Here is a 72,089-nt window from a genome sequence, read left to right on the forward strand (position 1 = left end):
GGAATATTTTTTTCAAAGGTCGTATTTAGCGTGGATTTTTAAAGGAATATTTTTTTAAAAATCGTATTTGGCGTGGATTTTTAAAGGAATATTTTTTTAAAAATCGTATTTGGCGTGGATTTTTAAAGGAATATTTTTTTAAAAATCGTATTTGGCGTGGATTTTTAAAGGAATATTTTTTTAAAAATCGTATTTGGCGTGGATTTTTAAAGGAATATTTTTTTAAAAATCGTATTTGGCGTGGATTTTTAAAGGAATATTTTTTTTAAAAATCGTATTTGGCGTGGATTTTTAAAGGAATATTTTTCAAGGGCTTTTGAGTTGTTTTGAATACTAGGGCTAAAGTCGTAGATATACAAGACCAGTTACGCCATTTATGAGACAAGTCAGAGACGTTTATATCGAACTTTTATTTCGAACGATCTGAGTGTAGATTTTTTTTGTACCGCGATTTGTAGATTTTTTTTATTTTAAATCTTTTGACTGCCGTTCTAATAATAGAGAATATATAGAAATTCGTACAGATCTTGTCAGATCTTTTGACGTTAAAGCTAAATAATAATGCTTTTTTAATTAATCAGTTGTTCCAAATGTGGCTACTTCTAACTTTAAAAGAGACTTCGATTCTACAGCACTTAGCTCACTGTTTACATGCATTTTGAAAGTGTCAAATGATTCAACATTCGTGTAAAGATGGCGCTATGTTCTGTTACCCCTGATGTCGCCTTAATGTATGCGTTAGTTTTTGATTAATAAAATCATTATAACAATTTAATATAACTTTTCTTATTATTTGCATAAATAGTTTTCTAAACAAAAAACAAAAAAACTTTTGTGTAAACAGAATAACGAAATTATAAAATTTTACCTCAAAAATTGAACAAAAAAGAAAAACAAAGTTTTCCGCAAGGGGAACAAACATACCTGTAACGAGAAGAGAACAAAAAGAAAAATCAGTTTCAATTTTCCAAACACTTAAGAACTATTGAGGCAGAAATCAGCAATAACAACCCAAAAGAAGTTAAAACAAAAACCCGAAGTTTTGAAACATTTTTGAAAACAAAACTTTCTGCACAAAGATGACAAAAAGTTGCAACTTTTTGTTTGGGAATATCAAAAGCCATACCTACCGTTATGGAAATTTTTCGGCAATATGCTTTTAGGCTTTGCCTTGAGGGGGATGTCGGAAACAATTGCAAAAATAGAAAGGTTTTTATCTTAGTGGAATCTCTCAGAAGATCTTTGCTAACATAGTTTTCCGAAAGTTCTCTAAAACCAAACGTTTTATTTCCATTGTCATTCACTCCCATCTCACTCATCAGCTCTTTGACATGAACTTCACCCGCTAGTCTCTTTCGTAGATTGCCTGCTAGGAAGCTGCATGGCTAATGTCATAAAGTTTCAATTGTCCGCATTTGCACAATGGGCTTTTTCATTTGTGTGCGTCTTTTGTTAAGCCATGTCATAACCTTTGTCTTTTCTATTTGGCTGTCCAGTGCATGGCAACATTTATGGTTTATGTCAAAGCATTGCGGATTTTATTTTTTGTCATAGAAACTATTTTTCACAAACACACACATCACCGGAAAACAACAACCAGAAAAATACCAGATGTAATAAAACAAGGAACAAGTGACAATTGTGAAAGGCGAGAAAAATGCACCAGCTAACCAACCCGTAAGGTCCGGCCAGGGTGTCATAACAATAGCATGTGTCTCGGTTGGACACAATGGAACACAATAATTGGATTATGACCATGGGAGGAGAGAAAAACAAAAAATGGAAAATGGTCAATCTGATGCCATGTGGATCCCTTTGACAATGACACATATGATGAATAACATATTGACATGTCAGGACATGACGTGGAAGAATAGAAAAAAGGTTATAGATTTTTTAAAAAATACACCCATAGGTCGTGGATTTTTTAAATAATTTTTTCCGAAGCAACCATAAGGCGTGGATTTTTGAAATATTTTTTTTCGAAGCAACCATAAGGCGTGGATTTGTTAATTAATTTTAGACGTGTTTTTTTAAAATAATTTTTTTCCGAAGCAACCATAAGGCGTGGATTTTTTTAATTAATTTAAGACGTGTTTTTTAAATATTTTTTTTTCAAGCACCCGAAAGGCTTGGATTTTTTAAATATTTTTTTTTTCGAAGCAACCATAAGGCGTGGCGGGAGGCGTAGGGGACGATAAATACCAAGCAACGGCTCTGATTGGCTTTAACATGGCGAAGCCCAGGCTTATCTTGGTCCCTCTTTCATCTCAATTGTGGACACTGACCTCCCCGCTGTGCCACCTGGGGAGCTATTTTCATCATCCGATGAAATATTGAGCTAATATGTGCCGCGAGTTCACCCATAAGAACTATAAAAAATGGGTTGAGGCGTCGGATTAGTTGCCCACTCTCGGAAAATCCTACCTACTATGAAAAAGCAAAGAAAAAGAAAATCAAACCCCTCTAATGTTGACAACCCCCGCAAACGTTTAAAGGACCACAATCTGCGAATCTGCACTTGGAATATGCGCACGTTGTACAGAACCGGCGCAGGTGATCGCTTTGGCGGATGTACTCAAGAAGTACAAAGCCGATATTATTGTCTTACTGGAAATGCAATGGAAAGGGACAGGCGTAAGTAAATCAGACGATTACGCCCTGTATTATAGCTGCCATGAAACGAGACATGAATTTGGCTGCGGATTTATGGTTAACAGGAGAAAAAAAGACCTCGTCTCCAGATTCACTCCAGTAGATGAGCGAATTGCTATAATCCGTACAAAAGCGAAGTTATTCTACATCAGTCTCATTTGCGCCCTTGCTCCGACCGAAGATAAAGATGAACAGACCAAAGACATATTTTACGAGCGCCTAGAAGCAGCATATGACCGTTGCCCTGGTCATGACATTAAAATTCTGCTAGGAGATTTTAATGCAAAAATCGGAAGGGAAAATATCTTTTGTCCCACCGTCGGAAAATTCAGCCACCATGAAGAAACATCAGACAACGGCATGAGGTTGATTGACTTCGCGGCAGCAAAAAAAAAAAATGGTAATTAGCAGCACCAGATTCCAGCATCTCGATATACAAAAGGCCACCTGTATATCTCCTGATCAAGCAACGAGAAATCAAATTGATCATGTTGTGATAGACGGAAGGCATTCATCCAATGTTTTAGACGTCCGATCGATCCGAGGAGCGAATATCGATTCGGACCATTACCTTTTGGCAGCCAAGGTACGTACCCTTTTTAAAGGTGCGATCTAATGTAACACGGAAATTTGACGTCGAAAAGCTGCAAACACAACAGATAGCAGAAGCCTACTCAACTTAGCCACCTGCTTGAAGAAAGCACTTCTTGTCCCGATAATAATACAGAAGCACAATGGCAGAGAATTTCCCACTCCCTACAAACTGCAGCAAAAGCAACACATGGGTACCAAAGACCACCATCAAGAAATCCGTGGTACGATCAGGAGTGTCGTAATGCTACTGATATGAAAAACTCAGCGAATAGGGCAACCATGCGGATAGTAGCAACACGTAATGCGATGAAAAAAGGGAGAAAAGGAGAGAGGAGAAACGTATTTTCAGAAAAAAGAAGAAAGTGCAAGAAAAACGTGAGCGTTAGCAAATCGAGATGAACAGGAGTCAAAATGAAGTCCGAAAATTCTACCAACGGGTAAAATACCAAACCGAAGGCTTTGGTGCAGGCACATCCTCCTGTAGAGATAAAGAGGGAAACCTGGTGACAGATACAGACAGCGTGCTAAGGATCTGGAAGGGGCATTTTGAGAAACTTCTGGTATCAAATAGTAGCAGTGAAGTGTATACCCCAGAGCCAATAATAGATGACGGGATAGAGTGTATACCACCTAGCCAAGATGAAGTCGGAATAGCAATCAATCGGCTGAAGAATAATAAAGCAGCAGGTGCCGATGGGTTACAAGCCGAACTATTCAAGACTGGTGGTCAGATGCTGGTGCATGCTCCTACCAGCTGATTAGTATAATATGGCTAGAATAATGCATGCCCAATGATTGGAACCTCAGCATCCTGTGTCCTGTGCACTTGACTATATGTGCCAACCACAGAGGAATAAGTCTCCTACCCAGCGCATATAAAGTGCTACCCAGCGTACTGTGTGAACGACTGAAGCCAATGGTCAATGACATTATTGGACCATACCAATGTGGCTTCAGACCAGGCAAATCCACCATTGACCAAATTTTCACTCTGTGCCAAATTCATTCCACCTATTCGTCGACTATAAAGACGCATTCGACAGCCATATCCGTTCAGAGGTGTATAAAACCATGTCTGCGTTTGGAATGCCTGCAAAATTAATACGGCTATGCAGGATAACTGTAACAGACACAAGATCAGGAGTTAAAGTCGGAAAGGACCTCTCGGAGTCCTTTAATCCGAACGAGGATTCAGACAAGACGATAGTTTGTCATGTAACCTTTTTAACATCCTGCTGGAAAATGATCTTTTGAACATCCTGCTGGAAAAGGTCATACGAGAGGCAAAAGTGAACAGAAATGGCACTCTGTACACCAAACAACACATGTTACTAGCCTACGCCGATGACATCGACATAATGGGTCGAACATTGAGAGCGGTAACAGCCACCTTTGAACAAATTGAGAAGGAGTCTGCCAAAGTGGGTCTGGCAGTAACGGCGAGACGACGAAACTGATGGTATCGACGTGCAAGACGTCCAGTAGACTCGGACCAACTGTGGAACTTGAGAACTACAGCTTCGAGGTAGTCAAAGACTTTATATACCTTGGTACCGCCATAAACAAAACGAATATCAGTTTTGAAATTCGGAGAAGGATAGTGATGGCCAAACGATGCTACTATGGTCTGAGCAAACAACTCAAAAGCAAGGCCACGGATCTGGAGCATGGGTACTTAGGCAAGCAGATGAGGCAGCTCTTGGTGTGTTTGAGAGAAAAATTATCCGAAAGATCTATGGGCTGATCTGCGTTGACGGTGAATATCGTCGTCGAATGAACCATGAGTTGTACCAGCTATTCTCGGACATCGACATTGTTAGACGTATTGAGTTGCAGCGACTACGTTGGCTAGGTCATGTTGTGAGAATGGATGAAGATGCCCCAGCCCAGAAGGCATATAAAAGTGAACCAGCAGATGATGATATCGCCGAAAAGGGTCTTTCAAATTAGAAAAACTGCGCAAAAGACCAACGCGCCTGGAAATCTTTTCTAAGCTCGGCTTATGGAACGCAAGTTCTGCTAAGTAAGTAAGCATAAGGCGTGGCTTTTTTTAAATAATTTTTTTTCAAGCAACCATAAGGCGTGGATTTTTAAAAAAAAAAATTCGAACTAATAATAAAGCGTAAATTTTTAAAATATTTTTTTTTTTTAATTTATTCGACATTTAAACCATGCCGTGTTGAGTCATCAACTTAAATTACAAAAATTCTCACACCTTAGCCGTTCACAGCTAGTCGTCAAGTTTCAGAGTTAAGTTTTATTTTTTTTCTGCTTCAATTTAAGGTGGGTGTGGGATGACGATCTCTTGATCATCTCCAATAATTGCTGCCGTTTTCAACAACGCAATATATCAATTAATTGATGAATAACGAAACGAAATATTGACGCCATTTTGATTTGTTCCGAAAAAAACAAAACAGCACGGAACAAGCGAATGACATGCCTGCTGTTCCGTATTTGACAGAATGATAACAAAACCAACAAAAAATAATGCGGAATATTGAGCTGGTATATTTATCTCCAAATATGGACCTTGACCATGAACACATTTTTTCGTCAATGGTTGTGAATGGTTTTCAATGAAATTGAATTTTTGTTATTATGAAAAAAAAATTTTAAAAAAATCCACGCCTTGTGGGATGTTTGAAAAAATATTCTTTAAACCAGTAAGGAAAGTAGTAAATTCGGACGGGACCTACTATATGATACCCTTCTCCACTTTGGATAGGAAGGACCATTAATATGAAATTAAACATTCATTCTGTAACCTATACTATATTTTGGTCAGATTTAGAGTGGCTTCTTACAGTGGGACAAACTTTTGTAAATAAATTTAAAGCAAAATATCGAAATTTAAACCGATTTCATCGAAACTTGTCACATGTTTGGTTACACTTATTTCAGTATGTTTTGTGTATTCGGCCACATTTTGAGTTCTCCATTTACTTATAATTTACTTTGGTGCACCATTTACATAAAATCGGACGAAAATATATATTGGAGCTATATCGAAATCTGAACCGATTTTTACGAAATTTAACACACATCTTTCTAGACCTAATTCAGTACGCTGTGCTAAATTTCATGCAAATCGAAAGATATATAGGGACTTAAGTGCACCATTTACATAAAATCGGACGAAAATATATACGGAAGCTATATCTAAATCTGGACCGATTATTACGAAACATGGCAGACATCACTCAATTCAGTACGTTATGCCAAATTTCGTGCAAATGAAAAGATAAATAGGGACTTTGGTGCACCATTTACGTTTAATCGGACGAAAATATATATGGGAGCTACATATATATCTCTGCCGATTTTTCCCAATTTCAATAAGGTTCGTCCTTGGGCCAAATAAATGAGCTGTGCCAAATTTCATCCAATCCAATTTATATATATATATATATATTTTCTTATTTGTGTTTCTTTAAAGGCCTGCTAATTTTTATTACCAATTATTTTCCTCTCTGACCTTAATGTCCATCAAATACCAACACCATGTAAGACCATGTAATTCCATTAGTATCGTAATTTTTTCCAAACATCTGTTTGCCGTGTTGTATCGTGTATATGTGTGTGTGCGTGTACTTGAGTTTTAAGAAACTTAAAACCCAATTAATTTGTAATATAAAAAAACCGAACAAAAAATCTATAACAAGGCAAGACATTATCTATAGATGGTAAAGACATGCGAAAATACTTAAGGGGCTAATGAGATTAACAAGACATTTATTGATCGATTTGATACACTCGAGGAAAAATGACTGTAATAAATGAAATAAATTACAATTAAAAATTCCATTGAAAACAATGTATTTAAAAAAAAATCCGAAGAGTGTCTGAGATAGAAATAATGTCCTTTATCTATAGAACAAAAACAAAATCATCCTTTTGTTATCCTTTTTTACTTCATGTATTACATCATTTGTTTTTTATTTCTTTCCTCCTTTGCTTTTTTTATTGGTTGTGGCCTGCTTTCATTTAGTTTCCCCATCCCTCCCTTCCTCCCCTTTCCTATCCTCATTAGTTGCAACCTAATGACGTTGTGCTTGCATCCTAAAGTGTAGAAGAAAAAGAAGAAGGAGAACACATTGTAGCGTCATTAAGTCCTTCGAGTGGAGCCTCTTTACAAGACATTGCCAACAATAGAGAAGCAGAAGAAGACTGCAAGCACCTTCATTTGATAATGTGATTGTCCTTAAGCCACGTAATGATGCCACCACCACCAGTCAAAGTGACAATAGCAATAATTTTCCAAATGAGTTCAAAAAAGGGGGCGCAGGATGGAGAGATGTTGTGGCTAAGTAGGCCACCCATCCACAAGCACGTATGGATATGCTGAATGTTTTCTAGAAGCTTGTCATTTAGGTTATATGTTTCCTGGTTGTTGTTGTTTTCGTCGTCACCATTATTTCTAACCTTAAGAAATGTGGCAACCCGCCCATCACAATAGAAACAAAAATAACAACAAATCTTGAAAAAAGAAATTACAAATAACTATGGCAACATATCTATTGTCCTGCCACATTTTATGGACGGACACATTCGCAATGATAGTAAATCCTCTTCGCAAGGTATTAGGAAGGTATCATCATCATCCGCATCATGGCAATAGACGGATGATGGTGTTGCAGATAATGGCTGGTCTTTGTAGCCATCATTTAGAATTATAGCATTTTCCAAGAGATTTATTTCCACAATAATGGAAGGTTAGGCAGGCTGCAGGATATATGACTGCCTATAAAGGACATAATTTTTTCTTACGAAAAAATAATAATAATTCATAGAAGGCAAAGAAATAATTCTCAATGGAATATTATATTTCATAGACAACTATTTCCAAAGGATATTTAATAAAGTAAGACGGAAGAATAATAAAAATAATTTTTTAAATGCCAAAGGATAAAACAGGATTTATTTCGTCAACGACAATTTTTCCAAGGAAAACCTAGAAAGTATTTTTTTTTGAGGTCCCAAAAGCCTTGGATTTAAAAAAATATTTCTTCAAGAATACAGAAGGCGTGGATTTAAAAACATTTTTGAAGAATCCACAAGGCGTGGATTTTTCAAGTGGCTAACAAGGCGTGGATATAAAAAATTAATGTTTTCAAGTAGCCAAGAAGGCGTGGATTTTTTAAAGAAATATTTTTTCAAGTAGCCAAAACTAGGCGTGGATTTTTTTAAAAAATATTTTTTCAAGTAGCCAAAAATATGCGTGGATTTTTTTAAAAATATTTTTTCAAGCAGCCAAAACTAGGCGTGGATTTTTTAAAAAATATTTTTTCAAGCAGCCAAAACTAGGCGTGGATTTTTTAAAGAAATATTTTTTTTCAAGTAGCTAACAAGGCGTGGATTTTTTAAAGAAATATTTTTTTTCAAGTAGCTAACAAGGCGTGGATTTTTTAAAAAAATATTTTTTCAAGTAGCCAACAAGGCGTAGATTTTTTAAAAACTATTTTTTCAAGCAGCCAAAACTAGGCGTGGATTTTTTAAAAAATATTTTTTCAAGCAGCCAAAATTAGGCGTGGATTTATTAAAAAATATTTTTTCAAGTAGCCAACAAGGCGTGGATTTTTTAAAAAATATTTTTTCAAGCAGCCAAAACTAGGCGTGGATTTTTTAAAAAATATTTTTTCAAGCAGCCAAAATTAGGCGTGGATTTTTTAAAAAATATTTTTTCAAGTAGCAAAAATAGGCGTGGATTTTTTTAAAAAATATTTTTTCAAGTAGCAAAAATAGGCGTGGATTTTTTTAAAAACTATTTTTTCAAGTAGCCAAAATTAGGCGTGGATTTTTAAACAAAATACTTTTTCAAGCAGCCAAAACTAGGCGTGGATTTTTTAAAAAAAATATTTTTTCAAGCAGCCAAAACTAGGCGTGGATTTTTTTAAATTATTTTTCAAGCAGCCAAAAATAGGCGTGGATTTTTTAAAAAAAATATTTTTTCAAGTAGCCAAGAAGGCGTGGTTTTTTTAAAGAAATATTTTTTCAAGTAGCCAACAAGGCGTGGATTTCTTAAAGAAATATTTTTTCAAGTAGCCAACAAGGCGTGGATTTTTTAAAGAAATATTTTTTCAAGTAGCCAACAAGGCGTGGATTTTTTAAAGAAATATTTTTTCAAGTAGCCAACAAGGCGTGGATTTTTTAAAGAAATATTTTTTTCAAGTAGCCAACAAGGCGTGGATTTTTTAAAGAAATATTTTTTCAAGTAGCCAACAAGGCGTGGATTTTTTAAAGAAATATTTTTTCAAGTAGCCAACAAGGCGTGGATTTTTTAAAGAAATATTTTTTCAAGTAGCCAACAAGGCGTGGATTTTTTAAAGAAATATTTTTTCAAGTAGCCAACAAGGCGTGGATTTTTTAAAGAAATATTTTTTCAAGTAGCCAACAAGGCGTGGATTTTTTAAAGAAATATTTTTTCGAAAGGTCTTCCTTATGAAGAAGTCCCCTTAAAGTTGATTGCCAATCACTTACGTATTGCATAATTTATTGCCCTGCTGCATCATTTTCGCCTCCAATTCTTTTTTTGCGAATTAATTAAAACAACTTGCCAATGTAAATGACAACATTATTTATGGTTATAAATAGCTTACGAGCAGTTTATTAACCCAATAAACTTTGAAAACGTAAAACGAGTAACTTTGTCTCACTTTTCAAAAAACGAAGCAAAAAATCCACAGTTGTACACAAAATAATAGCACTCCCATGAGGCAATGTCTCCGGCAGCAAGCCACATAAAAACTCCAAGAAGGAAAACATCATCATCCGCATCAGCAACGTAGGATGGCGACAGACAGACATGTTCCGTTAACTGACAGTTGGACAAAGTGTTAACATGACAGCCGTAATAAACTACAATGCAATGTGAAAAAAAGCAACAAAAACTACAACAACAACAAAATTACAAAAAAAATCTACTGCAACTGTAGATGACGAACGACCGTCGAATAAAAACTGAAATAAAATTTTGGCCCAAAATAAAAAAAATAAATAAATAAAAAAAGTTTTCGTTCGGCACTGAAATGGCATTACAAATTTTTCAATGAATGAACGACTGAGTGCATGAATGAATGTAGGTAGGTAGGTACGGGTCCATTGTGTTTGTTGTTGCTGTAAGTTTGTCATTTCATGCTGCACATATTGTCGAAATTACCAAATAAAGTCAACATAAGTGTCGGTATTTTAAACAAAACGAAATAAATATTCGGCACCAACCAAAAAAATACAATTGTGAGGTGTGTTTCTGATAAATGACAGCAATGGAATTGGAGTTCACAAGTCAGCAAGGGGATACAATTGGGCAAGTGCCGAACATTTATATTTTACAGTGGTGGATTTTTTTTAAAAAACTATTTTTTCCAGCACCTGTAAGGCGTGGATTTTTAAAATATTTCTTCTTTCCAACTAACCATAAGGCGTGGGTTTTTAAAATATTTCTTCTTTCCAACTAACCATAAGGCGTGGGTTTTTAAAATATTTTTTTCCAACCAACCATAAGGCGTGGATTTTTAAAATATTTTTTTTCCAACCAACCATAAGGCGTGGATTTTTAAAATATTTTTTTTCCAACCAACCATAAGGCGTGGATTTTTAAAATATTTTTTTTCCAACCAACCATAAGGCGTGGATTTTTAAAATATTTTTTTTCAACCAACCATAAGGCTTGGATTTTTAAAATATTTTTTTTCCAACCAACCATAAGGCGTGGATTTTTAAAATATTTTTTTTCCAACCAACCATAAGGCGTGGATTTTTAAAATATTTTTTTTCCAACCAACCATAAGGCGTGGATTTTTAAAATATTTTTTTTCCAACCAACCATAAGGCGTGGATTTTTAAAATATTTTTTCCAACTGTTTTTCCATCAGTTTCTCCGCATTTTTGGCCCCTCTCTCCATTTTTAAGGCTGGACAATCGGCAATCCTCTTCTTCAGCTTCACACAGGCCACACCTTTCATTAACTGCTCGCTACGCTTGGCCGTCTTCTTCATCTTCCAGGGCGGCATATCCACAAAGCCCTTCATCGCAGCAGTATAGTCGTTTTTCGTCTTATTAGCGGTATCATCGGCAAGCTTTGTCATAACCACCATTTCCTTCTTATTCTGAAATTCGCCGTTGTCCAATGACCTCGGCCGCAGTTTCAGGATTTATAGCCACAATCTTCCTGGCCGGAACATCCGTAACTAGCGGCTTCTGCTTACCACCACTGGATCATATTTTGTTGTGGGTTCAGCACCATTTTCCGCCGGCTTCATCTTCCTAGCGGCAAAACAAGTACCCACTGGCGACGCACAGTTCACAGCAAGTCTTCCTTTATGTACCTGCTCCTTGTACGCCGGCTTCAACTTCCCAACTGGACATTGTTCCATAACTGGTTTCTCCGCATCAGCCACCGCATCGTGTTCTTTTCCATGGCGAACTCGACTGGAGCTATTTCCTGTGCAAATGGAATATTACTATGAACAAATGGAATATTACTTACTTGCCCCTCCTTATTGTCATTGGCAACCATTCGTATGGGCAACTGGCCACGTTCTGCCTCTGCTGTTTGACGGTTCTTCTCCGAAAGAGCCAATTCTTCACACAGCTTCTTTATCTACACTTCACAGGATTTCGCAGTGTGGTTCGCTGCCATAATGTCTGCGGCATTGGCGGCCACTTGCTTGGTCAGCTTGTCTCGTTCGGCCTCTGTTGATCAACGGTTCTTCTTCGAAAGATCCAGTTCTTTCAAAATATTCCTTTTCTCTTCTTCCCATGACTTTTCTGCTGCCTGGGCTTTCTCTACAGCCGCCACCAATTCACGTTTAAGCTTACGAACTTGATAGTCCAATTCGATGCATATATCTGTAGCCTCTTTATACCTTGCCTGCAACGTTTCTTCACGGCAACCATTGGCGTCTTCCGATATTTTTAGAGCAACTTTTAGCTCCTTATTTCTTGACCGTAACTCCGCCATGTCACGGATTTTCTCCTCCAATGCTTTTTTAAGGCTGCCCATTTGTTCTTGAGCCGGTCTAAACCCACCTGTCATATTGGATTTCTTCTCCAATATCTCCATCCACCGATCCCGAACCACCGGTTTTTCACTTCATAGGGCGCTTCCTTAACCAACCTTTCTATAAAGTCATATAGGGACTGTACCACAGTCGTATCTATTTCATCGATAGACGCAGAGTCTATGTCTATATTCGTTATTAAACTGCTTATCTCTAACTGAAGTTCGGTCGGTGCCGAGGTTCTGCCTAGCTTATCTTCTAGGGTAAGAGACTCCATCGCCTCCTTCTTTTCATCTACAGCCGCTATGCTCAAAATCGAAGCTTCACTGGCTAACTGTCTCACCGTCACCGCCTTCTTCTTTGCTGCAGTCTCCTTTTGACTCAGTATTGTATTTATTTCAATTTTTATTTTATTTGTTTTGGATTTTTAACCAAGCTGACAGAATTTCCTTGACCTTTAATGTAAATTCTTCAGCCTCTATTCCTCCACGATCGGTCACTGATCCGGCTCGAAGGACCAATATAAAACGAGCAGATAAAGTGTTGTTATACCAACCAACCATTAGGCGTGGATTTTCAAAATAATGTTTTCCAAGCAACCATAAGGCGTGGATTTTTAATTTTTTTCCAAACAACCATAACCAATAACCCACTGTGTCAATCAGGCAACCCATTAAAAACCTCCTAAAATCGATTTCGTATTTTTGATTTGCTCATTTTTAAAACTCAGCTGGCTTTCTACCTGTCACCTGAACGTTCCGATTGTTTATATTGATTTGATATTAGTACTTGTCGATGACATTATTTTTGTCCGAACACAACAAAAAATAAATAAATTTATTTTAGTTGTTGTTATTAAATAAACATTGGTAATTCTCAGTTGGAATTCATTTTTTTTTATTTCAGCACAAACAAGCTGCTTAGCCAGCATGTGTTTGAAGCCAATAAAATACCAGCCAGAGAGGGCGAAAAAATAAACCTGTCAATGAACTTGACATTGCCCAACCATATTTGTAAAACAAACATTCGAAAAATAAAACAAACAGAGGCGGAGAGGGAGAGATTAAAAATTATCAACAAACATTAACGCTTGGGAATTTAAAACTCACGTAAACATGGCAAAAGGGATTTTGCACAGTCACGTGCCGCTAATTTGTTTAGTTTTAATGGGATTTTTCGGGAAAAGGGTTTCTGGAGACACAGTGTCATAAGTCAAAATGCCTTCTATAAATAGAAGATCTTGAACAGATAAATTGAAAACATTTCTTTATTGAAAAATTTCCGACATAAGTATATTCTCGTCTCAAAAACCAAAACGTGGATTTTGTAAAGAATATTTTTTGGGGCATGGATTTTGTAAAGAATACTTTTTAGGGATCCATACAAAGTCTAGATTTTTTAAAAAATATTATTTAGGGATCCATACAAAATCTAGATTTTCTAAAGAATATTTTTAGGGGTCCATACAAGGCGTGGATTTTGTAAAGAATACTTTTTAAGGGGTCCATACACGGCGTGGATTTTGTAAAGAATACTTTTTAAGGGGTCCATACACGGCGTGGATTTTGTAAAGAATACTTTTTAAGGGGTCAATACACGGCGTGGATTTTGTAAAGAATACTTTTTAAGGGGTCCATACACGGCGTGGATTTTGTAAAGAATACTTTTTAAGGGGTCCATACACGGCGTGGATTTTGTAAAGAATACTTTTTAAGGGATTCATACACGGCGTGGATTTTGTAAAGAATACTTTTTAAGGGGTCCATACACGGCGTGGATTTTGTAAAGAATATTTTTTTCAAAATCACATTATAGTATAGCCTCCACACAACCGAGAGGTACGGGTGCGTAGGCACTATGGTTCTATATTTTTGTTGGGTTCTCATATAGAATTTTATAGGTCTATTCACATTTAACTTACTTCAATTTAAGAACCTCAATGTCGGGTACGTACCTGAAATAAAAAAGGAGAATTTTTAATTCAGTTTTTAGTTGTGATTCACGTTTTGTATGGTAATTTAAAATAATTCATATACTATGAAACATTAAAAAAGAAATAAAAACCCTTGTGTCATCAAAAATTGGCGCCCAAACGACAATCCCAAATCGTGGAACAAACTATTTTAATACAAACAGGTGAAAAAGTGGATACCCTCCACCATAGGTATACTGCCAGGTACTTGAAATGAAAATGTAGGGAACATACCAAAATGTGGACCTATACCGACAATTCTACAAACCGATTTATGTAAACCATTATATTTTAGCTTGGTATATCAATACCTTCCTTCAGGATTATATGGGGGATATGCCTAAATACTGGCCGAAATATTTCATTAATGTCAGGGGTTTTTATCACGATATACTTAGAAGGCGGAATAATTCCAACAGATGGCTAAATCGTCTTAGAATTCCATACTTTTATGGGGACAACCCCTACACACGGAACAAATCAGATAACTATTTTAATATAAAACAGTAAAGATGGACGGGACCGACTATATGATACCCTTCACAACTTTGGCATATTCAACAGATAAATCCTATATGGCAGCTATATCTAAATCTGGACCGATTTTCCGCAAAACTTAAGACACATCACTCTAGACCTAATTCAGTACGCTGTGCCAAATTTCGTGCAAATCAGGAGATGAATAGGGACTTTGGTGGACCAATTACATTAAATCGGACGAAAATATATATGGGAGCTATATCTAAATCTTAACCGATTTTCAGGAAGCTTAACACACATCATTCTATACCTAATTCATTACGCTGTGTCAAACTTCGTGCAAATCGAAAGATATATAGGGACTTTGGTGCACCATTTACATTAAATCGGACGAAAATATATAAGGGAGCTATAGCTAAATCTGTACCGATTTTCAGCAAAACTTAACACACATCATTCTAGACCTAATTAAGTACGCTGTGCCAAATTTCGTGCAAATCGAAAGATAAATAGGGACTTTAGTACAACATTTACATTAAATCGGACGAAAATATATATATAGGAGCTATGTCTAAATCTGGACCGATTTTCTGTAAAACTTAACACACATCATTCTAGACCTAATTCAGCACGCTGTACCAAATTTCGTGCAAATCGAAAGATAGGGACTTTGGTACACCATTTACATTAAATCGGACGAAAATGTATATATGTGAGCTATATCTAAATCTGGACCGATTTTCAGGAATTTTAACACACCTCATTCTAGACTTAATCCAGTACGCTGTGCCAAATTTCCCCCCAAAATTCTTGAAATTATGGTTACCATTATATGGGGGCTACCAGAAAAAGTGGACCTATATTTATAATTTTTAGTGGGGGAATTTGGTACTCAAGAACCCCTAAAAATGGGAGGTACCATTATATGGGAGCTATGCCTAAACGTGGAGGGATATAACCATCTTCGAACTTGAAAAGAACCTGTCTCCAGACAAAAGACTCTATGCAAATGTTGGCGATCTATATCAATTCGTTTAGAGGCTAGAGTGATTACAACAGATAGACAAACGGATATGGCTAAATCGTACTTTGCAGGATCGGAAATGATTATTTCGATGAGTTACAAACGAAAAAAAAAACAAAATTAATATCCTCTCCATAGGAGGAGGGTATAATAGAGGGCGAATATAAAAATTTTTTGTAAGAAGATTTGTTACCAAGTACAACTACAAAATACCAAAAATGTGGTCTAAAACCCAAAATACCGAAAAATTGTGGGAGTTTCAGTTATATTGGGGCCACCAAGTGGACCGATATGTCTAATTTTAAGTGGAGGAATTTGATACCCAATATACCAATTTCAGCGTATTTTGTAGAAAAACGCGCTCGAGAACCCTAAATCATTAAGTGAATTTTTTCACATTAAGATTTATAGGCCTTTCACGAGGTTACCCTCAAGTAAAAATTCAAAAAGTTTTATAATACAAAATTTTTTATGTGATGTTCTGACGATAAAATAATTGTCATTAGGAAAAAAAATTCTTAGAAATACTACCCAATATAGTAGGCATTACAACAGATTAAAAAATATCAGTTCATAATGGTAATGTTCACATGTGTATTTTCCAAATATTTTTTATGTTCAATTGAAAAATTGGGGTTCTAAATTTTCGGCCCATACAGTATGTAACTACTTCAAAACCGTACCTTCCTTTTGTAAATTATAGAAATTCACCTTTTGGTATGACTACTGAAAATTTCAAGTTTTGTTTTTGGTATTTAACAACGTTACCTAAAATTCAACGAGGCGTACAAAAATATTCAACATCCCCACTATGGCAAAAATTTTTGTACGGCCGTATTACCCAAATACGTCGAATCCATTTCTCTTATCGGGCCAAACAAAATCGCGAAACAAAATTAGGAAATTATAAAATTTGTTCAAATATTTTATATTCTTTTTGAAAAAAAAAAAAAATATATTTGTCTCTATTTTCAACTAATGAAAAAAAAACAAAACTACGTTCTGTCATAGTTGAATTTTTTCAACTTTGAAAATTCGTACGTCGACGTATTTCGGTAACATTCATATAAATACATGTATGTGTCCTACTTTTGTGGTGAAAAACTTCGAACGAGCTAGTTAAATTTTAGGTAAGGCTGTAATAATAAACTATTTGAGTTCATTTTTCCCACACAGATAAATATGTACTCATGGTGGAGTTGGATAGGTTGTTTATTATTATTATCTTTGACAGAAAATTATTAAAAAATTTAATTTCCAAAAAAAAAAAAAAGATTAAAAAATATTTTTTGTCAGGAGTGGGATTTGAACCCACGCCCTCAGAGAGGACCAGAACGCTCATCGTACGAATTCTGTTTCGAACAGAACAAGTTATTACACTTGAGTCTGGCGCCTTAGACCGTTCGCCATCCTGACATAAAAAAGTGAAGTAAATCAATGATTCCACTTTCACATGTGTGAATAATAATTTCCATGTGAAATTTTCAAAATTTGGCAAAGCAATTGCTATTCTACAAATGACAACATTTTTAAGTTTTTTATCAAAACATTGATGAAATAGTTTTTTAATCACCCTAAATATAAAAAATGTTAATTAAAATTCACATTGAAGAGGAAATTTGAATTTCACAATTCCTTAAAATGTTATTCATTTTTGTAGGGGTGAATATGATTGAATTCAATTGTTGAGTAGATAGGTTATCCACATGGCTCCTTACATTCATATGCAAAATTATTTTACATCAATTCTCATATAAACTTCTTAACATTTTTCTGTGAATTTCGCACCTCGTCTTTCAAAACGTCTTTAAAAAACATATTTTATATTTCAATCATAATGTTTATATTTTAAAAATATTTATATTTTCTTAAAAAAATAAAATAAATAAAAATAAAAAAATATTTTGTCAGGAGTGGGATTTGAACCCACGCCCTCAGAGAGGACCAGAACGCTCATCGTACAAATTCTGCTGGAACAGAACAAGTCATTACACTTGAGTCTGGCGCCTTAGACCGCTCGGCCATCCTGACCTACACGATAGCTACACATCCAACTAACAGACATTTGGTAATCTTTATCAGTGTTCATATTATCTTCCTGATAAGCATTAATTTATCACACTAAAAATCAGTGTATAGTTTTTTCGTTAACACAGCAATTTGTTTACTTTTTTGATTATGATTTTTAATTTTCTGTATTTATTTCATTTATAATACCGACATTGCCAGTAGAGTTGTGGCATTAGTTTCAACAATTATACATAAATTAGTTACTATCATCTTCTAGCTTTTCACATTGTTGTAATGAACACCACCAGCAGACACACAAACAAACTAACAACATTACTTAACTGAATTTAATTTCAGTAACGAATTACAACATTTTTCTTTTGTTGTTTGTTTTTCATGTTGCAACATGTTGTTGTGGAAAGGTTAGTTGAATGTTGCAAATAAATAACTAACATTAATATTTAATATCTTTGGTACATACGTATGTGAATTTGCGTGACTTTGTTTGCAGAATGGCAGCAGAGATGTGTGGGGTATTTATTTTTCGGAAGCAGATCATATTTCAAATTAATTGAAAAATTGTTTTGTAAATTAATGTCAGTCAGGCGAAGAAAATTGTGGAAGAAATGATATTACAGAAGAAATTGGAAAATTCATTTCCTAAGAAAAGAAAAAAAAAAATAAAAAAATACATTAAGTGATAAATTGTATTTAGAAGATGGGTCGTCAATTTATAGTAGACCCCTTGGAGAGTAGACCTCTCCAGAGTCTTCAAATACAAAAAATCATCCAGGGTGTATTATTTATAGATGGCCTATATAAAATATCTCAATAGGAGACCTTATGTGGAGGGTCCGTTTTCTATCCATAGAATGCATTATGAAGGTTCCTCCATCACGAAGAGTCTTCTTATCCATATGAGAGACCTCATGAAGGTTCCTCCATAGAACAGATAGAGGGTATTCTCCATTCATAGAAGAAATTGGAAAAACTATTCGTCCTAAGAAATGAAAAACTACAAAAAGTGATCCATTGTATTTAGAAAATGGGTCGCCAAATTATAGTAGACCCTTTGGAGAGGTCTACTATAAAGTCTTGGGGAGGTCTACTAAGAGTCTTCAATTAAAAAAAAAACTTCATCCAGAGCATTTTATTTATAGATGGCCTATATAAAATACCTCAATAGGGGACCTCATGCATGGTCGATCTTCTACCCATAGAATACTTCATGAAGGTTCCTCCATCATTAAGTCTAATATCCATATGAGAGAGATCTCATGAAGGGTCTTCTATCCATAGAATACCTCATGAAGGATCTTCTATACATAGACGGATCCCAGGATATCATGACAGTATACATCTATTGAACATCGGGTATAAAGATCGACTTTGGGTATGGAACCTATAGTACGTTACACCCAATATTCGGTAATTGGGGGGTTTGGTCATGTTATTCATTCGATATGGCGTAATATAGTATAATGGGTTTTCATTGAGTCTCAAACATCCCTACCAGAAATGAGCCATATTGGTATCTTTTAAGTGTAGTTCCCATAAAATCAATATGATTGGCTGTAATTTGGTATCGCAGGTTCTCATTGTTTGCAAATATTCGGAGATGTATAGTAAGAGTCTTCAATTAAAACAAAAAAAAAAAAACTTCATCCATGGTATTTTATTTATAGAAGGCCATATAGAGAGAGGTCTAATGAAGGGTCTTCTATCCATAGAATACCCCACTAAGGGTCTTCTATTAATAGAAGACCTTGTGAAGGGTCTTCTTATACATATACGGATGATCCCAGGATACCATGAAGGAATACCTCTTATCCACACAGAAGACCGCATGAACGGATTTTCTATGCGCCTAGAAGACCGAAGTAATATTCATCTATATAACATAGGCTTCATCTATCTATATATATACCTATAACCTATAAGCCTCTTCTTCTGTAGACAGAAGCCCCTTCATGAGTTCCTTGAAAGACAGATGAGGTATATTCATGTCCAAAATGTTTTTTGTCAGGAGTGGGATTTGAACCCACGCCCTCAGAGAGGACCAGAACGCTCATCGTACAAATTCTGTTTCGAACAGAACAAGTTTTAACACTTGAGTCTGGCGCCTTAGACCGCTCGGCCATCCTGACACATGAGGCAGGCTGTAGTGAATACAGTTTATGAATGTAAGAACGGAAAGCAAATTTCATAAGAGAATTTTGGAGCTTGAGATTTGAAACTCGTTCTTACAGATAATAAGAACATTTTTAATAAAATATATATTTTAAAAAATAATTTTGTCAGGAGTGGGATTTGAACCCACGCCCTCAGAGAGGACCAGAACGCTCTTGTACAAATTCTGCTGAAACAGAACAAGTTATTACACTTGAGTCTGGCGCCTTAGACCGCTCGGCCATCCTGACGTACGAATATGCTGGTACGAAAAACGGAAGTTAAGAATTCGAACATGAGGAATATTATTAAAGTTGTCGTAAATTAAACTTATGTAAAATAATAAAAATATGGTATTATTTAGCCAAATTTTAAATCGTATTTGTTTATTTTCGGAAAGAACACATCCGTGAGTCGGAATCAAAAGGGGACGCCAAAGCCTTTCTCCGTATCACCCTCAACAATTTTCCCCTATCTTATAGACTTTTAACAATAACCCTTTTCTTCCACGGATTTTTTACTTTTTTTATACTTTCGATCGATATTATTTATAGAAATTATATTTGGCTATTACTTTTTTTATAATTTTTTTATTATTTTCCACTACTATAAAAAACTCTTTGTCAGGAGTGGGATTTGAACCCACGCCCTCAGAGAGGACCAGAACGCTCTTTGTACAAATTCTGTTGGAACAGAACAAGTTATTACACTTGAGTCTGGCGCCTTAGACCGCTCGGCCATCCTGACATGAAGGCTGATATTAGCTTATTCTGTTCATCAATACCAAAGACAAATGTTTTAGTTTTTTAACTATTTTTATTTGTTGAATAAATTTTTAAAGTAATATTTTGAAATTAATTACCATTATTTAAAAAAAAAAAAAAAATATTTTCGAAATTAAATTTTGCAATTTATTTTCCACCACATAATAGGGAGAATAGAAGGGTCTGTCTATAGAAATCCCCATAGAAATGTCATATAAAAGATAAAATAGTAAAATTTACACGCGTTGCTACTATCTAAGATTCTTGCTATTGGAAATCGGATATAAAGGTCCACGTTTTGGTAAAATACCTCCCATTTTTTGGGGCACGTTTCTCAACCGAATTAAATCTAACTAAGTAGTTTGGCCCACGCTATAATATATTGGTGCTGGTGTTTTCGGTTATTTTAACCAAACATCAATATGGGCCCAATGTCAGAGAAGCCCCCATACGATGGTAACCCCAACCTTCGGTATTTCAAACAATATTTTATGTTGTGGATAAAATTAAATGGAATTTTTGTATAGACCTCATGAATTGGTTATAATTTTATATACCAAAAATTTTTAGAGTATTGTTCCCATATGTTCATAGGTCCTGCACCTTTATAGATATTTTTCTGGTCTTAGGCGTATATACCAACCGAAAGGAATATATTTTAGCATAACAATGTGACATATTTCAGTCAGCCGTTCGGTACATTAGTGGGTAAGCATCTTATTCACAGAACATATTCAATATAAGTCCATGATTAAATAAAGTTCACGCGAAGGTTGTGTGCAGTTTGATATTAGGATGGGTAAAAATAATTCTATTATTTTTATATGAACTATAGGACTTTATTTAACATGCTTCGGAACGTCCGAATATGCAACGTATTGTTGTATGATTTGTAGCCATTTTAAAGGCAAGTTCATAATGTCTCTCTCATAGAAATCTTACTCTCTATTAGCAAAAAATCTAGTAGTCGATTTTCACAATTCTCCATAGATACCAATTTTCGTGTACCAAATTTCTCCACTAAAAATTATAAATATAGGTCCACTTTTACTGGTAGCCCCCAAAATTTTACTGGTACTCCCAAATGTTCAGTATTTTGGATGTTTTGGCCGCATTTATCTACCGAATTAGCTGTAATTTAGTACTTTTAGTTCTTATTGGGTAGCAAATCTCTCCACTACATATTATAAATATAGGCCATTTTTTTGGGGTAGGCCTTATATAAGGGTACCCTCTAATCGGTAATTCGGGGTTTCTTCGAATTCAAAGTAATTTGATTTTGGTAGTCGTGTATGGTAACAAATCTTCCACCCAAAAAACATTAATTTTCATATAATTACATTTTTATACCCTCCACCATAGTATGGAGGGTATATTAATTTTGTTTTTCCGTTTTTACTCATCGAAATAATCAATTCCGACCCTATAAAGTATATATATTCTTGATCGGCGTAAAATTCGAAGACGATCTAAGCATGTTCGTCTGTTGTAATCACGCTAGCATCTAAACGAATTAAGATAGATCGCCAAAATTTTGCACAGAGTCGTCTTTTGTCTGCAGGCAGGTCAGGTTCGATGATGGGCTATATCGATCCACGTTTAAGCATAGCTCCCATATAAGGGTACCCCCCAATTTCCGGTATTTTGGGGTTCCCCACTAAAAACTATTTTTCTACTTTTTTGGTAGCCCCCATATAAGGGTACCCTCCAATTTTTGGTATTTTGGGGTTCTTGAGAGCGGTTTTCAACCGAATTCGCTGCAATTTGGTATTATGTATTCGTATATGTTAAAAAATCTCCCCACCAAAGATTATTAATATTCGCCCCCTTTTAGGGGTAGTCCCCACATAACCCCATTTTTATATTAAAACTAGCATATACCCGCTACTTCGTCAGCGAATGTGGGAAGTATTTAAAACCCAATACCAACCAATATAAACACTTTTAAAACCGTTTAGTACCAATGTTCTCTTATAGTACTCAACCCAACACACAAATTCTGACCGCAAAATATATCAAGCACTATACAAAATTTGGTGTCATTTAGTTAAATTTCCAAATTTCAAATATAGCTTCACCCAAATCCAAATTAAGTACCAGTTAGTAAACATAAATATATAAATTGTCATAACTTCCTACATTAACATACAAATTTCCAACACTTCCCACATACCCCAATCTTAATTTCAAATTTCAGGATTCTATCGGTTCACCTAAATCCAATTTGTTTCAAATTTAGTGCCATTTAATACACTAGGTACAAATTTGCATTACTACCTACATCATGCAATCCAATGAAAATCTTATTACTCAATTTCAAGATTTCAGCTCTATCGGTTAACTATTAATCCAAACTGTGTCAAATCTAGTGCCATATAGTACACATTAGTAGACATTTCCAAAACTTTCTACATACCCCATTCGAACCCCCCAACAGTGATCCTAACCACCATTTGGTACCATTTAGTAAACATTATTACGAATGTCCAAAACTTTCTACACAGCCCAATACTACACCCCGACAGTGATCCTAACTTCAAATTTCAAGATTCTAGCTCTATCGGTTTACTTAAATCCACATTTGGTACTATTTTGAAACTGTAACCCAAACTGTAACCCTAACTCCAAATTTCAGGATTCCAGCTGTATTGGTGCACCAAAAATTTAAATTGTACAAAATTTAGTACACATTTGTACGAATTTTAAAACTTCCTACATACCCCAATCCTACCCCCCACACTGATCCTAAATCCAAGTTTCAGGATTCCAACTCTAACGGTTCTCCCACTTTTTAAATTGTACCAAATTTAGTACACATTAGTACAAATTTTTAAAGCTCCCTACATATCTCAATCTTAAACCTCAACAATGATCCTGACTCCAAATTTCATGATTCTAGCTCAATTGGTTCACCTAAAATTCAAATTGTACCAAATTTAGTACCATTTAGTACGAATTTCAAAAACTTCCAACTTAACCCAAACCAACACCCCCACAGTGCTCTAAAATCTAAATTTCAGGATTTCAACTCTATCGGTTCACCCACAATTCAAATTGTACCAAATTTAGTACCATTTAGCACGAATTTCAAAAACTTCCTACTTAACTCAAACCACCACCCCCACAGTGATCCTAAATCCAAGTTTCAGGATTCCAATTCCATCGGTTCACCCACAATTAAAATTGTACCAAATTTAGTACACATTAATAAAAATTTTTAAAACTCCCTACATATCTCAATCTTAAACCTCAACTATGATCCTGACTCCAAATTTCATCATTCTAGCTCAATTGGTTCACCTAAAATTAAAGTTGTACCAAATTTAGTACCATTTAGTACCCATAAGTAATAATGTCTTAAACTGAGTCCTGACCCCAATCCTACACCCCTACAGTGATCCTGACTCCAAATTTTATTGTTCCCGCTCTATCGGTTCACCCAAATCCAAATTGTACCAAATTTAGTACCATTTAGTACGAATTTCAAAAACTTCCAACTTAACCCAAACCAACACCCCCACAGTGCTCTAATATCTAAATTTCAGGATTCCAACTCTATCGGTTCACCCACAATTCAAATTGTACCAAATTTAGTACCATTTAGTACGAATTTCAAAAACTTCCAACTTAACCCAAACCAACACCCCCACAGTGATCCTAAATCCATGTTTCAGGATTCCAATTCCATCGGTTCACCCACAAATTAAATTGTACCAAATTTTGTACACATTAGTACAAATTTAGTACACATTAGAACTCCCTACATATCTCAATCTTACACCTAAACAATGATCCTGTCTCCAAATTTTATGATTCTAGCTCAATTGGTTCACCTAAAATTCAAATTGTACCAAATTTAGTACCATTTAGTACCCATAAGTAATAATGTCTTATACTGAGTCCTGACCCCAATCCTACACCCCTACAGTGATCCTGACTCCAAATTTTATTGTTCCCGCTCTATCGGTTCACCCAAATCCAAATTGTACCAATTATAGTACGATTTAGTACTTTTCGTACACATAAGTAACAAATTTCCAAAACTACGTACATATCACAATCCTATACTCCGACGGTAATGTTACTTTCAATTTTCAGGATTCTAGCTCCATGTGTACCTCCAAATCAAATTTGTACCAAATATAGTACCATATAGTACTTTTCGTACACATGAGTACACGGTTTCAAAATCATCTCCTTATATCGACCCTACTTTCCAACCCTAATTCGCATTCCAAATTTCAAGTTTTTAGCTCTATCCGTTCTCATGCTACAGAATTGTACCAAATTTAGTACATTTTCGTACCTTTCGGATAGTTGTAGTTCGAATTTCCAAAAACCCTTTGGTACATCTATCCTACACTCCATCAGTGACCCTCAGTCCTAATTTCAGAGTTCTAGCTCTACTGGTTCGCCAAATACAAATGATATCATATTTAGTACTTTTTAGTACTTTTCGTACCCTTCTAGTACGAATTTCCAAAAACCCAGCCTTATCTGTCACATTTGGGCCAAGAGTGACCCTCACCCAAAATTTCAAGATTCTAGCTTCAGCCGTTTCGTCTGGGCGTTGATGAATCGTTAAATCAGTCAGTCAGTCAGTCAATCACTTTACTCTTTTATTAGTATAGATAGTTAACTGATTTGGACACGGGTATATGGAGGTAACCCGTATCCCACCATAGTATGTGACATAGGCTTTAATCGAAATTGTCCGTTTATACCCTACATAGAATGGATCTGTAAGATGTTTTAGTTGATTTATCCATCTGTTGTAATTATTCTTCCTTTGGGTCTTTCGTGCACTATTTACCTAAAATCGGACGAAACTATATATGGGATCTATATTTAAATCTGAACCAATTTTCCCCATTTTCAATTGGGTTCATCCTAAGGCCAAATAAATGAGCTGTGCCAAATTTATCCACTTTGAATCATAAATGCAACCAGTACTTTAGTTACAATTTAACATGGGCAGACAGAAATGCAAAAATCGACTCAGAAATTTCATATATTTTATAATTATAATTTTATATTTAAGTATTCATATGGGAAATAACAAAATTCTTTTAAAATTCCATTAAAAAAAATTTTAAAAAAATTTTTTGCGAACACATTTATGATTTTTGGTACATAGGTTAAGAAAAAGTATGCTGATTCGAAATCTGTTCGCGTTCACAAATTCGAATGCTGCGCACAAAAGTTATAGCGGTTTTAAATCTTGTATTTCAAATATAAATTAAATGGATTCCTATTTGTTGTAATTCGCGAATTTCTTCACAAATGGTTAAACACCATTGTTTTCTTTGCATACTAGTCAAATCACACTGAAATACGTTTTAATAGTCGCGAAAAACAAATAGAAACATGAAGATATTGGAAAATAAAATAATTTAATTTTTGAATTAAAACATTATTTTTTTTTTTTTTTTTTGAATTTTCGATTTTTTTAGTGTGGTTAAGAGGATACGGTTTTGCCTTAATCTTCTAAAATATACGACGCTTTCTTCTGCAAATTCTTTTAGATGATTGTTAAATATCCGTAGATTCATCTGATAAGAGTTTCGACGTCATTAATGGCTAAATATATTGCACTTACAATACATAAAAATGATCAATATTGAAAAGCTTGCAATTCGCGAATTAGTTGAAATCAGTTGATGCCCATGCGATTTTCGTATAAACCGAATCAATGTCTTTCAATAATTATTAATTTTTTGATGTTTAATTTAGCGGTCAAAGTGTGCCACTCGATGCACTTTACTATGCAAAAACCCTAAAAATGGCTAAAAATCACGCAACGTACATACGATTTTTATGCGCATCCGATTTCAGTAATCTCCTATGAAAATACGCAAAAGGACACCTATTTTAAAAGGATCGGTTAAGAACCGCGGATGTGCCTCCACAATCAATTTTGGATAAAATATGCATATTATTCGCGTATAGATGTATTTTTGACCTATCTCCACACAGATTCGCGAATTTGACAATACAAGCATAAATGCATGTAAAATTAATTCGAAGAAAACCGCAATTATTTACGCGAATTTGTCAAAATAAGTTTTTGCAGTTTTTCCCACATTCAAGATACCTATATCCGCCGTTTTATTGGACGGAAGTAAACTTGGATGGGCTCATTAGATCCGGCACGTAAAAAAACTAAAATCCACGGAATTTGAATGGACCTTCTTAATTTTAGACTCAAAAAATATTTTTCGGGCTCATTAGATCCGGCACGTACAAAAACTTTTAGACTCAAAAAATATTTTTTTATAAAAATTTACGCACCAAATTTTCGTCTTTGAAACCCAATTGCAAAGAAGCTACAGTGAGCACATTCATGAGATATACACTAAATGAAGCAGAATCACGAGTTCTACAATCCTATAATTAGTTTATTCTATTATCTGGATGCGCATCCTAATTATAAGAAGAATTCAAAAAACACGGAAAATCCGGCTTCAAAATGTCAGCATCCATTTTGGGTGGATGCAGTGATTATATCGAAAAATCATACATTGTCATACATTGTCATCATACATTATTGTCCATGGGGTATTGTGCAACTTAGTCACTGATCACATGTGCGTGCGTTGTGTAGTTTAGCCACAAATCGGGAACGAACACAAAAAAACTCGTTAGCTTCAACAAATTTTCACCCAGTTTTGTACATTACCACCATCACAGCTTCCACGCTACTTATTATTTATTACCAATATTTTAAGATTTTGACAAGAACACTTCATTTTATAGAATTGAATTTTAATTATATGCAATATGTTTATAATTCGCGAGTTATAACCCTGCAAACCTCAGCTTCAAGGAATTTAAAAGATTTTTGTAATTTCCCATATATTCTTTTTAAATTATATATGCCCTTATACTATAACATTTATATATATTGTATATTTTTTATAATAATATATTTTTAGTTGACATCTCTTTTGATTTTATATTTTTTATAATTCTACATTATTTATAATTTAATATATTTTATAATTTAATATTTTTTTATGATTTCATATACTTTTATTAATTTTAACATTTGTATAATTTTATATTAATGTTATTTATATTATTATATATATATATATTTTTTTTTAATTTAAAAAAAAATATATAAATTTCAACTTTAAAAAAGTATTTTGTCAGGAGTGGGATTTGAACCCACGCCCTCAGAGAGGACCAGAACGCTCATCGTACAAATTCTGCTTCGAACAGAACAAGTTATTACACTTGAGTCTGGCGCCTTAGACCGCTCGGCCATCCTGACTTCTTACAAGCCCCCAAAATATTTTCATCTACAAAATCCCAAATTCAAACTTATTTCTCATATTATAAAAAATACACTGAACAAAATAGTGTCTTGGTAAAAAACTAACATTTTAGATTATTACAAATTGCTGTAATTTGCACAACTGCTTTTCAGTTACTTTTTTATAGTTCTATTTTTTTTTTTTTTAAATAAAAATTCTTGGCATTCTTAGGTCGCTGCCGTCCGCTCGTCACATTATTGTTATGAGGTTTTTGCAGTACATTTGCCGGACACTATCTAAACCACAGATGAGAGAATCTGGTGGTGGTGGTTAGTTGGCAAAAAATAAACTGACGAAGCTGTGTGTTGGTCCACGACAAATCAACCTAACCTAACCAACGAACGTCAACCGCTATTGAATATCCATCGATAAAATAAATCAACTTAAAAGAGGACAAAAAAAAACACATAAGCCTGGCCTAGTCTGTAACCACCAATTGAGTTAATTTTCGATAATTTAAACTTCAAACGCAAATGAAGAATGTATTTTTTTAGATAACTTGTGTGTATGTGTGTGCTTTTTTGAAGCGGTCTTGTTAAGACGTTCAACAAATAACTGAAAATCGTGATATTATTTAGATGGCAAATTTTATGGCAAATTTTTTAGAGGAAGAGAGTGTAAGAGTATGGGAATTTTTCCATCACTACTATGAACTATTTTTCGGAGGAAAAGAAAAGTGTTTTAAAAAATTACTTTTACAACGAAATAATTTGTTATTGGAAAATGTTAACAAAAATTGCCGATAATTTTAAAATTTAATAGACAGATATTCGATAGTCAGATTATGTAAGTTGTATAACCAGACGGAAGAGGCAACAGAGTGTAAAGTGATATGGAATTTGGATGCAAAAAATGTATTGAAAAATTTCGAATAGGGGATAGCTAGGGTATATTCTAAAACATTGGAATTGTATTACAAGGATACCAATACGATTTCCAATATTTAAAATAATACGAATAGAGAAAGGCCTAAACCGATAATATCAGCAATTAATATCTTGAAATTGATCACAATCTAGGTCTATATAAAAACAATTTGAATTATAGAAATGAATAGACATTACAACTTCGACCTGAATTTTACCCTAAAATTAAAAAAAAAAAATTACAAAAAAATTCTATAATTATTTTTTTTCATTTTACTTAAAAATTTTGAAATTTTAATTTAAAAATACACAAAAATTGCATTCAATTTTTAATTATATTTTTAAAATATATATTTTTAATTATATATATATATATATATATATCTGCCTTTACTATTTTCAACTAATTAATACTAAAAATATGTGACTCAATGTTAAGCACTGAAACTAACAGACACCTACTTCTACATAACACTATTTAATTCTTTATAAATTCCCCCGCACGAAACATTCTTTTGCCCAAAAATAAATTTAAATGCCAAATACAACAACAACAAAAATACCAACTACAAATTAACTTTTTTTTAAATTGCCAGACATTGTGGCGTAACATTGGTTGAGCACTTCGGCATTCTATTTTTAGATTAACAAAACTTTCTTCGAATTTGCTTTGATCATTCATTCGTTGTTGTGTGTGCTCATCATTTGTTTGTGTGATACACACAGGTCAGGATGGCCGAGCGGTCTAAGGCGCCAGACTCAAGTGTAATAACTTGTTCTGTTCAAAGCAGAATTTGTACGATGAGCGTTCTGGTCCTCTCTGAGGGCGTGGGTTCAAATCCCACTCCTGACAAAATATTTTTTTAGTTTGATATATTTATTTAAAGTTAATAATATACAGTAAATAATTGAAGACACATAATTGAACAAAAAATTAGAAAAATTACAAAAATAGAAAATTAAGAAAAATTAAAAGAAAATAGAAAATTAAGAAAAATTAACAAAAATAGAAAATTAAAAAAAATTAAAAACATAGAACATTAATAAAAATTAAAAAATAGAAAATTAAGAAAAATTAAAAAATAGAAAATTAAGAAAAAATAGAAAATTAAGAAAAATTAAAAAAAATAGAAAATTAAGAAAAATTAAGAAATAGAAAATTAAGAAAAATTTAAAAAATAGAAAATTAAGAAAAATTAAAAAAAAAATTAAGAAAAATAAAAAATTAAGAAAAATAAAAAATTAAGAAAAATAAAAATATAATAAAAATAAAAAATTAAGAAAAATAAAAACATAAAGAAAAATATAAAAAATAAAGAAAATTAAAAAATAGAAAAATAAAAAATTATGAAAAATAGAAAATTTGGAAAATAATAATAAAAAATTAGAAATAAAAAATAGAAAATTAAGAAAAATTAAAAAAATAGAAAATTAAGAAAAATTAAAAAATAGAAAATTAAGAAAAATTAAAACAATAGAAAATTAAGAAAAATTAAAAAAATAGAAAATTAAGAAAAATTAAAAAAAATTAAGAAAAATAAAAAATTAAGAAAAATAAAAAATAAAAAAATAAAAAATTAAGAAAAATAAAAAATTAAGAAAAATAAAAAAATAATAAAAATAAAAAATTAAGAAAAATAAAAACATAAAGAAAAATATAAAAAATAAAGAAAAATAAAAAATTAAAAAATAAAAAATAAAAAAATTAAGAAAAATAAAAAATTATGAAAAATAAAAAATTAAGGTGTGTATAAAATCCATGTGTATAAAAAAAAAAAAAAAAAAAATAAGAAAAATATAAAAAATAAAGAAAAATAAAAAATTAAGAAAAATAAAAAAATAAAAAAATAAGAAAAATAAAAATTAAGAAAAATAAAAAATTAAGAAAAATAAAAAATTAAGAAAAATAAAAAATAATAAAAATAAAAAATTAAGAAAAATAAAAACATTAAGAAAAATATAAAAAATAAAGAAAAATAAAAAATTAAAAAATAGAAAAATAAAAAAATTAATAAAAATAAAAAATTAAGAAAAATAAAAACCTTAAGAAAAATATAAAAAATAAAGAAAAATAAAAAATTAAAAAAAAAATAGAAAAATAAAAAATTGTGAAAAATATAAAATTATGAAAAATATAAAATTAGGAAAATAAAAATTGAAGAGAAATAATGGTCTCATATTGATAACGCATGGTAGGGTGTGTATAAAATTCTCATTATATTGTAATTTAAGGGTAAAGATATATGTATGTGGGTCTATACCTGAAGGTTGATAAATATTGATTACATTGTGTAGAAATTACAGAACATTTGGAGTTATCATTATATAAGTGTGTAAGTCTAATTGAGGACCGATGTAGCTCAATTTTGAACATAACATTTTATTGTGTCACAATACCTTCGCTCATCGTTCATATTAAACCGGTAGGTATTTTTATATATGGGCAAGGCCTAAATGCGGTCTGATATATTTCATTCTCGAAACTGATGTTCTAGTTCTTTGTCTCGAACGTAGAATGATTACAACAGATGACTGAATCGACTAAATCGTCATAGAATTCGATACTTTGTAGGTTATAAACTGATAATTTCGAGTACAGAATATCCCCCATTACCAAATACGACTACAAATTAACAAAATACAGCAAATTCGGTTGAAAACATCGCTTAAAACTCTCAAAAGTGCTGAACATTTTGGGGTACCAATATATGGGGGCTAACCCAAAATTTGGAAAAGACCCACGAAAAACACATCGACACATACCGCCTATTCGTCAACTATATAGCCGTATTCGACAGCCCTATCTGTTCAGAGGTGTTTAAAGCCATGTCCACGTTCGGCATTCCTGCAAAATTAATATGGCTATGCAGGATAACTTTAAGTGGCACAAGGTCAGCAGTTAAAGTCGGAAAGGACTTATCGGAGCCTTTCAATACCGAACGAGGATTCAGACAAGGTGACAGTTTGTCGTGTGATCTTTTTAATATCCTGCTGGAAAAGGTCATATGAGCCGCAACGGTGAACCGAAATGGCACTATGTACACCAAACAACAAATTTTACTCGCCTGTTGGTCAGGAGCATGCACCAGCTGATTAGTACAATTTGGCTAGAGGAATGCATGCCCAATAATTGGAACCTCTGCATCCTGTGTCCCGTGCACAAATATTGAGACAACACGTTATGTGCCAACTATAGAGGTATTAGACTTCTTTCCATCGCGTATAAAGTGCTATCCAGTGTGATATGTGAACGATTGATGCCAATGGTCACTTACATTATTGGACTATACCAATGTGGCTTCAGACCTGGCAAATCCACCATTGACCAGATTTTCACTCTGCGCCATATCATGGAAAAGACCCACGAAAAACACATCGACACATACCGCCTGTTCGTCGACTATAAATCCATATTCGACAGCCCTTTCTGTTCAGAGGTGTCTAAAGCCATGTCCACGTTCGGCATTTCTGCAAAATTAATACGGCTATGCAGGATAACTTTAAGTGGCACAAGTTCAGCAGTTAATGTCGGAATGGACCTATCGGAGCCCTTCAATACCGAACGAGGATTCAGACAAGGTGACAGTTTGTCGTGTGATCTTTTTAATATCCAGCTGGAAAAGGACATATGAGACGCAAAGGTGAACTGAAATGGCACCTCTGTACAACACATGTTACTCGCATACGCCGATGACATCGATATAATGGGTCGAACATTGCGAGAGGTAACAGCCACCTTTGAACAAATTGAGGAGTCTGCCAAAGTGGGTCTGGCAGTAAATGACCAAGCTGGTGGTATCAACGCGCAAGACGTCCAGTAGACTCGAACCAACTGTGGAACTTGAGAGCTGTAGTTCTCACGTAGTTAAAGATTTTATATACCTTGGTACTGCCATAAACAAAACGAATGACATCAGTTTTGAAATTCGGAGAAGGATGGTGATGGCCAACAGATGCTACCATGGTAAGCAGTTTAGAAACAAGGCCACCTCCCGCCAGACCAAACTCACACTTTACAAGACGCTGATACTACCCGTGCTGTTATAAGGATCTGAAGCATGGGTACTTGCGCAAGCAGATGAGGCAGCTCTTAAAGGTTTGAAAGAAAAATTATCCGAAAGATCTACAGGCCGATCTGCGTCGACGGTGAATATCGTCGTCGAATGAACCACGAGATTTACAATTTATACGCGGACATGGACATAGTCGTATTGAGCTGCAGCGACTACGGTGGCTAGGCCATGTTGTGCGAATGAATGAGAATGTCCCAGCTTAAAAGGTATATAAAAGCGAACCTTCATACCATTCGGTTGAAAAACGCGGCCAAGAACCCCAAAATACCGAAAATTGGGGCTACCCCTATATGGGGGCTATGCGAAAAAATTGACCTATATTGGGGCTACCAGAAAAAGTGGACTTATATTTATAATTTTTAGTGCATAAATTTGGTATCCAAAAATAACCAAATGTACAAAATTTCAGCGAATTCGGTTGAAAAGCGCGCTCAAGAACCCCAAAATAACGAAAATTAGGGGGACCCTTATATGGGAACTATTCCTAAGTGTGGAACGATATGGTGTGGAGATTTGATACCCAATAATAATAATAATACAAAGTGCCTAATTACAACGATTGGAAAGCCGTGCAAAAAAAAAATATATTGATAATTTTTAGTAGGTCGATTTCGTATCAGATGGGAATCCAAATTACCAAATTGCAACCATTCCGGCTAAAAAGCGTGCATCGATGTAGGCCATCTTCGAACTTGCCTGCAGAAAAAAGACAACCTTAGGCCAAATTTCAGTCGATAATTGAATTAAAACATTTTCTGACATACATTTCTATGTCAGGATGGCCGAGCGGTCTAAGGCGCCAGACTCAAGTGTAATAACTTGTTCTGTCCGAAGCAGAATTTGTACGATGAGCGTTCTGGTCCTCTCTGAGGGCGTGGGTTCAAATCCCACTCCTGACAAAAATATTTTTTTTAGATAATCACACAATTTTTTTGGAAAATATTCAGAAAAATGTATATTTGAACATTTATATAAAATATTGAAATAATTAAAAACAACTAGATACAAATCGATTTCTTTTTTTTTTAATTCAAACCTCTTCAATAATTTTGAATGAATGCACATGTTTTGATACGTGAAAAAATAAATTCCTTTTTTTATAAAACGCTACTTCAGATTTTTTTCATGATATTGTCTATTTCAGATTTTTTTCCATTACAATTTATTTCGGATTTTCATAAAACAATAACTGAGCTCCTGTTAATGTTGGTAAAACTTTGCAATATTCACATGAGAATTATAACACGCATACGAGAAACCCCATTCGATTTGATGTAGCTTCTTATGTCAGGATGGCCGAGCGGTCTAAGGCGCCAGACTCAAGTGTAATAACTTGTTCTGTTCAAAGCAGAATTTGTACGATGAGCGTTCTGGTCCTCTCTGAGGGCGTGGGTTCAAATCCCACTCCTGACAAAATTATTTTTTTAAAAAAATTTAAAAAGAAATATTTTTATTAAAAAATATTTTCCAATTTTTCCTAACAATGAATTGTTAATTCACCAAAAAAAATCTGTCATTATCTCTTCCACATTTGTTGTTATTTTTTCCATTTCCATTTGAAATATAATGCCCCATCATAATATGTATATGCTTATGATATTTTGTTGTCGTCTTAAATTTTGTCTTTTACCTGTAATCTTGTCATTAGTCTACACAAGGTGTCAATGTTCGTTTACAATGATACCTCTCCGAAAACAAAAACAAAAAACCACAAGACGGCACACAAATGAAATCGCCAGAAAAATAATAGTAAATGACATAAAAGCCTCTTAAAAGTCAAACACAAGTAAAGTGATGGAAAAACGAAACCCCAACAATTAAGGGGACCCCCCCATTCTCGGTGTCAAAATTTTTTTTGATTTCATTCGAATCTACTCTAATTCTAGAATGTTCCTACAAAATTTCAAGTGAAAATCTCAAGAACTCTTGAAGATATAGCCGATTTATTGTGTCAGCATCAACTGACGGCTAAAGGGCTTCTCAAACTTTAAACGCGTTTTTCTCAAAACGAATGGCGGGCACGATAACTCAAAAACTAATAATCCAATCGGTTTCAAATTTTGACACGTTTCTCTGGGAGTGTGTAGCTCTCGTATGAACTAGGATAAAGCCAATCGGTGAAGATCTTCCTTATTTTTTAACTTAGTTTGTGGTAAAAAATAGGCGATTTTCCATAAAAAAATTTTCAAAGTTTCGCCATTTTGTTAATTGTTGTGCGAAGTCAATAATCCTAGTTCATACGAGAGCCAGACATGTCCTCTTTCTAACACAGTTGGAATTTTCGGATTCCGATGTTCCAGTGAGGAGTTATCATGCCCGCCATCGAAAATATGGACTTTTCTTTGAACCCCAAAAACAACAACAAAACAACAACAACAAATTTTGGTAAATTATTTTTCTTCTTTTTTAAATATTCAAATATATATGTGCAAAGTTACAAGAATGTCCCTATTTATTTACCAGCCCATTTAAAATCTTAAAAATAAAAAATCGAGAATGGGGGGGGTTCCCTTAAATGAAAAAAACAAACAACAACCAAAACCAAATGAATTGACAACAACAACAAAATAAGTAAATACCATGACATAAATGACAGAGCAATTATTAAGAGGTTCTGTTCAAACCAAAACGAAACTGGACTTTAATTAATGAAAATCATTAAAATAATAAAAGACAATCATAATTAAAAAAATAATTAATTTACAAAAAAATAATAACCTTGACTTTACATCAGAAGTACTGGTGGCAGCGGGAGTTCGGAATCAACCCTAATCATGAATTTTTTAAATAATATTTTTTCCAAACACGTGGATTTTTTAAAAAATATATTTTCAAGGCGTGGATTTTTTAAAACATATTTTTTCATGGCGTGGATTTTTTAAAAATCATTTTTAAAGGCGTGGATTTTTTAAAAAATATTTTTTCAAGGCGTGAATTTTAAAAAAAAATATTTTTTCAAGGCGTGAATTTTTAAAAAAAAATATTTTTTCAAGGCGTGAATTTTTTAAAAAATATTTTTTCATGGCGTGGATTTTTTAAAAAATATTTTTTCAAGGCGTGGATTTTTTAAAAAATATTTTTTCAAGGCGTGGATTTTTTAAAAAATATTTTTTCAAGGAGTGGATTTTTTAAAAAATATTTTTTCAAGGCGTGGATTTTTTAAAAAAATATTTTTTCAAGGCGAGAATTTTTTTAAAAAATTGTTTTTTCAAGGCGTGGATTTTTTAAAAAATGTTTTTTCAAGAACCATTCCAAGGCGTGGATTTTTTAAAAAATGTTTTTTCAAGAACCATTCCAAGGCGAGGATTTTTTAAAAAATATTTTTTCAAGGCGTGGATTTTTTAAAAAAATATTTTTTCAAGGCGTGGATTTTTTAAAAAATATTTTTCCAAGGCGTGGATTTTTTAACAAAATTGTTTTTTCAAGTCGTGGATTTTTTAAATTATAGTTTTTTCAAGGCGTGGATTTTTTAAATTATTGTTTTTTCAAGGCGTGGATTTTTTAAATAATATTTTTCCAAGGCGTGGATTTTTTTAAATGATATTTTTCCAAGGCGTGGATTTTTTAACAAAATTGTTTTTTCAAGTCGTGGATTTTTTAAATTATAGTTTTTTCAAGGCGTGGATTTTTTAAATTATTGTTTTTTCAAGGCGTGGATTTTTTAAATAATATTTTTCCAAGGCGTGGATTTTTTAAATAATATTTTTCCAAGGCGTGGATTTTTTTAAATGATATTTTTCCAAGGCGTGGATTCTTTAAAAAATATTTTTCCAAGGCGTGGATTTTTTAAAAATATTTTTCCAAGGCGTGGATTTTATAAAAAAATATTTTTCCAAGGCGTGGATTTTTTAAAAAATATTTTTCCAAGGCGTGGATTTTTTAAAAAATATTTTTCCAAGGCGTGGATTTGAAAAAAAATATTTTTCCAAGGCGTGGATTTTTTAAAAAATATTTTTCCAAGGCGTGGATTTGAAAAAAAAATATTTTTCCAAGGCGTGGATTTTATAAAAAAATATTTTTCCAAGGCGTGGATTTTTTAAAAAATATTTTTCCAAGGCGTGGATTTGAAAAAAAAATATTTTTCCAAGGCGTGGTTTTTTTTTAAAAATATTTTTCCAAGTCGTGGATTTTTTAAAAAATATTTTTCCAAGGCGTGGATTTTTTAAAAAATATTTTTCCAAGGCGTGAATTTTTTAAAAAATATTTTTCCAAGGCGTGAATTTTTTAAAAAATATTTTTCCAAGAAACCAACAAGGTTTGGATTCTAAAAATATTTTTTCAAGAAACCGACAAGGCGTGGATTCAAAAAATATTTTTTCAAGAAACCAACAAGGCGTGGATTCTAAAAATATTTTTTCAAGAAACCGACAAGGCGTGGATTCAAAAAATATTTTTTGAAGAAACCAACAAGGCGTGGATCCAAAAATTATTTTTTCAAGAAGCCAACGAGGCGTGGATTCAAAAAATATTTTTTCAAGAAGGCGTGGAATTTTAATTTTTTTTTAAGTAGCCAACAAGGCGTGGATTAAAAAAAATACTTTTGGCAACCCATAACTTATTGTTTAGACCCGCCCTGCTTTGATCCACTCTTTCCAATTTTTTTATTATTTTCGTAACAATCTGCCGGCAAAAAAATCTATATTTTTTCTAAACGTTTTGTTCGGTTTTTGTTTGATTTTGTCAAGAGTACAAAAACCCCCAGCGCCAATTCAGCACAAAATCTAAAAAAACCGAAATGTAGAACACCAACCATGCGCCTGTCATTTGTGTGGAGGTTGACGATGATGATTGTTGCTTTTGTTGTTGTTGTTATTATTTTTCTGTCTTCTTATTCATGTAAAGCTTAGGAGGAGAAAAAAAGGTCATTGTTCCCATTGTTGTTGATCTATGGCATTGTTCAAAATCGGGGGAAAAAAGAATAGAATCAATAAATTCATGCATAGCTACAATGCAGCAGCAGTATAGCATTTTGTATTATTTTTGAAATTGTTGTAGTTGTTGTTGGAAAAAAGTAACAACTAAATGTTACTATTTTCTTGCTATTACTATGGCAAAATATGGGAAAATTTTTTGCTTTGTGAAATTGGTCTTTTTCCACCACTCTATCTCTGATATATGACCCCATTTCTGATAAATACGACCTCATCTTGTTATGCGGCAGTGTTATCTAGGGGTAATCTATAACACCATATAGTTCTTTTTTCTCCATCATCAGCATCATAATTATCATCGTCAGTTGTTTAGTTCCTAGCTTCATGGCGCTGTGTCCCACATAAATAATTTTGAAAGTTTTTTGTGAATTCGCTGTATCCCTGCGAAGGCAGTTCAGTACGAACTATAGACGAGTTGTGAGCAAGAAATATTCCACCTTTCGGATGAAACGTTGAAGCTAGGATCTTGAAATTTATTTATTATAATCAACGCCATCTATAATTCATTTTTGAGAGCTGCTTTTAGTTATGCTTTCTATGTATAAAGCATACTTTTAGGAGATCATTAAACACAAAATTTGTATCGCATTTCGCACAATGTAATTTAATTTAAAAGATTTTACAGGAAGAAAAGGACCGGTATATTTCGTCTTCGAATTTTTAATTATAGACTATGACCAAATGGCCATCATGAGCACTCTTCTAGGACTGTATCCTTTTTCGGGAAATTTTCCGTAACCAAATTGCAATATTGCTGACATATATCTTCGATGATCTCACAAATTCCATATTCGACTTATTCAATCGACACCGCAAAGTAATTTTACTCGACCCCAATAGAAGAAATCGGAGGGTGTTATAAATCATAAGCTAAAATCTTAAACTGTATTTATTATAACAAAACGCCATATACAATTCAATTGTGAGTACAGCTTCTAGTTATACTTTCCATGTATAAATCGTACTTTTAGGAGTTCATTAAATACAAAACTTTTATAGTTTATTTTTAAGAATTTACTGGGAGAAGAAATATCTTCAATATTCTCACAAATTATATGCTCCAGCTCAATCGACGCTGGGCAGTTATTTCACATGCCCCCCAAGGAAAAGTCAGAAGGTGTTAAATCATAAGATCTCGTTGACCAATTATGATCGCCTCTTCGAGTGATGACACGATTAGGAAATTATTCCCGCACTAAGGCAATGATTTTGTTGCTTGTTGATTGTAGAAATGCAAATGAGTGGTGACCATCTTAGAAGTACGCCACATCTTTGAGGCTAGGATTGTTAAATGTATTTATTATAACCAGCGTCATCTATTATTCAATTTTGAGTACTGCTTTTAGTTATGATTTCTATGTGTAAAGCATATTTTTGGGGGTTAATAAAATACAAAATTTTTATATCATTTCGTACTGTATAATTTATTTTTAAGATTTTACCCGAAGAACTGGACCGGTGTGCTTTATCTTCGGATTTTTAGTTATAAACTATGACAAAATGAGCACCACGAGCCCTCTCTCAGGCCTATAAACTTCTCAGGAAATTGCTATAACCAAATCGCATTTCGATATTCGCACAAATTATGTATTCGAGGAAGAAGTCCAAAGCTGTTAAATCATAAAATCTCGTTGGCGTATTATGATCAGAACTTCGAGTGGTCACACTATTGGGAAACTATTTTTTGTTTGTGTGGCACGTAACGTCGCATAGTTAAAATTATACGTTCTCCATATCAATACCATTTAACTCAAGGTTGGTTATTAGAATGTCAGAGAGATTGAATTTGGTTTTTGATTTAAGCCTCTCTTCTTACAAGTATTGGAAAACCACTTTGAAAAAATGTTGTCTTTCGAAATAAAATTTTTGTCACAAGTACGAACCGCAAAAAGAATATTACACAACACAATTAAGAAAGGGGAAGAAGAAGCAGATTAGGCAATCACCTGTAAATGTGAACATTATACTTCTTATTAAAGTAAGTATGATAAACATAATTTACAGCATGTTGACAACGTAGTAGAAAAAGTGTTGACAATGTCCACATAGTTGTAGGCAAAAGTGTCGACATAACTAACCACCACAGTCCCACGTTTCCTTAAGGGTATCTCTGGGTGGGCTATTTCACATACTGTAACTATTGATCAAGCTTCAATTTCGAAATATAAGATTCAATGACTCCACCGGAACATAAACGGCACTAAGAAGTCACACGATGAGAGGAAATCAGTCTCATCCGTCAATATGATGTTACGATGGAATTTCGATAATTAAAGTCTCCAATCAGCAAAGACACGACGTTGTTGATTATCTACAGGCTTGGGTGCTTGTGTTAATCGAAATTTATATGACTTAAGGTCGAAGACCGGAATGCCATCGTGTAATAAAGTTGTGGAATGCCAATTTCAGTATGGCATACACAGGAAAAAATAATGAATATTTTTAGAGTTTTAAATATTATTTTTTCCATATTGTACATGTACGCTTTGAATTCAAGTAAAAATTCTTATAATCATGATAAATCAACTATTTTTTCCGAAAAAAATTGTAAACATTGCATTAATATCAAAACTATTTTCATACGTCGATCTACTTATCACTGTTTGCTCTTTGAAAAACAAATGTATTCCTTCCACTTAAAAACATCACCACCTTTCGGATGTGTTTTGTTTTGACATCGTTCTCTGCATCTCCCCTTACTTGGTGGTTGTTGTTCTGGCAACCGTTTATTTGACTACTGTTTCTGTTGCTAAAACTCTTTCCGACATCTGTATTGGTGTTCCAAAATTCGCATATGTATTTTCCAAATTATTTCGATATAAACAACTGTAGATACAAACACCAAGCCCAAACCGCTAGCAATGAAAATTCCAATTGATGGTATGTAACTAGTTCCAGCACTAGTTATAAACCGTAAAAGTTACTCATTTGACCCTAAAGTAATGCAAGAGGAACCATTTGACTACCTTTTTATCATATAGTAAGCGAGAAGGAGTCACTTGCGATATTATGACCCTGGAAAAGTATGGAAAAGGGGATTACATTCTCTTAGTAATTTTTGCAATGTTCTTTTAGGTAAAGTATTAGACACATATTTTTCTCTTTTTTACTATAATATTATAATCATTGTTATTTATTTCCAGATTCAATACCTGTAACCGAAGGATCTGACTTATATGTAATTTAAAAAAATTAAAATCAAATTAATAAATTAGTGTTTTATTGCAAATTTCATCATAAAAACGGTACTTACGGAACTAGATAGGTGTAATGTAACTAGTCTTTGACTGTAAACCTGTAACTAGTATAATACTAGTCCTCGAGTAAGCGAAGGAGTGTCAATTGGTTGCCTCCTATGACATCCCCATGTTAAAGTATACAGTTAAATACATTGTAAAGGGGTGTAAAGTGGAACTAGTCACTGTAGAGCTGAGAATCGACGACTTTCTGATTACGAACTAGTTCCTCTTGCTAGCGGGAACCGAATGTTTGACATTGTATATGATGATTGTTCTAATGACGCAGAACATAAAAATGTAATAAAATAAGTAGAAACGAGACAAGACATATCAAAGAAAAAATAAAACGTTAAATCAAAATAGAAACTTAAAAACGACAAGTAGTATATATGTGCCATAGAAACTCGCCATCACCACCTAACACACTCCAAAATGTTTTTTTTCCTCGATCTCTCTGACAAGAAACCAGTATATAAAGTTTTATGCATTGCATTCATAAAATCCAGAAATCCCGACATTGACAGCACTTTCTGAACACTATTCATATACTATAGATACGTATTTTATTTGTAGGAAGTAATGATATCTATATTTCTTAAAAATGTACGTTTATACTTAAATATGAATAAGGAAATTGAAATTAGCAACCATGGTGTTAGAATGCTATACGTTTTTTGGGCCAAGAGTTTGTAACGCCATGAAATATAGATCATAGACCAATTTTTTAGTATACGGATCGTCATATTTCGGCTAGGCGAGTCGACCTAAATTTGTGTTTAAGTAACGGTCACAGTCGTGAACCAATCGTCACGAAATTTTACTTCTCTCTGTTGCAGATCTAAAACTTCTTCCTCTAGAAGACCATCTGTGTACCGTTTCCACCAAAACAATGCCTCTTATAGATACCACTTTATTTCACGTTAACTGTCCCCTTCATTTTTCACTCCGTTTCACTCCCTACCCATCTGGTTTTTGTTACTTAAATACCAGATAACACCATTTGTTATAATTTGTAAGAGGTCGGTCTCTCTGTCTAATTACGTCTAATTACAATTTAATTGCATTTACATTTAAATTTTAATTAACATAAACAAAAGAGATTTTATAAACTAGAAAGATGTCTGATAAAATTGTCTCGACAATGGCCAACACTTGAGGCAAATATTACACATTTTATCTCTTCGCCGGTTATTTGGGAATGGGTAAAGACAATTAAAATAATGCCTAAATAATTAGTTACACAAAATACATGAGCTGCTTTTTTTAAATTATCTCCTTCTTCAAAGTTTGATATAGTGAAATGGAATGACTTACAATTTAGTTGAATCGTTTGGGACAAACTAAAATAATGATTTGAAATACAAATTTCCATAATTCACACATAGCATTATTTTTTATATTGAATGAAAAAATATATAAAGTGTAATCTCGCTACAAGAAATTTCAATAAATATAATACTTTTATTTATATATATATATATATAATATAATAAATTTATTTACAAATTTAAACATTCAGCCTGTTGCTCAAAACCCTTGTTCATTTGTTTTTTATATTGTATTTGACATTTATATCAAAATAATTTGGAAAATGCATATGTGAATTTTGTAACATCAATGCAGAGGTCGGTAGCCTAAAATAAGGAAACAATGGACTGCAAAACTAACCACAATCTAGTGAGAGGAGAGACGGCGGTTGTTAACAAGAGAAGCTGTACTCAAACGATTACAAAACTAAAAACCACCACCAAGTGAAGGGAGGGGGAGGATAATACCAAAACAATGCACAGCCGAATAACGATTGTATACATTTGTTTCTGTCAAAAAAAGAGAGAGAGAGGAAAATATTAGCAAGAATAGTGGTAAAGTAGAGCGAAGTAAGAAAAGGTTTTGATATTAGTGAAATGTTTACATTTTATAAACAAATAGGAGCTTTCTCATGATTATAAGAATTTTTACTTGTATACTAAGATAGGAACTTGTCCAAATTGACAAAAATAACTATAAATGAAATTATGAAAAAATTCATTTCATATTTTTCTTCTGTGTTTGACACTCACTCTTTAAAAATTTACTAGACCTAGTTCGTGCCGGTACTACAACGAAAAGTTCCGGCTCGCCTTTCACATGTGTAAAAATATTGCCTAGGTGGAATTTGCAACAAAAAAGTTCCGAATTACATATTGTCCTTCTACATTAATGAATGTAACTGCAGGTATTTAATTTTGAATCCAACTCTCCCCAATGCGTAACCCTAACACACTTCTACTATTCACTGTTACCTATACCCGTAGAGGATTGTGATATAACAAATTATTGTTGTTAATTAAATTAACTACAAAACATAAATAAATTTAAACATTTGCATAAATTAAAACAAAAAAGGTAATTAAAAATAATAAAAAATATAACATTAGTTTCAAATGACATTTTAATTGAGTTAATTGGTGTCATATAATATTTGTTAAGACAAACGCCCACCACTACATTTATAACTACAACTAAACGTACATTATATACCCAGTAGTTCGAGTAACTGTTTGGATATGAACTAGTTATTTTACTAAATATATAATAACTACCACTAGTTTCCACATCATGTCCTAGACTGGTGAATTTAACATGGGTATATCATTTGAGAAGTCAATTGTCCCCTGCCTGCGTTTCCAGTATACGGTCATTTCGGTAGTACAAAATGGTAGTACCTATATTTGACTAGTGTCGTCTAGTAAACTAGTTGGGTAGAAGACATTTTTGTCATCGAAAACTCACCTTTAGAAAATCGTCATTTACTGATTTGTTTTGGACATCTATGGAGCGATACCTCTTCTTGTATCGTTACCAAATGTCTACAGAATACTTGTAAAATTTTGTTTGAATGATCCGTCCCTAAGCCTTTGTGTGTTCTCTCAATCTAAAAGGGCGAAATCTTTAGAAAACCTGGAATGAAGCCCGTAGAAGAATTACATTTGTCCGTGTTGTGTTACAAATCAAAATTTACCTCAGATTTATATGTATTTCGTTCGAATATAGAAATTCAAGTTCCAGATGACTTAATATGGTATACCACGAATATATTTTTGCGAAAACGGTCCCAGACTAGATCACTAAGTATGTGGCTAAAAAACTATGTAATAGATGATAATTGATATTTTTTGAACAACTGGGTAACTACAATAATATATAACGTTTACATGTATTCAACCTGGACATTTTGAAAGAAAAATAAGAAATATGTCGAAAATTCAAGATGTTCTATTATATCGTTGAAATAATCATTGTACGGAAAATTAACGTTCAAAATTTTTATTTAGACTTTCTCTAAAGTCTGAAAAAAATAATTCGTATATTATATGAATAGTGTTCAGAAATTGTTGCTAATGTCTGGAATTCTGCATTTTAGAAATCCAATTCATAAAACTTTAAATACTGGTTTCTTGTCAGTGGGTGAGAGAGTGAAAAACAAGTTTGGAGTGTGGCACAGAAAAACTTTTTGTCGTTTTAATTTTCCATTTTTGATTTTTGTTTTCTTCTTCATTAAGTCTCGTCTCATTTCTTTTTATTCACCTTACATGTTTTTCTTCCGACATTGAACTATAGATCGTTAAACATTCGGTTTGGTTTGTTGCTCGTATGAAAACATGTTTCATATATTGTATTTGGCATTTATATCGAAATAATTTGGAAAATACAAATGGGAATTTTATAACATGTAAAGGTGAGTAACAGTGTCTGAAATAAGGAAACAATGGAATGCAAAACTATCCACACAATAGAGTGATTGGACAGCCGATGGTTATTATCAAAAGACACCGTGGTGTTTTGTTTTTTCTTGGGAGGAATACATTTGTTATTGTCAAAGAGAGAGAGCGATATGAAAATATGATAGTTATATATTACATAAAAGTAGGAATATAGTTTTGATATCAATGAAAAGTTTACATTTTTCGGTAGAAAAAAATTACATGCACCCTTTCCATATGACTCAAGCCTTCGTATTACTTCATATTTATTCTGTAGCAGTTTTGTAGTCAACGTTGTGACGTAGCTATTTTTCTGTCGATTGCAGCCTTGGATTTTCGACGTAGTTTTTTCTCTATCGTTAAGAGTCCAAATTACACCCACATCGGTGTGAAAGTGCAATTAAAACATTGGTAAGAATTCTCCAGTGCCTCGAAAAAGTGAAAAACGTATCTTTTTTTATTTAATGATCTTAGGGAGGAGTATTTGCCGAATATTTGAACCTTATATGCAAAAATAGATTTTTGAATAGGTCTATGTCCATTTTTCAGATTTTTTTTCAATCATTATAGTGGTGGCCTTAGGCAAATTTTACGTACATTGGGTCACTGTAAAAAATTAAAAAGGGCTCGGAGTAGAGAGTGAGCTTAAACGAAATGTCAAAGGGAGTACTGTCGTAATATGCCGACCTTAAAGTCAGGAAGACATATTGAGACATATTAATTTTCCCATGGGACCCTTGTCAATGGATTTTTAGAGATCGATATTAGATGGTATAATAAATAAACTCCATACATTCTGTCTCCGGATCTAACGATCATAACTATTACCATAGTTATCTACATACTGTCCGATTTCGTGACCTCTCAACGTCGTACAATCGAAAAGCCAGCTGACAAGAGTTTTGAGACTCTAGCAATCTGTCCAACCTGATGTTCGGATAGTGGAACGAAGCAGTGCTACAACCGCTCGCTGTTTAGCTGCATGTCGAATACGGAAATGAAAACCTAACTTCTCTGTCGGTGCAGCGGAATTAGAAAACGGGCATAATGATCCTCTTTGATCAGGTTTCTATTACCGGTACCCTACCACGAAGGAAATTCGATCGAACTTCTGTCTTATTTAACGGCGTTGAGGTGGCAGATCCGAAAAAATGTATGATTTATTTAAACTGGAAATTTATAGAGCCCGAGAGCCACAGAGCGTAGAAAAAATGCGTCCTTCCTCCGAAATGATAGAATAGCTCTTCAGAACGGGGAGAAAACTCAACACGAAGGGCAAAATCATCCAAAGTATTTTGTCCTGAATATATGCTGATGTTGAACCAAATAAATGAACTAGGAGTGGAGTACCTAACCGAGGCTCATAATTTGTCATTGGCCATTGTAATCGTTCCCCATGTCTGGAAATTTGGCAGAGTAGTGGTACTGATAATCCAAATAAGGATTTGAGCAAAGATGCACCTTACTGATCAATTTCAATTTTGTCTCCAGTAACGAAAACTTTTGAGTCATTGCTGGTCCCAATCCCATTTGCTTATTATTAACACGGACTCCCAAAGCTGCAAAGTTCTTTGAAAGATATTTCCGTATAATAGAAAAGAACTGTTAGGTGGCGCTTGATTTATCAAAAAAATGATATTTTCAATCACGCCAAGCTGTTCGAAGATATTGGAACTACCTTTATCTGAATTTGAAATGTGTACGACGGGTTCATAATTCTAACTACTATTTATCCTAAGGATCTGGTGGTTACATTCTTATAGGCTATGTAAGTCTGTGGTAAACTATGGCATTCCAGTGTAACCATATACCGTAAGTGATACGCTATAGGAAAAGTATTCAAACGCGGCCCGAGAACTGCAACAGGCGACTCCATATGACTATTGTAGACCATATAGAGGGCGAATAACTTGGAGAACACCCGCCAATAGCTGCAGAAGAGTAGCAGCTATCAAATCGAGCTATCAGAGGATAAAATTACCATTTTACAGAATATTCTGAATACCAGTCAATACTTGGACATACCCTAAACAGATAATTTAATAATGTAGGTCTAGGCGTAAATTTTTGACAAATTTTCCCGATCTCATGACGTTCCGATCCAAACTAATTCCATACTCTAATCGTATTTCCTCTTCACCGACGTAGACATAGGGGGTTATAACACATGCACCTCTTTATATTGAGTCAACCTTAATACAATTTGTTTTTGTTATTGTAATTTGTATTGTTGTTGTCGTTGTTATACATTTTAATATGCAATTGTTCGGTTTTTATATGTCATGTTTTGTTTCTGTTTTTTCTTTCATTTTTTATTGTTGTTGGTCTCAGTAGTAGTACATCATTCCGTTTTTTTTTTTTTTTTGTTTGTCCCTGTTGTTGTTGTATATTTTTTTGTTTGCATTCTTTCAGTTTTAATTATAGGAATTTCAGATGCATTGTCGTTGCTGGTTCGTGTTTATTTTTTGTTGCTGTTGGTTTTTGTATGAGCTATTATTTAAATATTTCTAACAACAAAAAATGCAGCAGAATGCAACTATTTATATGCAAATAAGTTTGCAATATTAATATTGAATAAATTATTCATAGAGGTAATCCGTAACATATTTAATTGTTAATAACTTTATATCCACAAATAATTGGGTATTTAAATATGTATGATAAGTGAGGTTATGTTTAATTTTTATTTCGTTGGAATATACTAGGAATTTGTTTTTAATTTTTTCAAGGACTATAAAAACAGGCGAGGATTTATTAAAAAATATTTTTTCAAGGACTATAAAAACAGGCGAGGATTTATTAAAAAATATTTTTTCAAGGACTATAAAAACAGGCGTGGATTTATTAAAAAATATTTTTTCAAGGACTATAAAAACAGGCGTGGATTTATTAAAAAATATTTTTTCAAGGACTATAAAAACAGGCGTGGATTTATTAAAAAATATTTTTTCAAGGACTATAAAAACAGGCGTGGATTTATTAAAAAATATTTTTTCAAAGACTATTAGGCGTGGATTTATTAAAAAATATTTTTTCAGGGGACTATCAACAGGCGTGGATTTATTAAAAAATATTTTTTCAAGGACTATAAAAACAGGCGTGGATTTATTAAACAAATATTTTTTCAAGGACTATAAAAACAGGCGTGGATTTATTAAAAAATATTTTTTCAAGGACTATAAAAACAGGCGTGGATTTATTAAAAAAAATATTTTTTCAAGGACTATAAAAACAGGCGTGGATTTATTAAAAAATATTTTTAAGGGTGGGATATTTTGTTGTTGTTATTTTTACCTAACATCTCGAATGACCCACTAAGGCAGACAGGCAGGGTGATGTGAGCCACCCGGCAGCCAGTAACCCATCTCAATGTGAGTGAATATTAAAAATACAATACAGTGCCTTGTCACATCGCGTCGCGTCTTCTGACAACTTGATGTTGGATGCAGATTATGATAAAAAAACAACAGAAAAAACCGACTTGCAGATGTAGATGATGGCGATAATAATGTAGATTTTGCTGCTCTTGATGACGACCAAGTTGGGAATGTGACAGATATAATAAAGAAAAATAAAAATAACAACAACAAATTTTTAAATATTACACTATTAGCTGTTATGTATCTTTGTTGTTTTTTATATATGGATGGGTATTTTTTTTTGTGCATAATTTTTTTCTTTCTTGTTCATATGATTTACATAGATATGTCAGTATAAATATGGAGCAATTGCATGACATTTACATTATACAACAACTACAACGAAAAACAAACAAAAACAATAAATAAGACATGACGTTTGGTGTTTTTATGTCATTTAATTTTTTGTTGTTTTTGTTTTTTTTTTTTTTGTACTTTTTCTTTTTATTCTCTATGGGGGAAATCTTGTGACAACAATCTGCATGTATGCACCGAGGATAGAAGATACAGCATTTGCAAACTGAAGTCAACTCTTTAATATTTTTGAAATCATTTTCATCGTAAACAGCTCCATCATCATCATTATGACCATTGAGGAGATGCATGATGCTCCAAAATTGGAACAATTGTGACAGTTATGTAAAAGAATGTCAGCCATAAATGAATATATGATACGAGACTTTCGTCTTCTGCTTCGTAATACTCAGAATAGATTCGATACACTTACCAAAAAAGTTTATTTCTGATCAAATGTCTCAGTGATAACTTACCTAAAAAGAAATAAATAAAATATGTTATTTATTTATAAAAAATGTCCATAGAATGCTAAATTTAAAAAAAAATTGAACCCAATCAGCTGTTTGGTATATAAACGCCTAAAAGTATACTACAAATAATTTATATTAGTTATTAACCGAAAATGTAAATGTTTTACCAAGCCTTTGAAAAAATATTCTTTAATAAATCCACGCCTTGGTTAGGCCTTTGAAAAAATATTCTTTAATAAATCCACGCCTTGGTTAGGCCTTTGAAAAAATATTCTTTAATAAATCCACGCCTTGGTTAGGCCTTTGAAAAAATATTCTTTAATAAATCCACGCCTTGGTTAGGCCTTTGAAAAAATATTCTTTAATAAATCCACGCCTTGGTTAGGCCTTTGAAAAAATATTCTTTAATAAATCCACGCCTTGGTTAGGCCTTTGAAAAAATATTCTTTAATAAATCCACGCCTTGGTTAGGCCTTTGAAAAAATATTCTTTAATAAATCCACGCCTTGGTTAGGCCTTTGAAAAAATATTCTTTAATAAATCCACGCCTTGGTCGGACCTTTGAAAAAATATTCTTTAATAAATCCACGCCTTGGTCGTACCTTTGAAAAAATATTCTTTAATAAATCCACGCCTTGGTCGGACCTTTGAAAAAATATTCTTTAATAAATCCACGCCTTGGTTAGGCCTTTGAAAAAATATTCTTTAATAAATCCACGCCTTGTATGCCTTTGAACAAATATTCTATATGGTAAAAATCCACGCCTGACATATTGAGGCCTTTGGAAAAAATTTTTTTAAACCCACGCCTAATAGAGGCATTTTCAAAAAGAATTTGTAACAAACCACGACTTGTAGAGGACTTTGCTATTGAAATTTTACGATAATGAATTTTGTTTAATCCCCAAAGTTATGCAATAGTTTCTAAGTTATTAGCGTATGAGAAAAGTAGGTAGAATATGGGAGAAAGTTAACTGAAGCAATAAAACTTAAAATGAGTAAAAAGTGAATAGGATGAACTTCAATATATCTAATGTGTTCGTGGGGGTACACTTTTTACTAACAATTTCCAAATGGAAGAGAAGTAGGTAATATATGGCGGAACGTGAACTATAATGTGAACTACAACAGTTACGATTATAATATCAGCGATTATAATATCAACGTTTAATTTTGGAGGTAAAAAATTAAGTAAAAATATCTATCTGATCAAATATTGTTCGTGGAATCTGTCCCTCTTTCTGCAGGAAAAATATACACATCATTAGAAGCTAAAGATAATTAGTTTACTCTCCAAAAATATGCAGTGGTTTTTGTTGTTATTAATGTATACGAACAAGTAGGTGGAATATGGGAGAAAGTGAGCTAATGCCATACAATTTAATATAAGCAAAAATTTAACAGAATAAATTTATAATAAAATCGATATTGTCTGAAAGTATTTTTACAAAAAAAGTACAAAATTATATTACAGGCTTCGAAAAGGAAGAGAAGTAGGTCACATATGGGGGAAAGATATCCACAACAACGCAATGAACATTTACTCTGTGTGTTTTGTGTCAGGTCATGACGATGATGGCGGCGATAAACAGTAAAAGTTTCCCTTTTTAAGGGTAAATAATGAGACAAAAATATCTAACAGAAAAAATAGTTATTTGCTACAAAAAAAATTTGGCATTCTGTGTGGAATTTGCCCCTGTATTACAAAACATAGTGTAATTTTAATTAAAAAGTTGTACTTTCTACAGAAAAGTAAACTAGTTATTGTAAGCTAACAGTAATGATTTTACTGTAGACCCCAAAGGTATGCAGTAGCTTTTGAAGTTATTAATGTGTATGAACAAGTAGGTGGTATATGGGGGAAAGTGAGCTAAAGCAATAAAACTGAAAATGGCTTCAAATTGAGCAAGATGAACTTGAATAAATACAATTGAAAGTCTAACATTATTTTACCAATGAGTTACAAATTATAATACAAATTTCCAAATGGAAGAGAAGTAGGTAATATATGGCAGAATGTGATCCATAACAATAAAAGCCAAAAATTACTAAAAATACAATAAATTACAAAATGAAATCAAATGAAAAATAAGTAGGTAATATACGGGTAGCTTTTAAAATATTAAAGCGAGAATAGGAGGTATACGGGGTAAAATAAGCTGAATCAATAAACCTTATCATACATTGGACGGGATGAACTGGAATATATACAATCGAAAGTCTAATATTTTTTTTCCAATGAGATACAAATTAAAATCTCCAAATGGAAAAGATGTAGGTAATATTTGGGAGAAAAATGAGTCATAGAAATAAAGCCAATAATGACTAAATATTGAACGGAAGGGAATTTGATAACGTCTAAGATTTTCTAGTTAATACATGGGTAGTTTTAAAATTATTAATGTGTAATGAAAGTAGGTGGTATATGGAAGAAAGTGAGCTAAAGCAATAAATCCAAAAATTATCACAAATTCAACATCATAAACTTGTATATATGCAATTGAAGGTCTAACATTACTTTGCCGGGGAGATAAAAATTAAAATACAAATTTTCAAATGTAAGTAAAATAGGTAATATATGGGAGAAAGGTGAGTTATAACAATAACGTCTCAAATGACTAAAAATTCGACGGAATAAACTTCAAAAAAGTCTACGATTTTTTTTCGTAAAAGTAAAAACTATACTACAAATTTCCAAATGGAAGTGAAGTAGGTAATATTTGGGTAGATTTTAAATATGTATAGAAAGTAGGTGGTATATGGAGGAATGTTAGCTATGGCAATAAAACTGAAAATGATTACAAATTGAAAAGGATGAGCTTGCATATAAGCAATCGAAAGTCTAACATAATTTTTTCCGATGAGTTACAAATTAAACACAAATTTCCAAATCGAAGAGAAGTAGGTAATATATGGGAGAAAGGTGAGTCGTAACAATAAAGCTTCAAATGAATAAATATTAAAGGGAATGATTCTGCATAAATATTCTAAAATATTTTTTCTGAAGAAGAAACAAATTAAATTACACATTTCTAAATGGAAATGAAATAGGTAATATATGGGTAGTTTTTACATTATTAATGTGTAGGGAAAGTATGTGGTATATGGGATAAAATGAGCTAAAGGATTAAACCTGAAAATGGTCACAAATTGAATCAGACGACTTTTTTGAGAAGACAAAAATTAAACAACAAACATTTAAAATGAAAGATGTGTAGATAATGTAGGGATAGTTTTTAAATTATTAATGTGCAAGAAAAGTATGAGTCTGATGAGATACAAACTAAATTTCAAATGAAAGAGAAGTAGGTAACATATGGGAGAAAAGTGAGCATAACAATAAAGCGTAAAATAACTACAAAATTTAACGGAATGAACTTCGATAAAATTTAAATTAATTTTGTCCATGTTATGTACAAATTAAACTACAAAAATAAAGAACAACTCCCCTCCTGAAGGAAAGTAGCAACGTATATTTTCTATAATTTCAAGGACATTGCCGATGTACACGTACATCCTAAACGTGGGCAATCTTTTTTATTAGTTTATTGTCTATAACTTTTACTCAACGTTAAGTCAAGATGGAACATCTACATTTAATTTTTTTTGGTGTCAAAAAAAATTGAACAAATGTTAAAATACTGGACAATATTTTTTTCTAAACTTCGTGATTTGTAGAGACATTTAAAACAATATGTATTTAAATTCCACGCCTTGTTTTTCATTGAAAATTAAAAATATTATTTTAAAAAATTAACGACTTCTTGGCCATTGAAAAATAATCTTTAAAAATCCACGCCTTGTAGGTGCTTTGAAAAAAGCCTTGTTAATCATTAAAAAACATATTATTTAAAAACTACAGAGTCTTGTAGAGGAGTTTGAAGAAATATTCCTTAAACAAGCCACATATTGTTGGTCCTCGAAAAAAAATGTTTCTTAATTTTTGCCTAAATATTAAAATTGCAATCTGCTTAAAGATTTTCTTTTTTTTTTGTTTAATCACAAGTTCATTTTCTTTTATAATAATTAATCCCCAAGGCTTCACACACACCGAACAGCTGTCATTAGCTTTGTGGAATATTAACTCGCCTAAAAGTATGCTTGCAACATCATTATAATTTTTTGTTTGGGGTTTAGGTTAGCTTTTACTCCATTGGGAATTTATCTCATTTGGTAACATCACGTAACGTAATTGTTATAACATCAAGGACACACAGCCTAAATATAGACAATGATTTTCTTCTTGTTTACCTTCGTTCTCATTGCGGGTGTTTTGAGACAGGTGTTTCGGTTGCTTGTTTTTTTTTTCATTAAAATTTTACCTTGAAGCTTGTTTGTCACAAATCACATCCTGTTATGCGATTATCCTTGTACACAATTCTCAACATTCTCATCTCGTTGTTTTTTTTTTTTTTTTGCTTACTAAACCTCTTTCCAAAGTATCCTGTTACAGTATTAGAATTTTTGTTTTAATCTTTGGCATATTTCGTACTTGTTGAAATTCCAATGTCCTTTTTTGTGTTTTTTGGCGGGAAGGAAGGGATCGTATGTTTGCTCTTAATTTCATGTGGTTGTTTTGTAATCATTATAAAGGGTATGCGACAAGTTTTAAATATCCTTTGTCATCCCCTTTTTCCGCCTGTTAACCACACACATTTGCCTTTGATACGTGCAAGTATTTATTGAATGGTTCATAGTGGCCTGAATTCCGTACCAGAATGATGGTCCTTGTTTTGACATACTCGTACACACACACTCATACACACATGATATCAGTAACATTATCCCTTTGGTTTTTATTACGTATGAACTGAAAACAGCAATTTCAAAAAACAGGGACATGCTTTTGTTGGTTCTCCACATAACCACTTGCATAGAGGAAGCTCAGAAGTGTCTTTAAAAATGGAGAGAACGAGGAGGGGAGGAAAATGGTAATAATCGACAATGTCCTCAATTTTTTTGATGGAGACCAACGTGCGTGCTGCAGAGACAACAGTGAACTAAATATGCCACTTAAAAATAAGGATAATTTTTCTATCCAACAAGACTTGGATTTTTTAAAGAATATTTTTTCAAAGGCCTTTACAAGGCGTGGATTTTTTAAAGAATATTTTTTCAAAGGCCTTTACAAGGCGTGGATTTTTTAAAGAATATTTTTTCAAAGGCCTTTACAAGGCGTGGATTTTTTAAAGAATATTTTTTCAAAGGCCTTTACAAGGCGTGGATTTTTTAAAGAATATTTTTTCAAAGGCCTTTACAAGGCGTGGATTTTTTAAAGAATATTTTTTCAAAGGCCTTTACAGGGCGTGGATTTTTTAAAGAATATTTTTTCAAAGGCCTTTACAAGGCGTGGATTTTTTAAAGAATATTTTTTCAAAGGCCTTTACAAGGCGTGGATTTTTTAAAGAATATTTTTTCAAAGGCCTTTACAAGGCGTGGATTTTTTAAAGAATATTTTTTCAAAGGCCTTTACAAGGCGTGGATTTTTTAAAGAATATTTTTTCAAAGGCCTTTACAAGGCGTGGATTTTTTAAAGAATATTTTTTTAAGGCGTGGAATTTTAAATAATATTTTTTCAAGGCGTGGATTTTTAAAGAATATTTTTTTCAAGGCTTGGAATTTTAAAGAATATTTTTTTCTAGACATGGATTTTTAAAGAATATTTTTTCTAGACGTGGATTTTTAAAGAATATTTGTTGAGGCCTCTAGAAGATAGGCCTTCGATTTTTTAAAAAAATATTTTTCAAGTAGCCAACAGGCGTGGATTATTTAAAGAATATTTTTTGAGGCCTCTAGAAGATAGGCCTTCGATTTTTTAAAAAATATTTTTCAAGTAGCCAACAGGCGTGGATTATTTAAAGAATATTTTTTGAGGCCTCTAGAAGATAGGCCTTCGATTTTTTAAAAAAATATTTTTCAAGTAGCCAACAGCCGTGGATTATTTAAAGAATATTTTTTGAGGCCTCTAGAAGATAAGCCTTCGATTTTTTAAAACAATATTTTTCAAGAAGCCAACAGGCGTGGATTATTTAAAGATTTTTTTTTGAGCAGCCAACCGATCGCCGATTTTTCCAAAAGCTCAACAAGACTTTGTTTTTCTAAAATATATACCTTATTTAAATTTTTTTAATATTTGTTCTGTTTCCTTCCAAAAGAAAAATAAACACGTTGACTCCATCTTGGTTTAACCTTGACTAAAAGTTATAGCTCATAAAGTAACAAAAATTATTGCCTACATTTAGGCTGTACTTGTACATTGTCAATGTCCTTGATATTATACAACAACAAAACGTGCTGCTTACATTTAGGAGGGGACTTCGCAGGAGATAAGATAAAATCTCTATAGGGAAAATAAAGAACAACGCATTACATATATTAACAAAAAAATTCAACATGACAAAGCATACTTTTAGGTAGTAAGAACATAAAGAGCTTAATGACAGCTGAATGTATTTTGTTTTGGGTATTAATTATAAATCCGAGTGAAAATAATATGGTGACAAGGTTTCCATACATAATCAACTCCCTAGAAATCATGTGAAATGAAAAGCAAGCATCCTCAAAAAAGTTAAAAGCTTCATTGATTGTACAATCGATTTAAGTCCATCTCGTTGAAGTTTTTTTTTTAAGATTCATTAATACAGTTAAAGTTTACCCATGTATTACCTACTTCTCTTCAATTTGTAAATTAGTAGTTCAATCTGTACCTCCTCGAACACATAAGTTTAAATTCATCCCTTTATTGCTTTAGCTCACTTTCTCCCATATACCACCTACTTTTCTAAAGTTTCTCCATAGACCTAACTAATTTTACACATGTAAACTCAATTCGTTCAAATTTTCACATCGACACATTCCACCTATTCATCGCTATAAAGCCGTATTCGAGAGCCCTTTTCTTTTTGAGGTCGTTAAAGCCACGTCTGCGTTCGGCATTACTGCAAAATAATTATGAATATGCAGGATAACTTTAACTGGCACAAGATCAGCTGTTAAAGTCGAAAGGACCTCTCGAAACCTTTCAATACAGAACGAGGGTTCAGACAAGGGTACAGCTTGCCGTGAGACCTTTTTCACATCCAGCTGGAAAAGGTCCTGAACAGTCCTGGCACTCGGTAAACCAAACAACATATATTACTCGCCTACGCCGATGACACTGACACAATGGGTTTAAACAAATTGAGGAGTCTGCTAAAGTGCGTCTGGCAGTAAATGGCGAAAAGACCAAGCTGATAGTATCAACGCGCAAGACGTCCAGTAGAGCTTCGCGGTAGTCAAAGATTTGATATACCTTGGTACCGCCATTAATAAATCTAAGGACATCAGTTTTGAAATTCGAAAAAGGACAGTGTTGGTCAACAGATGTAACTAGCATGCAGATGAGGCAGCTTTTGAAGTGTGTGAGAGAAAAATTCTCCGAAAGATCTACAGGTCAATCTGCGTCGAATGAACCATAAGTTATACCATCTATTCTCGGACATCGATATACACAGATGTATCGAACTGGCTAGGTCATGTTATGAGCTCAAAAGGCATATAAAAGCCAACAAGCCAATGATGATTCGCATAGAATGGGAATGCCACGAATTCGATGGAAAGATCATGTAGAAGACAATATTTCGGAACATGGTCTTTACTTTCATAAGTAAGTAAGCTTTAGCTCACTTTCTCCCATATACCACCTACTTGTCGTACGATTCCTAATATATTACCTACTGCTCTTCTATTTGGAAATGTGTAGTTTAAATTATACCTTCTCGGAAAAAAGTAATGTTAGACTATATCGAGGTTCACTCCATTTAGTAATGTTAATTTTATGTATTATAGCTCACTCTACTCCCATCTTTTACCTACTTATATGTAATTTGTTATTTTTGTCGTTTAATTTGTACCTTCTCTGAAAAAATAATGTTAGACTTCCACAATAATGATATATAAATTACCCATATATCACCTACTTATCATACATATGGAATTGTGTAGTTCAATTTGTATCTTCTCGAGTAAAAGAATCTTAAACATAATTTTTTAGTCATGTTAAGATTTAATGATATAGTACAATTTTCTCCCATATATTACCTACTTCTCTTCCATTTGAAAATGTTTATTTCAATTTGTACCTTTTCGGAAAACAAAAATAATTTTAGACTTTCGATGGTGTATATTCAAATGCAATGCAGTTGAATATGTGACGATTTTCATATTTATTGGATGTAGCTTACCTTACCCCTTAACACATTACTAACTACCTATGTACTACCTACTTCACTTTAATTGGAAAAGGAGTTGTTTAATTTGTACTTTCGCGGAAAAAAAAAAAAAAAATTATTGCTATAGCTCACCTTTCTCCCATGTATCACCTACTTCTCTTCCATTTGCAAATTTGGAGTTTAATTTGTAGTTCCTCGAAATACTCAAATTCATCTTGTTTAATTTGAGACAATTTTCAGATTCATAGCTTCTCCATACACCACTTAATTTCCTTACACATTAATAATTAAAAAAAATAAAAACCCATTGGTAGTTTGGTAGTTTTATTTGTATACCGTCGACCAAATAATTTTAGACTTTATCGATTCACCACTCTCAAGTTCATCCTCTTAAATTTTTACGCATTTGAACCTTTATTCCGTTTTCCACACTTACTCCCACATACCACCTACTTGTTCTTGTACATTAATAACTTCAAAAACTATTGCATACCTTTGGGGAGTAAAGTAAACTCATTACCGTTAGCTTACAATAAATAAATTTGTGTACTTTTCCTACTGGAAAGTAAAACTTTTTAATCGAAACTACACTGTCGATTGTAACAGAGGGGCCAAATTCCTTGGAGAATGTGGAAAATGGTTTTGTAGCAAATAACTATTTTATCGGTTAGATATTTTTATCTCATACTTTACCCCCAAAAGCAGAAACTTTTACTGTTTATCGCCGCCATTATCATCATGAACATGACACAAAACAAACAGAGTCAATGTTCCTTTTTTACATCAGCGAAAAAATATTTTGTTTTCCCGCATTCGCACAAAAATAGACAAAAAACTTTTCTTTTCACTTAAATCTACCTGGGTTTCGAAGAAGTTACCAACAACAAGTTGGCGCCAAGTAAAAGAGGTGCTAAACTTTCACGAAAAATAGTTACCTGGAAGGGAAGAGAAAATTATTAACTCCTTGGAGCCAGTGTAAAATACACCCAAAATGTTTGCTCCTAGTAAGGTAGATAAAGATTGCTCTTTTTCCTCTTCTTCTCCGTGATAAGGAATTTACTCGTTATTTAGCTGGAAGCATAAAACAGAAATAAAGTTTGTTGTTTATTCTTGACACGCTCAATGTCGTGGCATGAGCGTTTACAAGCGTTCTTTTTATGGTGGGTTTGCCTTATCGACATTATCCTCCAACCATGAAACAAAAAAATTGAAGCTTCCATTTCTTGAGAAATAACTTAAGGAAAATTAGATAAACATTTGTTATTGTTGCTGCCGCTGCTGAATTTTCTGAGCTAATAAAATGCAAAAGTTTGCATTCATTTCCCACCTCATCCTCTTGCTTTATCCTGCCAATAAACATAATCAAAAAGTTTATATAACTTAAATGAGATGTGGAAATTTGTATGGTTTACGACAGAAAAGACAAGCAAACAAATAACCATAATGTATTATTTATATAACACCAAATTGTAGACAAGAAACTGCCTAAAAGTAGGCAATTATAATTGTATAATAGGGGTAATTTCTCAGTAGACTTTACATTGTGCAATATAGATGTCAGGTCCATCAAGTCTTTTCGACAGTGGTTATTCTTCTCCTCCTAGCGTCACTATTTTTATTGCGTTTTCAAAGTACGTACACACGAATTATCGAAGAACTCCGATTATTCCAACCCAAATCATCATTGAGATCTCCAATAGGTCTTCCGCATTGAACGTTATTTACAATAACAGGAAGCCGTTAGTTCTGAATTTAGAGTTAGACAAGGAGAGTGCCGAGATTCAAGAGAATAAGTTGAATGATACCAGAAGCTTGCTCTGGCATTCGGTATCCGTTAGTCAAAGAGTGTGCTTATAGATGTCGCCTCGACTCAAGCTGCGATGATGGCTGATACTGTATCTTGCATCGTTGCGATGATTACAGGGTGTTACTAAATGATCTGTTGCCGGAGACTTGCGTTCTTATTGCAATATTCTGTAGACTCCAGTGACACATAGGTTAAGGAGAGTGCCTATAGATGTCGCCGCGATCCATCTATAGGCACTCTCCATACTGCTCGCAATGTTCGACCCGTTATGTCGATGTCATCCGCGCAGGAGAGTAACATGTGTCATTTCGTGTACAGAGTGTCACTTCCACAGGATGTTAAAAAATTCACACGACAAACATTTATCTTGTCCGAAAGCTCGTTCGCTATTGAGGGGCTCCGAGAGCTCATTTCCGACTTTAACTGCTGACCATGTGTTAGTTTAAGTTATCCTGCATAGCACTATTAATTTTGCAGGAATGTCGAACGCAAACATGACTATAAATACCTCTAACGGATAGGGCCGTCAAATACCTTATTGTCGACGAATAGGTGGAACGGGTCGATGTTTTTTTCGTGGATGTCTTCCAGGATTTGACGCAGGGATCAATGGTAGATTTGACAGGTCTGAAGTCGCATTGATAATATCCATTAATATCATTGACCATTGGCTTCAGTACTACTGCTTTATTACTCTTCAGCCAATTAATTGCTATTCTGACCTCATCCTGGCTAGGTGGTATACAATCTATACCGTTGTCTCTTATTGGTGCTGGGTTATCTTCTTCACCGATACTATTTGATACCAGAAGCTTTACAAAATGTTATTTCCAGATACTCAAGACGGTATCTGTATCTGCCACTATATGTATCTGCCATCAGGTTTCCTAATTCATCTCTACAGAAGGGTGTGTCTGCACTAAAGCCGGAATGGTGTTTTACTTTTTGGTAAAATTTCCGTACTTTATACATCGCGAATAAATTGAAAATTTATTGCCTTAGTTCACATTTCGCCATATATTACCTACTATCTTAACACATAAATAACATAGAAAACTATTGCATACTTTAGGGAGTAAACTAATTAACTCATCACATTTTTCTAGATTTTTGCAACAATAATCTTGCCGCTGAAAAAATTGTCGGTAAATTCTATAACAGAAAATCCATACAGATTTTTAATTGAAAACATTTTCGATTAAGTAATTATATAGAAATTGTAGTGTCGTGTTCAACTTGCATTCCCCATCTCTTCCTCCTCCATTCAGACCCCTAACCTTATTCTATTTTCAAATGAAAAACCACGCTGTATGAATCGAAATAAATGTTGCCAGCCAGACATACCGACAGAGCAGTGTTTTTGATGTTTATAATCTCTTTATAATGAGACTTTAATTATTGTCAATGTATTACAAATTGACCGCAAAAAATTCCCCATTCCTCACGGCTCACACACTCAAAAACAAAAGACCACCACCAAAAAGAGTCTTCCTCCTCTAACGGACTTTTAAATGACGACCACTTTAAAGTGAACTGATCTAAAATGAAGTGTGGGATTTTCTGACCCCCTTCAACCTTTTATTTTAAATAACTCCCTTTAGGCTTGCGAAATATGTATGTCTGGGTATAAACAAATTTATTGTCAACCCTTTTCTAATAACAATATTAATACAACACCAAGAGCAATTTATTATTTTCAGGTACAAACTACTCAACTTCGTAGCCACCTCACCGCATATTTGTCCGAAATGGTTGATTACAATCAACGAATATGACATTTTAATTTGTTTTATTAAAGCGACAGACAGGCGGACGTTGTGAAATTAATTTGCGGGTGAGAGTTCCAGGGGTCAGTGGTCGGGAAGATAGAATCATTTAAAAATGGTAGTAGTTTTAAAATAATAGAAAATTTCATCGTATGCATAATTAGTTGGAGAGACAAAACAGAGGGTCAATAGATAGCATGATTATATATAGAACATATCACCGATAACAAATTAAGTCAAATAAGTCGCTCTCGAACGCAGGAAAGTGAGATGATCGGTCTTCTCTCCCATTTAACAGCGAGATAATTAATCCAAATGGAAATATATAACAGAAAACAAGTTAAGACTCTTTCAAACGCAGGAAGGACGATCGGACTTCTGCCTCATTTAAAAGCTCGGAGTTGACACATCCGGCAATTAAAATAATATTAGAAAGCGATAGATTGTAGTATTGTGTCCTTATATATCTTCAAGTCGAGGAGAAACATCCACAGCGCATCTTAATCGTAATGGAATTTCAAAAGTGATGTTCGAAAGTCACCCTAATACTTATCGATACCTGAAAAATGGGTAGAGTGATTCCGCAACTGAAGTCTGGAAAGTACAGCAAATCTGATTCATTAAGACCGATATAATGTTGTCTCCAGCAGCGCACCGACTCTTGTGATGTTGCTGCTCCCAAGCATTTGAGAACAGGAACTGTTTATTTTATACTGTGCTTTCCACTCCATGATTGTGCGCTAATGGTCAATAATTGATTATATATGCGGCGATGTGTAGCCTGAATACCTATCCCGTTGGATAGGGATAGGTAGAGCGATATAAATTGTATTGCTTTAGCTCATTTTCTCCCATATACTACCTACTTTCCTCATATATTAATAACGTAAAAACTATTGCATACCTTAGGGATTAGCAAACTTTAAAACTTATATATTAACGGTAAGAAATATATGAAAAAACGTGGTGATCGAGACCAAACACGAAAGAGTGAAGCAAAATATACTAAATGAACGAAAGAACCGGACCAAGTGCCGACAGTTCCGTTTTGGGAATTGTTCTCTTTGAACTTGGCTCCAGCTATACGAATAACGTCAGTTTATTCATTAGTAAACGTGAAGATCTAGATAAAATGGACGAGACAAAAAGGAATTAGGTTAGCGAGAACAAAGATGAAAGACTGGAGCAAAAGAAATGAAAAGACCAAGTAAAAAGAGCTACTTTAGAAAATAAGACCGAAAACAAGATTTACTATTATTTGTCTTTTTTGAAAAAAAAAATATTTTTTGGCTCTTAGACAGGCGTGGATTTATAAAGAAGATATTTTTGGGCTCTTCGACAGGCGTAGATTTATAAAGAAAATATTTTCTGGTCTTTTACAGGCGTAGATTTATAAAGAAAATATTTTCTGGTCTTTTACAGGCGTAGATTTATAAATAAAATAGTTTTTGGTCCTTCGACGGGCGTAGATTTCTAATTTAAATATTTTTTGGTCCTTCGACGGGCGTAGATTTATAATTTATATATTTTTTGGTCCTTCGACGGGCGTAGATTTATAAATTAAATATTTTTTGGTCCTTCGACGGTCGAAGATTTATAAATTAAATATTTTTTGGTCCTTCGACGGTCGAAGATTTATAAATTAAATATTTTTTGGTCCTTCGACGGGAGTATATTTATAAATTAAATATTTTTTGGTCCTTCGACGGTCGAAGATTTATAAATTAAATATTTTTTGGTCCTTCGACGGGAGTATATTTATAAATTAAATATTTTTTGGTCCTTCGATGACAGATTTACTAAAAGAAAATAAAATTGATAACATTTTCTATAAATATTACCGGTAATTAGCTATGATTCACGTAACACCACAGGCAATCTAGACAATGATGAGACCATCCACCATATCAATTGTCAATTGTTTCGCCCCTGCCTCTACCTCGATTACATCACACCAACAACTTTTTTTCCTGTAGTCTTGTGTGGATGTCGATAGTAATAATAAATTTTAATTGCGGCAATTTACCATAATTAAATGTAGGCTTAGTAGAGTAGCGTACAACTGCAGAAAAATCTCTACGATGAGATTTTTCAAATCACTTTATTTTTACTGTCATATAAAATATGTATATCTTCAATTGTGTGTGTGTCTGGCTGTTTATCCATATAGCCATTCATCTTCTTGTCTAGCCGAAAGAAGGGAAATTTATGTTTTTAAGACCAATAATCTTTTAATGGAAATTATGTAATTTATTTAATTGCCATTTGTCTTATTGTTGATCATCCGAACAGTCGGTCGGCCGACCTTTCATCTTCAATGCCACAACCGTATGGCTTCTTTTCCTTTCCCATAGAAACAGAAGATTCCAATATTCGATTAAAAGATGCTGAAAATAAAAGTTAAACTCCTTTTCCGTTATGGTAAGTAAAGGCATTATTTGCATATCCAGCCAAGATAGGTATCGGAAAGGGGAAGAGAGAGTAGAGTATGCACTGCTGCAGGCGATAAAATATTGGAATTTAATAGGATTTGTGTGTGTATGTAAATATTTTCGTAGATAGCTTTTAATATTTGAAATAATTATAGGCTTATGCAAATGAGTTCCGAAATGCAGAGATAAAATATTTATAATTGTGTACATAATTTATTCGATGATAATAATATTGGAAATTATTGAGAAGAAGGAGAAGAAGAATATTAATGGAAATTAGGGACACACAATTAATAGGAAGGCATAAGGCAGGAAAAAGGAGAATAACATTCAAATTAATAATATGGGTACAGGCGTAGATCTATAACTAAAAAATATTGTTTGGTCTTCGACAGATGTCGATTTTAAAATGAAAAAGTTTCTGGTCCTTCGACAGACGTAGGTTTATAAATAAAATATTTGTTGGTCCTTCGACAGGCGTAGATTTATAGAGAACAAATTTATTGGTCCTTCGACAGGCGTAGATTTATAAAGAATATATTTTTGGTCCTTCGACAGGCGTAGATTTAAAAAAATATTTATTGGTCCTTCGACAGGCGTAGATTTATAAAGAATATATTTTTTGGTCCTTCGACAGGAGTAGATTTAAAAAGAACATATTTTTGGTCCTTCGACAGGCGTAGATTTAAAAAAATATTTATTGGTCCTTCGACAGGCGTAGGTTTAAAAATAAAATATTATTTGGGCCATCGACAGGCGTAGATTTATAAAGAACATATTTTTTGGTCCTCCGACAGGCGTAGATTTATAAATAAAATATTTTTTGGTCCTTCGACAGGCGTAAATTTATAAATAAAATATGTTTTGGTCCCACGATAGGCGTAGATTTATAAAGAACATATTTTTTGGTCCTTCGACAGACGTAGATTTATAAAGAACATTTTTTTTTGTCCTTCGACAGGCGTAGATTTATACATTTTGAATCTATTGATTGAAGTAGATTTTGTATTAAAATATATTTTTTTAGTCCTTCGCCAAACGTGGATTTTTTAAACTCCTTCGGAAGGCCTGCATTTTTAGGTAAAATATTTGTTGGCCCTTTGCTAAATATCTGAATCACCTCATTTTAATTGTTTTTAAAATAGCATATCTTATCGCACAGTCAGACAATATTTACCGCATATCCTCAGGCTTTTATTCCTGTCAATATTTCCTGCATACTTTTAGGCTTTATTATGTCTCTTCTTGTTAAATTGTGCATTTCTTTGGTGGAATTATCTTTATTTATATATCGCTTGTCCGCAGCCATATCACAGATTGTTTTGTCAATAGCATTCACTTATATTTTATACATGACCTTACTTTCTCTCGCTCTCCCTCTGTCTCACCCGCTTAATTTGGCACTTGACCTCACTCCAAACCTTTGTGACTTTGTCTTTGCATATTTGTCTACTTAAAAACCTCCTGTTCCGGTCTCTGTTTGTAATTAACATTTTTATGTTATGGAGTTGTGAACTTCACCAAATCCCCCAAACTCCAAGTGAATATCTCATAATGGTGTTTTTAACAAGACCCGTCATCTGATAACAACAACAGCAACGACACTCACAAAACAAAGACAAGGACTTATTATATCACCACCGGTACCACCATTATTGTGACAACGACAGACATTCAAAATGTTGAAGAGATTCTCCACCTTGGGTTCCCTTTACCTCTCTCCATGAAAGACAAATGAATTCAGCAGTAAAATTTCAAGTATAGGCCTAGTGGTATTCGTAAGGACGTGTGTGTGGAAGAATTTCGTGGCCCAACCCCCAGTATTTTTATTTTATTTCGCAATTATCCTTCTTTGTTTGTATTTCTCGTAGTCCTTTAAAAAAGCGGTGAATATCTGCATGTGACGATATGTCGTTCTTTTCTCCATTGGCGGATTTTTTTTGTGTATTCCACTTGACGATTAAACGACATAATTGACTGTATGGCCTTAAGTATATAACAGACTGAGAACATCATGAGGTTATTATCTGATGTTGAACACCCTGAACAGACCAAACGGAAAACCGCAAACTTTTGTCCTCTTTATTTGAGTTTTTTATTTAAGTTTTTGTTTTTGGTTTTTTGGCTGAATAACAACAACAATTCAATATGTCACCCATCAGATATGTAAAGAAGCTGGAGAGGATGGACCAAAAAATATGTTATTTATAAATTCCACGCCTGGCGAAGAACCAAAAAAATGTGTTATTTATAAATTCCCCGCCTGGCGAAGGACCAAAAAAATATTTTGTTTATAAGACAACGCCTATCGAAGGACCAAAAAACATTTTATTTATAAATCTACGCCTGTCGATGGACCAAAAAATATTTTATTTATAAATCTACGCCTGTCGATGGACCAAAAAATATTTTATTTATAAATCTACGCCTGTCGATGGACCAAAAAATATTTTATTTATAAGTCTACGCCTATCGAAGGACAAAAAACATTTTATTTATAAATCTACGACTGTCGAAGGACCAATAAATATTTTATTTTTAAATCTACGCCTGTCGAAGGACCAAATAATATTTTAGTTAGAATCTACGCCTGTCGAAGGACCAAATAATATTTTATTTATAAACCTACGCCTGTCGAAGGACCAAAAAATATTTTATTTATAAATCTACGCCTGTCGAAGGACCAAAAACTATTTTATTGATAAATCTACGCCTGTCGAAGGACCAAAAACTATTTTATTGATAAATCTACGCCTGTCGAAGGACCAAAAAATATTTTATTTATAAATCTACGCCTGTCGAAGACCAAAAATATTTTATTTTTTAATCTATCCCTGTCGAAGGACCAACAAATATTTTATTTATAAATCTACGCCTGTCGAAGGACAAACAAATGTGTTATTTATAAATCTACGCCTGTCGAAGGATCAAAAAAATATTTTATATATAAATCTACGCCTGTCAAAGGACCAAAAAATACGTTATTTATAAATCTACACCTGTCGAAGGACCAAAAAATACGTTATTTATAAATCTACACCTATCGAAGGACCAAAAAATGTTTTATTTATAAATATACGCCTGTCGAAGGACCAAAAAATATGTTCTTTATAAATCTACGCCTGTCGAAGGACCAAAAAATGTTTTATTTATAAATCTACGCCTGTCGAAGGACCAAAAAATATGTTATTTATAAATATATGCCTGTCGAAGTAACACAAATATGTTTTTTATAAATCTACGCCTGTCGAAGGACCTACAAATATTTTATTTCTATATCTACGCCTATACAAGGCCTAAATATTTATTTCACTTGCATTTTTCTTCATTTTATTTTCCATTTCCATAAAGGATGTCTAAATGTATACTCTACTAAAGCTTCAAATTATTTCACGTTTCAATGTTTAATTTCCCTTTTTTCAAGTTGCCCTAAAAATGTCATTTCCTCTAAAACTTGTTATTCATTTAACGAAATTTTATGGAGACAATGCGTGTTTACGATAAGGTCACAGACGAAAAAGAAAAAATAAAGCAAGTCCATTGTTGTTCTAAGCCTATTTTCCTCTTTTTGACCCTAACACCCTAAGCATTTTCCATTCTTCCCCTTTTTAAATATATTATTCAGTTTCAATTAATGTTAGCATTGCCATAAATTATTCTTATTCAAATCGCGTGCCGCTTACTAATCAAAATGCCAACACCTTTCTAATGGTGAATGGGAACAAGAGTTCGTAGCATATGTTAAGGATCAAAATCATGTTAAGTTGAAGGCTAAAGGCATTACGAATAAAATACCTTTACATTTTAACTCTTTCGGTGCCCTAGTCGCAACATTATTTATTTATAATTTATTGCTAAGCAAATAAAAAACATAGACGTTTCCATTTTGTTGGCATTGCATACCATTAGGTGCTTATTCATTTCAATTTCTATAGCATACATTTAGGCACTCGTGTTTTTCGCTCTCTCGACTTATAAATTTCTTCATTATTCATGATTGTGTGGAGAACCACATATTCATATGCAAAATACCTCCCTTATAACAAGCATAATGGGAAAATCATTCACCCTATTTTTATATTTTATTTCTGTGCAAAAGAAAGTTGATGTTGTTGAACAATTTATTATTCCTTGAGAACAATATGTTGTTCACAAACCACTTTCCAACACTTCCTTTTTCACGCGTTTACAATTCAAATTCACTTCAATACTTGACAGCCGTTATTCCATTGTTTACAACCGTGTGTGTGGTGCCTGCTTCTCGGCGGTTTCTTGTAAGGAGCATATGTGCTGCTAAACAATAAAACATTGCATATTGTTAGGCTGCTGTGTAAGGAATTCTTCTTATTCATATCGTTTCTCTTCAGCTGATGGGTTTCTTGTTGTGGGAACTTTTGATTGTAAAGAAAGAAGTTTTTATGTACTAAAATATGCTTTGGAAATTAATTAAAAAGATATTTAAACTTTTCCTCTTTACACTGAAGAGTTCTGGTGGTAAACTTGTTGAGGCAATTATTCTAAACAAGTGTTTTTGGTGAAAGATGATACCCATCACTTAAATCAAGGTGTGTTCAACAAACATAAGATGTTTGGAAATTTCGACAGGCGTAGTTTTTTTAAATAAAATAGGTATTGGTCCCTCGCCAGGCGTAGATTTATAAATAAAATATTTTTTGGTCCTTCGCCAGGCGTGGATTTAAAAGAAAATATATATTGGTCCTCGCCGGGCGTGGATTTAAAAAAATATTTTTGGTCCTTCGCCGGGCGTGGATTAAAAAAAAATATTTTTGGTCCTTCGTCAGGCGTGGATTTATTAAACAATATTTTTTTTGGTCCTTCGCCAGGCGTGGATTTATTAAACAATATTTTTTTGGTCCTTCGCTAGGTACGGATTTATTAAAGAATATTTTTTTGGTCCTTCGTCAGGCGTGGATTTATTAAATAATATTTTTTTGGTCCTTCGTCAGGCGTCAATTTATAAAAGTACATTTTTTGGTCCTTCGCCAGGCGTGGATTCATTATAAAATATTATTTTGTGTCCTTCGCCAGGCGTGGATTCAATATAGAATATTATTTTTGGTCCTTCGCCAGGCGTGGATTTATTAAACAATATTTTTTGGTCCTTCGCCAGGCGTGGATTTATTAAACAATATTTTTTGGTCCTTCGCCAGGCGTGGATTTATTCAAGAATATTTTTTTGGTCCTTCGCCAGGCGTGGATTTATTCAAGAATAGTTTTCTGGTCCTTCGCCAGGCGTGGATTTATTCAAGAATATTTTTTTGGTCCTTCGCCAGGCGTGGATTTATTCAAGAATATTTTTTTGGTCCTTCGCCAGGCGTGGATTTATTAAAGAATATTTTTTTAGTCCTTCGCCCGGCGTGGATTTATTAAAGAATATTTTTTTAGTCCTTCGCCCGGCGTGGATTTATTAAAGAATATTTTTTTAGTCCTTCCTAACGAACCACCTTTCAAATCTCCAGCATATGCTGTAAAATTCCTTAGAAAAAAAAATTACATAAATAACAATGCCTACTTTTAGGATCTATTTTACACCATTTTACAATGGAAATCCAACATACCAACAATCCAATATACAACAAAACAATCCTATTAGGAGACAATGAATATTGAATGAGTGCTGCATAACAAATACCTAACATTCAAGGATATGCATGGGCATCTTTCAAGGATACAATTACAAAAAAAAATGAACTGGCAAACATTCAATCCTGGGTAATGGCAATAGACAACAATGACAAGGAAACATAGAGTTGCAGGAAGAAAACATGTGGCCGTACTAAAATGCCTGGTGGATACCACAACAACTGAACAGGAATACAGGCGATTCCGTTCGACAAGCAGACGGCGGACATCAATGATGTCTGCCCGCTTGCCTGCCAATCTGCCTACCCTAAACCTACAATTGCAGCCAAGGACAATAATACACCCATAAACAAGTCATTCAAACCGCATACACTCGTTCGGAACACACACATTTGTGGAAATTCCCAGGATTCACATCCCAATGCTAACTATTTTGTGATAACCCACCACAACAACGAAATGAGGGGGGAGACTTCCTATGGAAAGCTAAATCAACAAAACCTAATGGATACTTTAAATAGCCTGACAGGCAGCAGACACCGTCCAGGCAGTCATAAGTATCAAGGACATTGAGGCATAAGGGTACGAGTTCGGGCCACCAATATTGTCGTTATAGCGTCTGTTTGGCAAGCAATTGCATTGAAATGCCGGAAAACGGAAGTACATGGTAAAAATTATAGGAGGAACAATAGTTCCGCCGCCACAACATCGGTGACAACATGATGCAACAAACTTTGGGAGCAAGGTATGGGACTGAATATAAAATTTAAATGGTACTCTATTCTCAGTGAAAGCGATAACTGCAGAAAACAGCCACAATATTTGAACAACTAAATAGCTAGGCAATGGCAAATGTTATGAAAATCAAACAGATAAGCACAAAGTGGAAGGTATGGTAATTACTCGCCAAAAAAACCAAATTCTTAGTTAAATATTATGACCATCGAAGGACCAAAAAATATTTTCCCTACATTTCGAAAGCAATCGAAGGACCAAAAATATTTCATTTACATATCTACGCCCGAAGGACCAAAATATATTTTATTCAAAGAATGAAAGAAATCCACGCCTGGCGAAGGACCAAAATATATTTTATTCAAAGAATGAAAGAAATCCACGACTGGCGAAGGACCAAAATATATTTTACTCAAAGAATGAAAGAAATCTACGCCTGGCGAAGGACCAAAATATATTTTATTCAAAGAAAGAATGAAATCCACGCCTGGCGAAGGACCAAAAAATATCCTTTAAGAAATCCACGCCTGGCGAAGGACCAAAAAAAATATTCTTTAAGAAATCCACGCCTGGCGAAGGACCAAAAAATATTCTTTAAGAAATCCACGCCTGCCGAAGGACCAAAAAAATATTGTTTAATAAATCCACGCCTGGCGAAGGACCAAAAAATTTTTGTTTAATAAATCTACGCCTGGCGAAGGACCAAAAAATGTGGTTTAATAAATCTAAGCCTAGCGAAGGACTACAAAAATATTTTTATATAAATCCACGACTAGCGAAGGACTAAATGAACTATTTTCACTAACTTCAAAAAAATATTTTCCTACTTTATGGCCTTAAAACTTGAATGGATTAAATTTTCACAGGTCATTTAAAATTTACAGAATACTTTTGGGGAGACTTAATTCTGCGACTAAAACAGTTTGTATACTTTAATGCTTTGCAGAGAAAAACATTGCTTTTATTTTAACTTCCTTCAGAGGAGCTTTGATGAAGAAAGCTCTTCAACATTTCAATTTACTGGAAAAACAAACAGCACGAAGATCTTTCATAGTACACCCTTTTAAGAAACAATATAATAAAAATATACAAACTTTAAGAAAGTGTAACAACAAATCACTGTAGGTGTAGTAGTAGTAAAGGCAAAACGAAGAATAACAAAGGCTACTTAAATAAATATAAACAAAGAAATTACAAAAAAGAGAGGAAAGCCAGCCTAAAGACTTAGAAAAGACCAACTGTTGCCCAACACTGTTGGTACGAGTAGTACTACTACGCCACCACAAAAGTATGCAAAGTAGAGTAGAGTTATAAAAACAAAACAAAAGAATAAGATTTATATCTATCCTAAGGCGGAACATTAAAAGCCGTACGATTTAAAGACACTGTATGGATTTCAGAGGGAAGAGGATGTGTTTCAATTGGGGAAATTAAAGATTTAATGCTTAGATTTTCAAATAAATATGTTTTGGTCCTTCGAGAGACGTAGGATATTTAAATAAAATATTGTTATTCTTCTAATAAGATTTGTTTTGGTCGTTCGAGAGGTGTAGATTTTAAATAAAATACTTTTTGGTCCTTCTATAAGGGTAAATTCGTAAATTAAATATTTTTGGTCCTTCGAGTGACTTAATGTTTAAATAAAATAGTTTTGGTCCTTCGAAAGGCGTAGATTCTTAAATTAAATATTTTTTGGTCCTTCGAGAGAAGTAGATTTTAAAATAAAATATTTGTTGGTCCTTCGCGAGGCGTAGATTTATAAATAAAATATTTTTGGTCCTTCGAGAGGCTTAGATTTTTAAATAAAATATGTTTAGTCCTTCGAGAGTCGTAGATTTAAAAATAAATTATTTTTTGATAGACCTCGATTTTTAAATAAATAATTTTTGGTCCTTCGACAAAGGTTGAAATATTTTATTGGCCCTTCGACTGGCCTTGATTTATAGAAGAATATATTTTTGGTCCTTAGACTGGCCGTGATTATTTGAAGAGTATTTTTTTGGTCCTTCGACTGGCCATGATTAATTGAATAATATTTTGTGGTCCTTCGACTGGTTTTGATTTATTAAAGAATATTTTTTGGTCCTTCGACTGGCCTATATATATATTTAAGAAAAAAAATTTTTTTGTTCTTCGACTGGCCTTGATTTATTAAAGAATATTTTTTGGTCCTTCGACTGGCCTTGATTAACTGAAGAATATTTTTTGATCCTTCGACTGGGCTAGATTCATTGAAGAATACTTGTTTGGTCCTTCGTCTGGCCTAGATTTATAAGTAAAAAATTTTTGGTCATTCGCCAAGCGTGGATTTAAAACATAAATATTTTTTGGTCCTTCGAGAGGCGTAGATTTTTAAATAAATTATTTTTTGTTCCTTCGAAAGACGTAGATTTTCAAATAAAATATTTTTTGGTTCTTCGATGTGCCAGGATTTGTAATTGTTCATATTTTTTACTTAAATATAATTTTCATCCTCTTGAATAAATTAAATAACCAATTTTGGTTTTA

The 72,089-nt window shown here is 33.3% G+C and overlaps 8 non-coding genes across 8 annotated transcripts; 3 read left to right on the forward strand and 5 right to left on the reverse strand.

Annotated features, from left to right (window-relative positions):
• Positions 1 to 17,632: 17,632 nt before the first annotated feature.
• Positions 17,633 to 17,758, reverse strand: Trnal-caa (transfer RNA leucine (anticodon CAA)). The gene is made up of 2 exons: positions 17,721 to 17,758; positions 17,633 to 17,677 (listed from the first exon to the last, which is right to left on the reverse strand). It is a non-coding gene; the product is annotated as a tRNA-Leu (tRNA).
• Positions 17,759 to 19,757: 1,999 nt separating this feature from the next.
• On the reverse strand, positions 19,758 to 19,884 carry Trnal-caa (transfer RNA leucine (anticodon CAA)). Its single transcript has 2 exons — positions 19,847 to 19,884; positions 19,758 to 19,802 (listed from the first exon to the last, which is right to left on the reverse strand). It is a non-coding gene; the product is annotated as a tRNA-Leu (tRNA).
• A 148-nt stretch (positions 19,885 to 20,032) lies between these two features.
• Trnal-caa (transfer RNA leucine (anticodon CAA)) lies at positions 20,033 to 20,157 on the reverse strand. The gene is made up of 2 exons: positions 20,120 to 20,157; positions 20,033 to 20,077 (listed from the first exon to the last, which is right to left on the reverse strand). It is a non-coding gene; the product is annotated as a tRNA-Leu (tRNA).
• A 370-nt stretch (positions 20,158 to 20,527) lies between these two features.
• Trnal-caa (transfer RNA leucine (anticodon CAA)) lies at positions 20,528 to 20,653 on the reverse strand. The gene is made up of 2 exons: positions 20,616 to 20,653; positions 20,528 to 20,572 (listed from the first exon to the last, which is right to left on the reverse strand). It is a non-coding gene; the product is annotated as a tRNA-Leu (tRNA).
• Positions 20,654 to 27,819: 7,166 nt separating this feature from the next.
• Trnal-caa (transfer RNA leucine (anticodon CAA)) lies at positions 27,820 to 27,946 on the reverse strand. Its single transcript has 2 exons — positions 27,909 to 27,946; positions 27,820 to 27,864 (listed from the first exon to the last, which is right to left on the reverse strand). It is a non-coding gene; the product is annotated as a tRNA-Leu (tRNA).
• Positions 27,947 to 29,581: 1,635 nt separating this feature from the next.
• On the forward strand, positions 29,582 to 29,708 carry Trnal-caa (transfer RNA leucine (anticodon CAA)). The gene is made up of 2 exons: positions 29,582 to 29,619; positions 29,664 to 29,708. It is a non-coding gene; the product is annotated as a tRNA-Leu (tRNA).
• Positions 29,709 to 33,700: 3,992 nt separating this feature from the next.
• Trnal-caa (transfer RNA leucine (anticodon CAA)) lies at positions 33,701 to 33,827 on the forward strand. Its single transcript has 2 exons — positions 33,701 to 33,738; positions 33,783 to 33,827. It is a non-coding gene; the product is annotated as a tRNA-Leu (tRNA).
• A 387-nt stretch (positions 33,828 to 34,214) lies between these two features.
• Positions 34,215 to 34,341, forward strand: Trnal-caa (transfer RNA leucine (anticodon CAA)). Its single transcript has 2 exons — positions 34,215 to 34,252; positions 34,297 to 34,341. It is a non-coding gene; the product is annotated as a tRNA-Leu (tRNA).
• The last annotated feature ends 37,748 nt before the right edge of the window (positions 34,342 to 72,089 follow it).

This window comes from Musca vetustissima, unplaced genomic scaffold (assembly GCF_032173495.1).
Source record: "Musca vetustissima isolate MV318-11 ecotype Yass unplaced genomic scaffold, APGP_CSIRO_Mvet_v1 utg32568, whole genome shotgun sequence".
Classification (NCBI taxonomy): Eukaryota; Metazoa; Arthropoda; class Insecta; order Diptera; family Muscidae; genus Musca; species Musca vetustissima.